We start from the raw sequence: 72,089 nt of genomic DNA on the forward strand, positions 1-72,089 counted from the left end.
TAACCACATTTTGAAAAAATCCGATACAAAAAAAAATTCCGAGTTGAGAGATAAGTATAGCACTATAATATTCCGAGCGCAGCGTACCGACTGGCAGTCCGACTCCCGAGTCGAAAGTGTTAAAATTTGTAATTTGTTACAGAAGTACATAAAACATTGAACATTGAACATTGAAAACATTAGGCATGTTTTGTTGCCAAAATTTCGTCAGAGCTTCATTCCTGTAATGAACACTGTGTTGTTAAAATAGTTGACCTCTCTCAAATTGACACACAGGCAATTTAAATCACTTTTAGAAGAAATGGAAAGTTGACCTCCCTTTATACAGCCATGTTCATTGGCTTAGTCGAGGCAATGTCTTGAATAAGCCTGTGTCATGTCTTCCACACATTAAAATTCTTCTTAATGAATAGAACAGCATTACCCCGAATTGAACGATAAAGAATGGTTATGCAAATCGATGTTTCTGACTGATATGACTAAACATCTCAATGAACTAAACTTAAGATTGCAAGGAAAGCGCAAAATTGTGCTCAAACTTTTTGAATATTGGATTTAACTTCAAAATTAATATATTTTTATTTGATATTAATACTAGTACCTACATATACTTCCAATTGTTAAAGCGCTTGCAAATAAATCGACCATAGACAAAGATAAATTTAAAACCTGTGTTGAAGCACTTAAAGAGGGATTTTCCAGAAGATGCAAAGACTTTGAAGTTTATGTTTCAATATTGTACTTCCTCATAATAGATATATCTTCCTCATAATTAGATCCATCAATGACACCGTTTGATTTTTCAATTTTGAGTGGATGAATGTAGATAATTTTGAAACGGAACTTATCGAACTAATATCTTCAGAATTATAGAATAAAATTTAATTTTTGAATTTAGTTTTTAATTCGGAATACAATTATAATAAATTTTTGTGATTAATTTCAATAAAGATGTGTGTAAAAACAATGCACATAAATGTGTTAGCGGAAAAACTGTAAAAAATTTAAAACAAATCAGTCACTAATTAGCATGTACTATGCAATTGCACGATCCAAACTTCGGTCAATCGATTATTTGGTATCCTCAACTTAGTAATAACTCCGATGCGGTAGAGAAGGCTCAACAAAAATTATCAAAATAACTACATTTCAGAACGCACAAAATTTACCCCGAACATAACTTTGGTCACAATATATTACTAAATGAATTCAGCATATCATCTCTTGCCACGCGTCGTTTTACTGATATACTAACAGTTTGTTTCTATATAAACTCTCAAATTTATAGATTCTCTTCAAAAGCTCAAATATTTTACAAGTATCATATTCCTAAGTCTAATGCTCTGTTAAATTCATCATAGTACTGATGTCCTCTAACTTGAATTCAATAAAGATACCGATGTTCATAATACACCAATAAAACAACTAATTACCATGGGCACAAGTTAATCTTGATATTTCTTCACAACTATGTTACTTCCATGAAATATAATTTAGTGTTACAGTTAATAATTAGATTAACTGTAATTAACTTTATTTTATGTTATGTATTGTTATATTATACATGGTTAATTATATTGTTATATCATGTGTAATTATAATTGTTTTTTGTAATAAAATAAATAACAGAAGCTGTTGCCATTGCTTATAAGACCAGCAAAACCTTTGTAAAGAAATTTTGTGCATATCATACGAAAAAGAAATATTTAAAGTTGAATGAGAAATGAAATTTATTATTTTTATTAGTAATAAATATATTATTTATTTATTTACTATGCTAGTCAACGAGACTGGTTGGGCAATTAAATTGTAAAATGAAGTTATGACTTTATTTTAGTTAGAAGTATAAAATTCATCTTGTGATTTCAATGTTACATTGCTATAAGCAATTAAGTCAAAATGACTGAAATAACAATAAACACAGATTACATGCGTTTATCACCTACTTCTTTATAGACAACAATGTATATTATTTATTCTTTATTATATCGTGAAAGTGCAGATTGCAGCATTATTACTAGATTTTCACTAGATTGTTTCGAGTTTCGTTTAACACAATAAATAAAATTTTATTGAAAGTAATTACTATTCATCTTGTATAGTGATACAGAAGTAACTCATATTTATGTGGATACTGAAATAAAATGAAAGAAAAAAAGTGTCTTAGTTTCAACTTATTTTTATAGATTATTATATAAGTTTATATTATTTGAAAAATGCAACCAGTGTATTTCTGGAATCTTTGAACGCAGAAAGTGAATTAAATGTTAGCGACTCTGAATTTTTAGACAAATCGATCCACAAGACAATGATATCAATTGTAAAGACAAGGAAATTCGTGATGATATAGATGAATTAAGTTAGGAGAATATTCCAAACAGATGTACCAAGTGATTCAGTCAACTTTCTTCCAGTTCTGAAGACAAAGTTGGAAGTAACGCACCAAACCCGGAATTGAAATAGGTTCAGGCGGAACTATTTGGACAAGAGTTGATAAAGGAGGTGTTGCATGTAGATTACCAGTTCATAGTGCTTTCAAAGGCATACTCAAGCCAACGGCACATGCTAAAAAAAAACATTATGAGAGGGAATCTAAGTAGTGCGATTCTGTTAGTCATATGAATATCGAAGAAAATAATTTGAGGCTTCAATATTTGTGGAACAACAAGTGGGGATTATCATTTTTCTCCAACACAATGAATAGACATATTTTTTGTAAATTTTTGGGATACATTCGTTTCGATCAAAAAAGTCAAAGAAGTCAATGTTTGCAAACAGACAAATTTGCAGTTTTGTTTCAGCAGTTTGGAGAAAATTTATAGAAAAAAGGCAAAATTGCTTCAAGCCAAAAGCTCATCAACTTTTACAACAAATAATTATTTTTAAAAGTATTGCTCTGGCATTCAAATTTAAATCTAAAAATTCTTCGTTAGCTGGAACTTTATGCACAAACAAGAGAAAGACACCAAAAACTCAAGTATTTTATTATTCAATTGTTTGTTCTACTTAATGCCACAATAAACATGTTCTCTTACAGACCAGTCATTTTGACTGGTATTAATAAAAAAAACGGGATATTCAAATGGCTGGTAAATCTATAAAATTTATTTTAATTATTCTACTTCCACATCCAATTACAAACTGATAGTCGGTGACATGAAAGATTATCAATAAAATGGTTGGAAAACAAAGTGTTAAATTGAACAAGCCAGAGCATAAGTAAACAAAACCATTTAAGATAGAAAATATATAAATAATAAAATGATATCAGATCAACAAATTTAATCCTTTTAATTAATATTGTAGAAAGCAAATCAATATTTTTTGCCAACTACTGACAAAATGTGTCTTAAAATGTTTCAAAGATTACAACATATTTAATTATTGTGATCAAATTAACTCTTTTATAAAAAAATATGCAAGAACTTACTTAATATGATCGCTTACTCCAGTTACCTCAAATAGCTCCTAAATGGAGGATGATTTTGTTATGTAAAACATTCATCATGTTGAATAGTATTTCTTCACCGACACCTAAAAATATAAATTATTATAATATTTGATATAAAAAAATAAAAATATTAGGTTGTTTAAAGTGTAGTTTCATTTCTTATAGATTCTTTAACAAGTCATTTTTGTGTGATAAAGAAATACTGTATTAAATTATATATTGGCTGTTTAATTCAGACATCTTCATTCAAATTTCTGGGAGTAGTGTAATTCCGGGATCATAAATTATTTGGTTGTTATTGGCAAACAACTGATAAAGTTGCGTCTTGTCCTAGTCATTTGAGGTGAAGGTTTTACAGTCTAATAATTTTTTTAGTAACAGAAACAAATAATAGTGGGGTGTAGTGGGTGTAGCATTGTGTCCCATTTAATGTATAGAAGTTGAAGTCATATCATATAGTTGTCTTTAACCAAGTATATCATATAGTTTATTTAGCTGATCACAGTAAACATTCGAATTAACAGTTATGTTATCTTGAAATAACAGAAAACAGGCATGTCCTTTAAAATCTCACCAAACATACGGCATCACCTGTTCCTGGTGAATATTGGCTTGCAACTGGTTTGAGAAAGTTTTTTTTTGAGCAATTGCATGAGATATATCGTATTCAACCCATTTTTCATTCCTAGTGGTAATTTTCTTCAAAAACCAATCATTTGCAGGACGTTTCAGAAGTGAATCGCATACTTTAATGCGGTGACACTTTTCTCTATGAGAACCTGGAAAACTCATACATTGAGCTCTGATAAAATCCTTGACCTTTCAAGTGGTCATGAACAATTGAATTTGATAATTTTTATCATTTGTAATGTTTTCTATAGTCAAACAGTAAAATATGTCGACAATGGATCTAATTGTTTGTATATTTACAGAGACAGCATCCAACAACAACTGTGCATAATTGATCAGCATTTTTCACATATCTTAGTACAAGCTTGACAAGTTTCAAATCATATAATAATTAGAAGGCTCAGGTGTGATGTTAGTTTAAAAAAAATGCAATTAAATATGTGGTAAAACAACGAAACCACTTTCCAAACAACCTTATATGATTTTAAATAGTATCAAAAAGAAAGAAAAGATGAAATGCCCGCAAAAGAAATTGTTAAAATATATTTAACATGTGCTGTGTCATAACCTCAGCCTGAAATTGAAACAATATCGAAGAACAACGAAGTACGTACTCACTTAACAATCATAAATAGGACAGGACAAACAATAAGTTTAAAATTAAATTAATAGCGTGGCACAAAAATAAATATGAAATTGCAAAGCAAATGCAGAATAAAATGCTGTCAAAGTTGTTTGCATTATTCACAAATTAATCTAATAATGATTAATTTATTAAAATACTAGCCTGTAAATAATTATATCGCCAATTAAGGTCATTCATCGTCCATTAAAGCACTGAACTTAAACAAAATACAATTAATATCGAAAACCCTAGGCAATATAATACCCAAAACAGACATGTTGAAACACATCCGAAGCACCGATTGACATAAATTACGTTAAACGAAGAATAACGAAGTAACTCGGAGAACGAATGTAAGGGTGTCGGCACACTACCATAAAGCGACGTACGACAATCGTAATGATAAAACCCAAAAACCTAAGCATAGATAAAATTATTATATATGTACTAGCAAACTCGACGAACTCCGTTTCGCCACCAGATGGTTTCGTGAGAAAGATGAAGAAATTTTTTGTTTGTTTTATATATGAAAAGGAAAAATTTGATTTTATTATACAACATAATAAATTTATTTCGATTACAAAAATGAAGTGTTTTTTAGTTAAACTTCTCTAAGTAAATGAAAGTGAATCCGCAAATTATCCGTTTCATTGAAGTGCTCTTTGGTAAACCACATTTTTTGTTTTTTGGTCTGACGTTAACACAAACATAGCGGATGGTTTTCCAACTCGTGAATGATTTTATAAATAATCTATTTGAAATTTATCCCGCAAACACTAAGCGATTGGCTTTGCGACTTGTCATTGCGAAAGCAAGGCGAACTGGAAATTGCAATCGTTTGAAGTCAAACGGAAGACCAGTTGGAATCATTGGTATGTCACCAAATCGCCAGCAATTTTTGATTGAATGGTGAAATTCAGTGCGTGTACATCATTATTCATTGCGGCAAGAACTGCTCGTTGACTTAACCAAGCATAATTCTGATAATTCTCACTAATGTCATTACTCGAATTTTCAATTACGGTGCGTGAAGTTCCAGCAGCTTGCATTAAGGCACGATGCCATGCACCACTAATTTTCTTAGCTATAAACCTTGCGGAGCCCAAGACCTTTGCAACGAATGCAAAATTGTCGAAATCGGTTCGTGCGTTCTGGAGTTATTTCGTCAGGAAGGAAAACCCGACTTATTTTTATATTTATAGAAGATAATCTATTTGCAATTATTTAAAACAATTATTGATTATTTTTATTACTCGAATTTTTAATCACGGTGCGTGAAGTTCCAGAAATTTGCATTAGGGCACAATGCCATGCACCTCTAATTTTCTTAGCTATAAACCTAGCGGAGCCCGAGACCTTTCCAACGAATGCAAAATTGTCGAAAAAGGTTCGTGCGTTCTGGAGTTATTTCGTCAGGAAGGAAAACCCGACTTATTTTTATATATATAGAAGATAATAAAAATTATTATTATATAATTGTTTAATTATGGATATAGTTATTTTTTATTAGATAATAATTTTTACAACTGTCTCGAAACGAACGCGTAGAATATTTGATATAAAACGAGAAAAAATTTGATATAAAACAAGATCAATAACATTAAGCAATAATTATATTTGTATCGTTCTTAATTTCACTATTTTGTAACAACATGTATGTGTGCTAAAATCATAGGAATTGCATTAAAATAGAAAATAAGAGTATAATAAGGATATAACTAGCTGTAAGTGAAATTCTGTCTTAAGGCAATTAAGACATCGTGCCTTAAGGCAAATTGCAGGAACTTCCCGTACCAAAAATTATTATTTTTTTAACATTTTTGAAAAAAAATTACTTTAAAAAAATAAGATTTTTGAGAAACTATAAATTGGACATAAAATTACTTTCTTTTTTGAAAAAAAATCTTTTAAAAAATTTTTTTTTCAACGCAATCGTACTGCTTTAACTGCATAAAGACGAAATATCAAAACGCGTAAGCGCCGCGTCGCCGTCTAACGCGTAAACATTGGTACGGAACCCATAGGAATGTAAACCAAATTTATACTTATTGTTAAAATCTCTATAAAATATCTGATAATTTGATGTGCATATGTCTAAGGATCATTTTTGACCGCCAAATGGCATTTTTTTTACTTTTTTCATTAGATCTCCGAAACCGCTAGACCTGCCTTTATGAAAATTTGATCGGTTCTTCACCTTGTCAATACAAGTAAAATGTTTTTTGAATTATTAAAATCGGACGCTCCGTTCTCTTAAAAACTGAGTTACCGTTTTCGGCACTTTTTGCCCCGTATCTTCGGAACGGCTAGACCTGCCTTTGCCAAAAACTAATCAGCACATCTCCTTATCAATACGAATCGAATGTTCTTTGAATTATTCAAATCGGTTGATCGGTGTTCCCGAAATCGTCGACACATACACACACGCACATACACACACACACACATACATCCATTTTTTCTAAGGTATGCCAAAATATTCAGAAACCTTTGATACGTCGAGAAATGCAAAAATTTTCATTTTCGATTTTTTTGCGATTACTATAACTTGCCCTACGGGAAGTTAATAATATAAGAAAATATAATAACAATAGGAGCATGAGTTAAATAGAGAAATTTTAATCGATCAATCAGTAAGCAATAATTATATGAGTATCGTTCTTAATTTCACAAATTTTTACGATAGATCATTGCAATGCACTTGAAAACTTGGATAAAATCAGTTTTTTACGGTTATAATAATGTTAGTATTATATATTGGTATTTTAATGTTTTCCCATTCTATTAAAATTTTTATCACTAATTTATTAATAGGCATAACCATTTTATCCAATAATAAATACTCAAATATTCGTGCAGTTTTCTCATAATTTAAATCCATTTTGTTTATATAATAATATAATTGAAAAATTTGAATTGTATTTAAAGTGATCTAAAAGAAATGTGTGGCAGTTCATTTTTTTAATTAAGATAAAACTAAGAACACAAACACGTGCTTGTACAGCTAAAAAGTGCAGCTCATTAGTCCTAATTTTAAAGAATTTTGATTAAATATTTAATTACATTTTTTAATAAATATTTTAGGATGTTCGATTGGTGGACCTTATCCCCGTCTTCAATTTCTTTTTTTTAATTTGATCACAAAAGAACTAATAAACTAATTAGCACGATTACCAAAAGAAATCTTTTGGGCGGTTTGGTTCACTTGGATATTTTTGCGAAAACGTGGACGAAACATTTTGCATGTTTCTCCTAATTCCAGAGAAACGGCTTGGTCAATTAGGCAAACCTACTCAAATCTCTCTTTTATCGAGTGTCATCAAATGGCTTTTAAAATTGTGTAATCGGTTCATCCATTTTTAACAAAACTTCGATGAATGTTAAACTTTGACTCATCACATCACCAAAGCGACTTTTCACAAATTTCGAACTGTGAAATTTTATAATTAAACAATTTGTCGTGAGGCCGTAAAATTTTAGTAGGTTCTTTAAAACAATGATCATTACCATCACAAAGTCATTGGTGTTTTATTGCAAAGACACGGCCCAGCCAATATTTATCAAAGACTTATCAGTACGATTTCCAATATATATATATATATATATATATATATATATATATATATATATAATAACAGTTTTTAGTTTTTGAAAGCTGGTTCAAGATTTTTGCTGAAATATGAACTATTTTTTTCTTTTCGGCGAAATTATCTATTTGGATATTCTGGCAAAACTAAACTTCTAATTCGGGATTTTGTAAAGTAACTAAAATAATATATTTTTTTAAGTAAAACTTTTTCAGGCGCAACTAAAGAAGTGTATCTGTACAAATACAACGGAAATTGGGTTACGCCCGAACAGATCGTCATTTGCTTTCGATGACATCATTTCTATACGGGTCGATTGTGATTAGTGGTCGTATGACCGGTACGCATATTTATATATGCTATTAAGAATATATAATTTATAATTTATTATTATATAAATATGCATGATGTTTGACATTAATAAATGTGTGCATCTCGAGTGTTACTTTATTACTATAAGCATTATTCAAAATTGTTATATGATGTATTTATTTCTAACTTCTGTGCTATATCGTACAATAGCAAAAAAGTTTTACTTCAATTGTGTGTAAACCTTACGCGCACTCTTTTTTTTGTCTATTGACTTATGTTAGTATATACAAAATTTCAAAGTTATATAAATTGGAATCTAGAAAATTACTTATTATTGAAATTCATACTTGAAATTGAAACAAAATAAATTAAATAAATAAATTCAAAGAAATATTCATCAAGAAGATATTTTAGTCTACAAGTTTTAAGAAATCATTTTTAACTTCCCGAAGGAGAAGTTTATGTTTTCATCAAAAAATCCGATTCGCTAATTTTATGTTTTCTCGACGTTTCAAGCCATTCGGAATCGAATGAGACCAAATTTGGAAAAAGTATGTGTGTGTGTGTGTGTGTGTGTGTGTGTGTGTGCGTGTGCACCAACAGATTTTTTGCCGTAAATCGCCGTTTTCTCAAAAACGGCTGGACCGATTTCAAATATTTAAAAGCCATTCGATGCATCTCGACGAGGACTATCGTTTGTCAGTTTTGTGCGACGATCGGCCAAACCGTTTCTTCGTGAATAGCAGAGAAGTGAAAACTCTTTCGTCCACGTTTTAGCCCGCAGTTATGAATCGATTTTGAAAATTCAAAAATCGTTCGAAAGATATTGGTTGGGAATCGTGCTGATTAGTTTTTAGTAGAGATCGGCCGGGCCGTTTTCTTGTAATAAAGTTTTTAAAAAAAAAATTTCGACGATTTTTATGATTATTTTTTTGACGATAGATACCATAGTCTTCTAGATCATACCAAATTATTACGGCCCTACGACAACTGGTTCAGCTTTAAAAATTCGTCAAAGTTTGCAAAAATCAGTATGGTCTTTTTGGCATTTGTCAAAATTAGACCTTTGATCGACGTTTTCTCAAAAACGCCTGAACCGATTTTAGAAATTTAAAAACCATTTGATGCATCTCGGCGAGGACTATCGTTTGTCAGTTTTGTGTGACGATCTGCCAAGCCGTTTCTTTGCAATTTGAAAAAATGTGTTAAAATTTTCGTCCACATTTAAGCTCATCCTACCGAACCGATTTTGAAAAATCAAAAACTGTTCGAAAGATATCATTTGGGAATGATGCTGATTAATTTTAGGTGAAAATCTACCGAGCCGTTTTCTTGTAATTAACTGTTGAAAAAAAGTGTTAAATTTTCGTCCACATTTAAGCTCATCCTACCGAACCGATTTTGAAAAATCAAAAACTGTTCGAAAGATATCATTTGGGAATGATGCTGATTAATTTTAGGTGAAAATCTACCGAGCCGTTTTCTTGTAATTAACTGTTGAAAAAAAGTGTTAAATTTTCGTCCACATTTAAGCTCATCCTACCGAACCGATTTTGAAAAATCAAAAACTGTTCGAAAGATATCATTTGGGAATGATGCTGATTAATTTTAGGTGAAAATCTACCGAGCCGTTTTCTTGTAATTAACTGTTGAAAAAAAGTGTTAAATTTTCGTCCACATTTAAGCTCATCCTACCGAACCGATTTTGAAAAATCAAAAACTGTTCGAAAGATATCATTTGGGAATGATGCTGATTGATTTTAGGTGAAAATCTACCGAGCCGTTTTCTTGTAATTAACTGTTGAAAAAAAGTGTTAAATTTTCGTCCACATTTAAGCTCATCCTACCGAACCGATTTTGAAAAATCAAAAACTGTTCGAAAGATATCATTTGGGAATGATGCTGATTAATTTTAGGTGAAAATCTACCGAGCCGTTTTCTTGTAATTAACTGTTGAAAAAAAGTGTTAAATTTTCGTCCACATTTAAGCTCATCCTACCGAACCGATTTTGAAAAATCAATAACTGCTCGAAAGATATTAGTTGGGAATGATACTGATTAGTTTAAGGTGAAAATCTACCGAGCCGTTTTCTTGTAATTAACAGTTGAAAAAAAAAATAAGCCGATTTTTACGGAACTTTTTTGGCATTATATATCATGGTCTTATTGAACTTACTGAAATATTAATGACTTACGACAAGTAGATTAGTTTTAAAAACTTAGCAAAGTTTGAGAAAATGAGTAGTTTTTTTGACATTTGTTAAAATTAAAATGAGACGATTTACTTGGTATAACGATAGAGTACTTGGTCTTAATAAGCATGATAAACAATTAAAGTCCTACAAAAACCTTGCTCAATTATAAAAATTATTGATTTTTGAAAATTTGCTTTTAAAAAACACTCCGACCGGATTGACGTGTTCGATTTTCAATAATGTGTAATAAATCCACTACTCATAAATTAATTTATCTATCATGGATTAAGTCGATTATTTACACAAATCGGGAAGTTCATGTAACTTGCCTCAAGGCAAAATACCAATACCAACTAGTTTTTTTTGATATTTACAAAGTTTAATGTTTCAAGAATATATGTAATAATGTTCCTCTGTTTCTATTCTCCGCGAAACTTCAAACACGTTTTTCTCAAAACTGTCGTTTTCAACGATACCCATTCAACGATTTTTCTTCAGTCGTTTATAATTTTCTTCAGATTAAAATCGTTTGCTTTTTCACTAAGCTTAATTGATAAATAGAAAAAAAATCAGATAAAAAAATCTATGAAATTTATAAATTATAAGTGAAATACAAATGTTTAAACGTTGACATATAAATGACACCACCAACACATAATAAAACTACATAGACTTTTTTTTTTATTGACTTTTGACATACATCATACGGCCAGATGCCATTCTTATAATTGTTTAATACAAATACTTTTTAGATAATTAACTTATAAACTAATCTTAGAATTAGTAATAAACTTAAATATATATTTATAAATTTTTAAATTATTGCTAGCTACTAGTGTTTGTACATTGATTGGAAAAATAATATTTTCTTTGTGTAAGTTCATTATTAATGATCTTCTTTCGTTTTGGAATAAGTTGCATTCCCAAAACAGGTGATCTAATGTTTCCTCTCCGATTCCGCAATCGCATGATGACTTTTCAAGTGGTTCTTCCAGAAGGTGTGTCCAAATCTCAGTCTACAGATAGTCGAGATGAAAATTCTACTTTCTTCCACGTTTTCAAACCAAGTATTTTGCGATACCTTATTCTTTGTTAATGCGTATGTGATACCTTTTATTCTTTCTTGTCGATTCTGCAAAGAATGTTTGCCATCTTTCTACACACTGTTGTTTGATTACGTTATTTAATTCTAAGGATGGAATATTGTCACAATCTTCGCCGCTATGGCAAGCTTCTTTTGCTAACGCATCTACTATCTCGTCTATCTGCTTGGATTGTTTATTGCGATTAGACTCGATTTGCTATCACTGAAAATGATCGATTTATTTACATTTTTGTCTCTAACATAATTTGTTGCTACATGTAATGCCATCAGCTCCGCTATAAAAATGGAGGCAAACTTTGGTAGTTTAATTTTTTCCCTATATTTGTGATTAGGTATATATATTGCACATCCAGTCCCATCTTCCATTTTTGAACCATCAGTATATATGTGAAGATGGTCGGGCCATTTTGAGTTTACTTTGTTTTCAAATTCCCAATTCTTTATTTGATTATTCTTAATATATTCTTCTATTAAGTTATCATCTGTTTTGGCATAGGTATTTTTATATGAATAATATTGTGGAAATTGGTAATAAGGTTTGATTTCGCAAAGTTTTACATGTTCCTCATACGGTTTGGTCATAAAAGCTCGTTATTAAAGGAAGAGTAGGTCTGTTTGTCCAATATGGTTTAGTTATATGATATCTTGCCAATTCTTCTAGTTGCCTTGGAATATTATAACAAGCATTATTCAATTTTTTAACTAAAATTCTTTTAGCCAATAATCGTCTTCTTATATCTAGCGGCGTTTCATCTTCTTCCGTCAGTAGAGCGTTTATTGGGGTCGAGCGGATGGCTCCTAGACAGGTCCTAATGGCCGAATATTGTATTTTGTCTAGTTGATATTTTTCTTTTTGCCTCAAAGCACCATAAATGAAGCATCCGTAATCTAGCTGTGACCTTATCATATTTTTATATAGTAACAGACATGTTCCTGGGTAAACACCCCATTTGGTACTGGTTACTTTACGAATGATGTTTAGCCCTTTTTCGCATTTTGCGTTTAGTTCCTGAATATGATGATTAAATGTCATCTTTGCATCAAATGTTATGCCCAAAATTTTAATTTTATTTTTTATCGTTATTTCTTTATTGTTTATTTTTATATTATCTGTAGTACTAGGATAACGATGTCTTGTGAATATTGTAGCTGCACACTTGTCCTGAGATATATTTAAATTATTTAGGATTAACCATTTTTCAATGTATTTAATTCTATCATTCATTTCTGCGATACACGATGTTAAAGTCGGTCTGGATATGCATAAGTCATGGATATATATAGATTATAGATATCGTCTGCGTATTGCAATTTTTTAATGTTTGTGTGAAAATATTATGAAAATCTGCGGTGTAAATATTAAATAATATAGGACTAAGTATAGAGCCTTGTGCTATTCCTTTGCATGCAACTCTTGGTCCTATCCATCCGTCAACCTGTCTTAAGTATACATGTCTTTGCGAAATTGTTGTCAGAATTATGTTAATCAGTTTTTGTGGAATATTTATATTTCTTAATTTTGTATGCAGTATATTATGGTCTATATTGTCATATGCTTTATTAATGTTTATTGATACTAGTAATAAATAATGATTCATTGAGTTTGATATGTGTATGTCATTGTCAGTGTGCTCAGTAAATCCACAGTTCCCATTCCTCCTCTAAATCCAAACATCGCGTCGTTAAAAATTCATTTATTTTCTACATACCATTCTATACGTTCTTTCAACATTCTTCCAAAAGTTTTAAAAATACATGAAAGCAATGAAATTGGTCTATAAGAATTCGGTAATGTAGGATTTTTATTTGGTTTAAGACATGGTATTAATATAACATTTCTCCAATCATTAGGGATCCAATTGTTTGCTACTATATCATTAAATATGTTTATTAATTTGATCTTTAGGCTGATTGGAGACTCTTTAATCATTTTATAATATACTTGGTCAAAACCTGGAGCAGAGTTTTTTCTTTTTTTAACGCCTTCTTCATTTCTTTTGAAGTAAAGGGTGCAATTAATTCGTTGTTCTCATCTGAATTATTTTCTGTCTCTATTTGTTTATTTACTGCAAAATCTGGAGTGAAGTTTTTTAGAATATCTTGTCCCAAGTCTACTGATATGGGCTTTGCTGTATTTATCATGTTATTTTTATTATTTAGCATTTAATCTTGTTCCATATTAAAGTAGGATTTGAATTTTTATTTATTAAGCTAATGAATTCAATCCATTTTTGCTTTTTTTTATATTTTAAAAGTCTTTTCGTTAGAACGTTTGTTTTTTGGAAGTTGATATAATTTTCATAGTTGTACTGCATGCGTAGTTTGCGATATGCTTCTTTCCTTCTAGATATGAGTGCGTCGCATTCTTGATCCCACCACACGAGGGTTTGAATAACGTTCTTCTTGTGATCTTAAATTTTTTTATATTCTTTTCTGCCGCTATTTCTGTAATTCGGATTACATGTTCGTATTTGAACTTCCCCTTTTCTCTGAATATAGGTGATAGTAACAATCGTGTTATATCTTCAGCATATCCTTGCCAATTTGCTTTCTTGATGTTTCACTTTTTTGTGGGGATAATATTTTTGTAAGTTGGGAATTCACATCTATGTTTATAATGATTGGAAGATGGTCAGAACCCAATGCTTTTGCTCTTATTTCCCATTTGATAGCATCCATGAAATTATTCGAACAAAACGATAAATCTATACTTGTAGCATTACAATGATTTTTTTTCATAGTAGTCGGTTGACCGTCATTTAGAATTATTAATGAATAGTCTTCTATCATAGTCTTTAATGAATAGTCTTTTCCAGCTTTGTTTGTCATGTTGCTTCCCCATGCCAAGTGGTGACTATTGAAGTCTCCTACAAGAAGGATTTGTTCTGAGACATTTGTTATTATGTTTCTCAATTCAAAAAATTCTATCTCAGCTCTGGTTGAACAGTAGACTGAAATTAAACAAAAAGGTATTCCTGTTTTTATTAACAAGGCGCATATTTGACTATTTTCATTTTGATTTATAATTTCATATTTTTCACATTCTATATTATTTTTTACTAATATAGCAGTGCCGCCGTATCCGTTATTTTTGTTTTTCCTGTATATTTTGTAACCTTTGAAATTGTACTCTAGTTCGGGCTTAAACCACGTTTCAGAAAAAGCGGCTATGGCAATGTTCTTTTCCCATAAGAAATATTCAATGCTTTCTTTATTAGCAACTAATGATCTACAATTATATTGAAGGATTTTCAATGTAATTTGTTGTTTCTGGTAGATAAATTTATTTTACTTTCTATGTTTTGGACTATATCCTTCAGAATTTGTAGAACATCACCTTTCTTTTCTCTAAATTTGTATTTTATATTTGAAATAATTTTTTCCAATGGAAACTCATCTATGTCAGTTTTTTTACGAGGTATTTGTTGTTGTACTTTAGTATTTGATTTGTTCATTGTGTCTCTTCTTATTTCCCCACTACTTATGAAATATTTTCTTGATTATCGCACAGTAATATCTTTCGATGTTGATTTAGTCGCAATATATTTTCTTGTTCGTTTCTGATCGGTTATTGTTCGATTATTAATTATTCTTGTCGGATTATTAATTATTCTTGTCCGTGAGGTATTCCGTTTGTTTTGCTGGAAGGTCCGGGAATGTTGATTTGTCTCCAGATTCAAATCCTACAGCATTGGCATATGATTTATTATTTGATAGATATTTAGCTTCCATGTAGCTTAATTTATTTTCCTCCAATTTAAAACAATGGACCATTCTGTTGTAGGTAGCTACCCTGCATTTTACTGCAAATATTGATACCTTCTCGGGCAGTTTCTATCCTCTGAATGTGACAATGCAAACCCGTATTGTTTTGTGTTCATTATCAATTTTTTTATAAATTCTTTTTACCTCCAAAATGGGTAATTCCGAGTATAAATTGGCTATAATTTCTTCCTCTGTTAGGTCAGAGTGTACATCATATATGACTCCTTTCCTAATTAGCATGTGTGTTGGTATAAAAGTTTTTAAATTATTTTCAGTAAATATATCATTGTTAATTAAGTAGTTGGATATTGTGTAGTCATTAACCGTTATTTTTATGCGATTCCTTCCTATTGCTTTAATGTCTATTATTGAATTTGTAAATTGAGGAAATCTTTTAAATATTAGTCTTTCTATTGTCATTTGTTTTAAGTTACCACTGCTACTGTTCAAGGATTCCACATAAATGGAATATGGCCCGATATCATTTTCGGAATATTTTAAATTTTTATATTTATTTGGACAAATTATCAGAACTTTTTCTTGAATACTAACAACATTCTGATTATTTTCGGACAATTGTTCACGTTGCTCCATATAACTTGTATTTGTTTTATTCACCATTTCATTATCAGTTTCATTTAAATTAGTATTTTTAATTATATGATCAGGCGTACCTAAGGGGGGGGGACGGTGGGGTCGGTCCGCCCCGGGCGGCACTTATTTTGGGGCGGCACTTTTTAATTTACTTATAGTTGTAAAAAGCAACTTATTCATTTCAAGTTATAGTAATGGGCCGAAAACCGAAAATGAATTTTTTTGCATTTCTTCACGTTTTGAAGGTTTCTGAACATTTTAGCATACCTCAGAAATGCATGTGTGTGTTTTGTGTGTCCGCATTTTTTCGTTCACGTATTCGGGCGCACGGATTCATCGATTCGAATAGTTCAAAAAACATTCGATTTCTAATGGGAGATGAATGGTGCTGATTAGTTTTTGGCAAATGCAGGTCCAATCGTTTCGGAGATATCGAGCAAAATGTGCAAAAAATATATATTTTTGAGTGAACTAAGCATCCGATTTGAATAATTCAAAAAACATTCGATTCATATTGATAAGGAGACGTGCTGATTACTTTTTGGCGAAAGCAGGTCTAGCCGTTCCGAAAAGTGCCCAAAATGGTAACTCAGTTTTTAAAAGAGCGGAGCGTCCGATTTTAATAATTCAAAAAACATTTTACTTGTACTGACAAAATGAACAACTGATTATATTTTTGGGATGGCAGGTCTAGCGGTTATGGACTCTCAATAAAAATAAGTTAATAAAAGTGTCATTTGGCAAACAAAAATGTTTATTAGACATATGTACATCAAATTATCAGATATTTTAATATTGTGTACCCATTTTGTGTATTTTTTTGGGTTTCGTACCCTGATTTTTAATTTTGAAGTTTATTTATATGGTTCAAACAAATGTCCTCGATATTTTTGACAGTATGAAATAACCGATTTATAAAATTGAAAAATCTTTCGGTTCGTACTCGATCGCGAGGCGTTTTTGCCGTTTCGGAATCGGATCATCCGATTAGATTAATTAAAAAAAAAACATTTTGCTGGAGTAGACAGTGTGCAAAAAATGCATTTACAGAAAATTTAATAATTTTGAAAATTTTCAAAAAAGTTCAATTTTCGAAATTTTTTATCATTTTCAAAAAAAATACTAAATTTTAAAAATTTAAAAAAAGAGATTTCTTACAAAAATTTGAGAATATTTCGATAATTTCTAAAAAAAATCGAATATTTTCAAAAATTTCCAAATTCTCAAAATATTTAGAAAAAACGTTTTTTTTTAGATTCCAAAAAATTTCAAACTTCTAAAAAAATTCTAAATTATCAAAAATATCAAATTTAAAAAAAATGGACTCTTGTAAACGTGCACATAAGTTGTTCATAAAATACGCTCGTCGCCCAATTTAAAAAGCACTCATAAATTTACAGTATGTAATAAACTATTTGAAATTATTCAAAACAATTATTAATTATTTTCATTCCTTGCCTCACTAGTATAAATATGTTAACGAGTGCATATAAATATGTCTAAATAAGATTACTCTGAGTATTAATTAAATAATTTTGATTAAATAACTTAATAATTTATTAATTTTCCGTAGCGTAAGTTATAGACTATAGGGTTTCTGAATTTTGGCATACCTTAGAAAAAATGGATGTGTTTAGATACAAACTTCCGTCGATAATTGTAGGAACACGCATCGACCGATTTGAACAAAACATTCGATTCGTACAGATCCAGCCGTTTCAAAGATACTGGACAAAAAAGCCAAAAGTTTTTGAGAAAACGAAGCGTCCGATTAAAATAATTCAATTCAATTCATTGTATTGACTAAACAAAGAACTGTTTTTGGGAAGACAGGTCTAGCGGTTACAGAGATTCAATAAAAAAAAGTAAAAAAACGACATTTGGCGGTCCAAAATGATCATTAGATATTTTAGATATGCACGTCAAATTATCTGATATTTTCTAGAGATTTTAATAATAAGAATAAATTTAATTTCCATTTCTATGGGTTCCGTATCAATGTCTATCTGTTAGACTGCAACGCGTTTCGATATTTCGTCTCCAAAACAGCTACGCAGCGCGATTGATTTGAAAAAAAAATTACAAATTTTCAAAAAATTTCAAAATATACAGATTTTTCAAAAAGTCAATTTTTCCCAAAATTTTCAAAATAAACATTTTTTTTTTCAAAGTTTTCGAAAAATTTTTAATGTTTTTTTTTTTTTAAATTATATTTTGGTACGGGAAGTTCCAGCAATTTGCCTCAATGCAAGATGCCATGCACCACTAGTTTATTTATATTAATTTATAAAAACCACTATTTGTAATAGAAAGGGCGGCAATCTGGAGATCGCCCCGGGCGGCAAAAGTTCTAGGTATGCCGCTGGTGTGAAGTCCTTAGACAATATTAGTATATAAATAATATATTTATATAGAGTCTATATTATATACTATATTATAGTTATAGATAAACAAGTAAAAATTATTTATAAAAAATTATTATAGTCGTTTCTCTCTCTTGAATGGTTCAATCGCAAAACAATTAAAAAATGATTTTTTTTTATATATTATGGAACAAATTTTGTTTACACTTCTATGCATGGGCTTATCTCCGAACAAATGTACATTACCCTGTTTTGGAAAGGACTACTATTTTTAGCGAAAAAAAGATGTCGCTACTAGTTTCAAAATACGAAAAACTTCAAAAATACAAAGGTTTTATCGCTATTTTGTATCAAAGTTTGTGGTTCGCATGTTGTTTCTGTAATTAATTGTATTCAAGTAAGCATTTATATGAAATTTAATATGGCAAAATGTAACGCACCAACTTGTGGTAACTTCAAAAATAATATAAAAATGCATTTCTTTCCGGCTTTATGAAGTGAACAAATTAGAAATGTCCTATTATATTTCACAGAATAGTTCTCATGTCTATAGTTCACAGTGATATAAGAAGAGAAAGACAATCTGATATATGACCAGGAGAATACTCTGCAACTCCAGTGGAAAGGGTAATAATAATTTTGAATATTTTAATACCATTTGCTATTACGACTTGATGTAATATTACAACATGTTATGTTTATTAGATGTTCTTGGGAATATAAATTGCAGCAGAATCTAGTGACTAAGAATAGGAGTGTCTTGATGCCGAGGGCATGTAAAATGTATGACACTACCATTATATGTTGAGGGAGTTAAAAAGTATAGACAAACAATGCAACAATTTAAGGTATAAATTGCAACAGAGTATAAAATTTTCAGAAATATTCTTAACATTCTAGCCGAAAGGACAGCTGCACTGTTCTATTGACACAATCGAATCATAAGAAATTCAAGATTTTGTAGAATGCAGCTTTATTAATGATTGATGGGAAAGCAAAATAACTATCAAATGCAAAGTTAATGTTAAAGAAGAATGATTCATAAATGAATTTTAATTCTTGGAATTTAGTTTTCTATCAATTTTGATATCAATATATATTTTATGTGTGTATGATTTAACTTTTTAAATTTGTTCATTATTTGTCATTTCTTCTAATTATACTATTCCATTATCTATAGTATATACTCTATATACTACATACTTAGACTCTATACTTTACTCTTCTCTTTTTAATATATTATTATTAGTCATTAAGAAATTAATATTAGTCAGTTCGTGTAAATTCATTATACTTATTAAAACTTTTACAATATTTCTGTTATATATTATTGATCATTAAGTAATTCATATTGATCGTTCCTTTTAAGTTTAACATTTTATTGTAAATGCTTCTACACAATTTCTGTGTAGCTGTTATATATTATTGATCATTAAGTAATTCATATTGATCGTTCATTTTAAGTTTAACATTTTATTGTAAATACTTCTACACAATCTATGTCTAGTTGTTATATATCATTGATCATAAAGTAATTCATATTGATCGGTCCTTTTAAGTTTAACATTTTATTGTAAATGCTTCTACACAATCTCTGCCTAGTTGTTATATATTATTGATCATTAAGTAATTCATATTGATCGTTCCTTTTAAGTTTAACATTTTATTGTAAATGCTTCTACACAATCTCTGTCTAGTTGTTATATATTATTGATCATTAAGTAATTCATATTGATCGTTCCTTTTAATTTTAACATTTTATTGTAAATGCTTCTACACAATCTCTGTCTAGTTGTTATATATTATTGATCATTCAGTAATTCATATTGATCGTTCCTTGTAAATTTATCATACCATTGTGAATACTATTTTTAGTTACTTATAATTGTAAAATTATAATACCTATTATTATGTATATATTGATTATTAATTTTATAAAAATTTTAATTGTTATGTAAAAATGTTTGTGATATATTTGAAAATATGTTTTGCACTTCGTATGTTTTTTCTCATTTCCAATATAAGAAATTATTTAGGTTTTCTTATTTTGAATTACGTATGCAAACCATATCTAGGAATAATACCAGCGGTTGACTTATATACTGAACAAGTGCTGCCCCCTTCAGATTGCTAAAAATATTAAAATGGAGGTAATGTCAAATGGCCTGAGATAGCGATCTATTTATGTTTACTTATCTATGCTTCTATGGGTAGTACCAACCATAGATAAACAAGTATAATAGATCGCTATGTCTGGCGGTTTGACGTTACCTCGATTGAAATATAAATTTTTAAAAATAGATGGCAGCACATGTATAATATTTAAATTACCCCTGGTTTTACTTCTTAATTAGTACGTATCGTATACAGCCCCAAAAACCTGAATAATTTTTAATATTGGAAATAAGAACAAATCATACGAAATACAAAATATATATTTTCAAAGATATTACATATGTTTAAAGAACAATTAAAATTATGTTTATATTAACAATTATAATTAAAGTTATGGAATGTTTGAAAATATAATAATTATTATACATAATTATAAAAGTATTATAATTTCACAATTATGCTTAAATAATATTTCAAAAACTAAATATCTAAGTGAAGAAAATCACAGAAGTATTTAACTAAACTAAGCACAAATAACTGACTAATATTAATTACTTAATGACTAATATTAATATATTAAAATCTTAAAAACTAAGAAGAAACTACAAGCACAGGAGCACGCAATGAAATTACAAATTTAGAAGGAATGACAAATAATACAAAAATTTAAAGGGTTAAGAATAAAACAAATAATTTGTTAAAAAGTACAAATACTTCACAAACAAAAAAGTCCTAAAAACATAAAATATATATAATGATATCAAAATTGAGAGAAATTCAAATTCCTAGGATTAAAACTCATTTACGAGACATTGTTCTTTATTAATTCTGCATGTAATAGTTATTTCGCTATCTAATGAATTAATAGTGAAGTTGCATTTAACAAAACCTTTGAATAGTTTCTGTACGAGTGTTTTATAACATTACATTTAGCCATGTTCCATCATGAAAACATTATCATTGAAATTGCCATAAAAGATCAACACAGTGTTTACAATGAACAGAATAATGTTTTATGCACTTACAATTGTTTATGAATCAAAAGATGAAAGCAATATTTTTGATTCCCAAGGTCGGTAACAAATATATCTTGATTTAAACATTATATTGGGATGGATGTTATACAAGTTTTATTTGAAGAATATTATAACACTAATCTTCAATCAAAATACATTAAAATATTATGTATGGTATAGACTCTCTTTATAAGTGTTTACATTTGCTAATGTAATAGATAATCTTATTAAATATATCAATGAACTTATGTTGATGAACATTTAAACCAATACTAGTTTACTTTATAAGTGTTTACATATGCTAATGTAATAGATAATCTTATTAAATATAACAATGAACTTACGTTGATGAACATTTAAACCATACTAGCTGAATAACTGTTTTGCAACTTCAACAATATGAGATTCAATCCAATCATATAACAATTCCGAAGATAATGGTATTTCATCAAACATCAAAACACAGTATCTGCTACTAATACTTTTTAAAAGAAATAGCTGAACCTTATGTTTTAAATAGACACTCATTACCACCGCTATACTATTGTATCTCTGAATGCAACTTTCTCAATGTTTGAGGGCATGGCAAAATAAATATTTGTCTCCAAAAATAGTAGACCTGTGGAGACTTTTTGTACGACTTATTCCTTAAATTATTGCATTGTTTATGAATCCTTCTTATCATTACATATTGCATTCCTTGGTTGTCAAAAGTACTCCTGCGCTTTGTTCGTGCATTTTGCAGCAATTTGCAGGTACCCCCAAAACACCTATTCAATATAATAACATGTTGACATATCTTGATTATATATAACTATTGCTGCAATTATTATTAAAAAATACCTTTGCGGAAACTTGTATTGGAATAGCTAAATATTTTAACCCGCACTTGACACTTTTTTGGGTACTATAAAAACACTTTGCAATATTAAATTTCACAAATAACAAAATTAATTAATTAGAAACAACATGAGTTCAAAAAGTTAGGTTATTCGTACAGCCATACAGCGATCAAATACTTGACAGCCACTTGCATGAACCACGAACAATTTGTAGTTGAAATTTAGTGCACATGAGCCATCTGTTTTTAAAAATTGAAACTACTCAGGACCAAAACAGTGCAACGCGCATTTGTTCGAAGATAACTCCCCATGGTACCAACGTTTAGCCACTAGACTGCAACGCGTCGCTTACGCAGCGCTAACAAAAGTTCAAAATTTCCTAAGTTAGAAAAATAAGAATAAATTTTTAAAAGTCAATTTTTTTAAACATTTTAAAATTTCCAAAAATCTACTTTTTTCAAAATTTAAACAAAATATTTTTTTTTTATTTTTAACTGAATACTTCTTAAAGGTAGTTATAGTAATGGGCCGAAAATCAAAAATGAAAATTTTTGCAATTCTCCACGTTTAGAAGGTTTCTGGACATTTTGGCATACCTCAGAAAAAATGGATGTGTGTGTGTGTGTTTTGTGTGGCGCACGGAGCAACCGATTTGAATGGTTCAAAAAACATTCGATTCCTATTGATAGGGAGATGTGCTGATTAGTTTTTTGGCAAATGCAGGTCCTGCCGTTACGGAGGCAAAGTGCAAAGAGTGCAGAAAATAGAAATCGAGTTTTTGAGAAAACAGAGCATCCGATTTGAATGATCTGAAAATATTCAATTAGTAATGATTGGGAGTAGTGGTTATTAGTTTTGGCAAAAGTAAAAAAATTGCAGTTTTTGAGAGAAATAAGCATCCGAATTGAATAATGCAAAAAACTTTCTGCTTGTGTTGACAAAACAAATGCTTTTGGATAATTTAGATTTCAATTTTAATTCTGGGTGAAGTTTTAAATCTCACGTATACGAACGTAATACGAACGTAAATCTCACGTAACGAAATTGTAAAATATTTTAGTTAAAAATAGTACTTGTACTCATTTAATACGCGCGATGCGTCTTTCAAAGGGACGCGCGGCGCGACTTGCGCTCGAAAACATTTAATATCTTCCGATGTAACAGCCATGCCATCGAATAGTAAAAATAATATAAAGTAGATAAAAAAAGAAACAATATGGTTTTTTACGCAATCGATTTAAGTCGGGGCGCCCGTATGTAAACCAATGTAAACAATCAATGTTATATTGTTAAAATAATGCAAAAAACATTATTTTTTTTAAATTACTTCAAAGTTGAGTTCATAATGAATATAATAAAAAAAAACAATACTGATCTGATCAACACAACTGAAGATAATTAACATAATGCAGAGGAAGTTCATAAAAATTGAGAAAATCGGCAATATTTCAATCGTAAATATCAACCAAAAAAAAATTTTTGCCGGCAAAATCCTGAAATACGTGTCAAATGATTTTATGTCTAATATCTATAAAAAAAATTTCAGCCAATTCTAAAATGTCACATTTTTTTTTTACCAAAATCCGTACGATTTGTAAAAGAATGACCCGTATATACTTTAAATAAATGTTTCTGACTTTGTCATTTAGTTTATATAATTCTTATAAATATTAGACAATGTTACAGTATTTATAATAATCTATTTGATAACATTTAATATTCCTCGAACATTACGTTACGGTACGGGAAGTTCCTGCAATTTGCCTTAAGGCACGGTGCCATACTTCCACTAGCTTTTTACATCATTTGATGTCATTTATAGCTATTATTAACCAATAATCATCCCGTGTAAAATTTGATATTCTTTGTTTTTAAGCAATTCATTTCATCTCAAATATATTTAGAATCGTGTAAAGTGGTCAACCAATTTTGAAAAGGTAGAGGGGGTAGAGGATTTATACATGGGGAGTTATCTTCGAACAAATGCGCGTTGCACTGTTTTGGTCCTGAGTAGTTTCAATTTTTAAAAACAGATGGCTCATGTGCACTCAATTTCAACTACAAATTGTTCGTGGTTCATGCAAGTGGCTGTCAAGTATTTGATCGCTGTATGGCTGTACGAATAACCTAACTTTTTGAACTCGTGTTGTTTCTAATTAATTAATTTTGTTTAAGTGAACATTTGTGAAATTTAATATGGCAAAGTGTTTTTATAGTACCCAAAAAAGTGTCAAGTGCGGGTTAAAATATTTAGCTATTCCAATACAAGTTTCCGCAAAGGTATTTTTTAATAATAATTGCAGCAATAATTATATATAATCAAAATATGTCAACATGTTATTATATTGAATAGGTGTCTTGGGGGTACCTGCAAATTGCTGCAAAGTGCACGAACAAAGCGCAGGAGTACTTTTGACAACCAAGGAATGCAATATGTAATGACAAGAAGGATTCATAAACAATGCAATAATTTAAGGAATAAGTCGTACAAAAAGTCTCCAAAGGTCTACTATTTTTGGAGACAAATATTTATTTTGCGATGTCCTCAAACATTGAGAAAGTTGCATTCAGAGATACAAGTGTATAGCGGTATTTATGAGTGTTTATTTAAAACATTAGGTTCAGCTATTTATTTTAAAAAGTATTAGTAGCAGATACTGTGTTTTGATGTTTGATGAAATACCATTATCTTCGGAATTGTTATATGATTGGATTGAATCTCATATTGTTGAAGTTGCAAAACAGTTATTCAGCTAGTATGGTTTAAATGTTCATCAACGTAAGTTCATTGTTATATTTAATAAGATTATCTATTACATTAGCAAATGTAAACACTTATAAAGTAAACTAGTATTGGTTTAAATGTTCATCAACGTAAGTTCATTGTTATATTTAGTAAGATTATCTATTACATTAGCAAATGTAAACACTTATAAAGAGAGTCTATACCATACATAATATTTTAATGTATTTTGATTGAAGATTAGTGTTATAATATTCTTCAAATAAAACTTGTGTAACATCCCAATATAATGTTTAAATTCAAGATATATTTGTTACCGACCTTGGGAATCAAAAATATTGCTTTTATCTTTTGATTCATAAACAATAGTATGTGCATAAAACATTATTCTGTTCATTGTAAACACTTTTTTGATCTTTTATGGCAATTTCAATGATAATGTTTTCATGATGGAACATGGCTAAATGTAATGTTATAAAACACTCGTACAGTAACTATTCAAAGGTTTTGTTAAATGCAACTTTACTATTAATTCATTAGATAGCGAAATAACTATTACATGCAGAATTAATAAAGAACAATGTCTCGTAAATGAGTTTTAATCCTAGGAATTTGAATTTCTCTCAATTTTGATATCAATATATATATTTTATGTTTTTAGGACTTTTTTGTTTGTGAAGTATTTGTACTTTTTAACAAATTATTTGTTTTTTTCTTAACCCTTTAAATTTTGTATTATTTGTCATTCCTTTTAAATTTGTAATTTCATTGCGTGCTCCTGTGCTTGTAGTTTCTTCTTAGTTTTTAAGATTTTAATATATTAATATTAGTCATTAAGTAATTAATATTAGTCAGTTATTTGTGCTTAGTTTAGTTAAATACTTCTGTGATTTTCTTCACTTAGATATTTAGTTTTTGAAATATTATTTAAGCATAATTGTGAAATTATAATACTTTTATAATTAAGTATAATAATTATTATATTTTCAAACATTCCATAACTGTAATTATAATTGTTAATATAAAAATAAATTTAATTGTTCTTTAAACATAGTAATATCTTTGAAAATATATATTTTGTATTTCGTATGATTTGTTCTTATTTCCAATATTAAAAATTATTCAGGTTTTGGGGCTGTATACGATACGTACAAATTAAGAAGTAAAACCAGGGGTAATTTAAATATTATACATGTGTTGCCATCTATTTTTAAAAATTTGTATTCCAATCGAGGTAACGTCAAACCGCCAGACATAGCGATCTATTATACTTGTTTATCTATGGATTTATAACTATTTTGTCTTTCTCTTAACGTAAAGGCGTTAACGTGTCATCGTAACGGACGTCGCATCTCACGCTACGTACAGGTGTGTTCGCACTTTTACATCCCTCTACGATTAATAGCATTTGTTTGTAATATTCTATGTGTGTCGTTAATGGTAGGCGCTTCATATTAGTTTCAACAAGTTTTTTGATGTTAAATTCAGTGCTTTAGCGGGTGATTAATGATTAAATTATTTATTTTGGTTAGTATTTTATTGAATTGGTTATTTTCCTTATTAATTTATATCAAGGAACTTTTGACAGCATTCTATTCCGTATTCGCATTGATCTTATTGCTAAACATTCGTTAACGTTCGTGTCTTTTCTATCATTTTGAAATATGCTATTAATGTATTTTTAAACTTAATGTTTGTATTATTTATTAGATTACTTGGTGAGAACGTACTTTGTTTTTTATCGATATTGTTTTGATTTAAGAAAAGGTTATGACTTGCACACGCCTGTCATAATTTAAACAATTTTTTCTGTGGCCATTTCATGTTTTCTTTCATTTTTTTACGAATTAAAATATATTTTAATTTAAATTTTTATTTTAAATTATATTATTTATAATTTCAGATGTCGGTGAAGAAATACTATTCCACAAGGATTATGTGACAGTTTCTGAACAAAATCGTACTATATTTTATAGCTTTATGAGGCATATATATTTATGATGAGGTACTTGAATATTAGATCGTCTAAGGTAAGTTGCCGCATGTTGCTCCTTTCAATTAAGTTAATCTTGATCACTTGATACAACAATAAATATGTTGTATTCTATAGAAAATTTTGCCTACAGTAGGAAAAATTTCAGTATCATCATCAGTATCAACTAAAATGATAACCTTAGTAAACTTATGTGTCATATATAAATTTTGCAACTGAATGGAGTTCTAGCCGTTTGATCTGTAATCTATTAACGGTGGCTCAATCAAGTTGACAAAGATATTTTTGTTTAGGAATAGTCGCTAATAAATGTTGCCTTTTTAATTCTGACTTTAGCAGTTAGTGCAGTGGTTTCCAATCTTTTCTTTCTTGCGTCCCCTTTTCGATAGAAAAAAAATTGCACCCTCCCTAAATTTTTTAACAATTTAATTTATTATATATATATATATATATATATATATATATATATAATCTGATATTGGTTTTTGAGCTATTCTGCTAGCTCATCATTCAGCTAAAAAACAAACAGAGTAATAAAACATAGTAACAAAATAAATAAAACAGAATTAAAATTATACATACCAAACCAGTTTTGCAAGTTATTAAACATACTAAAAATTATTTTATGTAAAATTTGACAAACCTGAATATTTTGTTCTAAAAACAAAAAAAATGTATAAATAAAATTTTGAAAAATGAAATCAAGTAATCGAATATATCGAATTCTGAAAGATAAAAGAAAATAACAATATATATTAGGCTTTAAAGCAGAGCCTTCCAAAGTGATACATCTATAAAACAAAAAAACACGACAATTCATGTAATGTCCTATTAGTAAATGCTCTTATATTTACTTGTTATTAACACTTTTGGTACGTTATATCTGGGCAAATCATTAACTGCTTATAATAATACTTAAGCCTAAGCTTTACTAGTTTAATACACCCTTAATCTGTGAACACTATTACACATGCTATTTTTGTTGTTTGTTACATATTAAATTAAGAGAGGGAGAGAGATATCAGCAATTCTGAGTCATCAATTTTATTTGAAATATATTGCAAGCTGGTCTTAGTTTGGGTGGCCCATGAACCATCTCTATCGACAGCACTGTTGTGCTGCTCTAAACCTGTTTTATCAATAGTTTTTCTTAATTCCTCTGTTTTCATAAGCTTATTCATTTCCAAAATGGAACTGTTAAATCATGTGTCTCTAGGAAACAGTCTTGCACATGCTTCGATATGTTTACTTATATTAGATCTTACAAAATAATCCACATATATGCAAAACACAACTTGCAGTTTTCGCATCTTATGCATGTTGTAGCTTAACCTCTCATTGCACATTCTCATTCTCTGTTGATTGAACCTTCTATTCTCTATGGTCAATCACATCACTAGATGAGTCTATCTGATATATTATTAATATGTAGTCTTTCATTTCTTTTGAAGTATGCGTCCTTTTCAACCTTCAAAACAGCGTCCAATTGCTTGGTGCATTTTGTTCCATAAATATGCTTCATAATCCATTATAACTTTCAAGGTACATATTTGTATTAATGCCCAAGCCTTTCCTAAAAAAATATGCCAAAGTTGTTGGTCTGTTTTTGTATTTTATTGTAAAAATATAGAGCAAATGATTTTGTATCCACATCCTGCTCAAGGCTTTTAACATAGGAGTTCATTTCTCACCAAAATTGATTTTCATCCAAAATTGCTCTAATTTCCAACAAGCAGTTAATTACAGTTACCTGTTTTTGACTGTATCTAGTGTTTGCATTCACTGCCCTCTTCCGACTTTGGGACACGTGCCATGAACAGAGTAAGTGATTATCGGTTGTGTCATGGCTGATGACTAAGCATTATAATAGCTGGTGCATTATCAGACATAAATGTTGCTGCGGCCATGTTTCCCATCTTCTCTTCATAAATTCAAAAAATATTTTAATTACTGGTTTGTCTTGGCGGTTACTGAGCAAGCAAAATGCCACTAGATTACCTGCCGCTAAACTGATCAATTACTAAAAGAGTATGCAAGTGATATCCATATGCATTCGTGCTATGGATTCCATCAATGCATATTTGCATTATGCATTATTATATATTTAATATTAGCCTGTTTGTTGGTCATGATAACTAAGAGGAGAATCATGAAAGTCAAATTAAAGCTAAAAAGCCGTCAGCCATTTGCATGGAGCTGAAAAATTGTTATTGTACAGTTCTTAAATATTTTATACATCATTAAACATGTAATATAAGTAAAAAATAAGAAATTGTTAGTTTGTGTTCAGATAGTATAAGTTCAATGAATCTTTGAAGTATAAAACTATAGTGTCAACCCCCAATTACCTTACTTCTTGAGCAACACCCGTCAGCTATGTCATTTTCTAGTGTGGGAAGGTCGCGTAGACTGGGGGTTTTAAAGCGAAAAACGAAAACTAGTGGGATATGGCATCGTAGCTTAAGGCAAATGCTGAAAAATACCTGTACCAAAAATTAAATTTTCAAAAAATATTCAATATTTTTTTTAAAACTTAAAAAAAATCAAGAATTTTGTGAATTTTGAAAAAAAATGACTTTTTTGAAAAATAAAATATATTTTTTTTTATTTAGAAATAATTGAAAACTGAAGTGTGTTAAAGTCTTGTGTAGTCGCAACATTTACAAATATCCTTGGAAAAAATCGAGTGTTTTTAACAAAAAAATATTAGTGATATGGATATATAAATTATTACAGAATAAACCTGATGATGGAACGTATCTAGTTCCGAAACGTCGTTATTAAACATCTGCAAAAAACAATTGTTTTTATTATTGGATTTATTGTTCGGAAAAGAAACATATATATATATATATATATATATATATCCGACTACTTACTAACTGTACCAGAAACCAACTAGCTCCACTAGGACGATACATAAATTACCACTCATACCACCCTCTTAAAATGAAAATAGCGACAATAAAAATTTAACAGACCACGCCATATTACTATCTGACAAAATTTTGGGACACGAACATTGACCTGGTTTATAAACACACTGAAAAACAACTCATATCCTACGACATAATCAACTCGGTCATAAATAACAGACGCAGTTACTTTTTAACAAACAAAAAGACCTCACAAACATAAACCGCTTAGACTTAGAATCATATACTGGTGTCATTTGCCTACCGTACGTAAAGATTTATATTTCTCGTGAAAAAACTATTTCAACAATGTGGCATTCTGTTGGTATGTAATTGTGATGCAGCAACCCTTAGTCAATTTACACAATGAATCTAAGTTCAATTTTGACCGCCTCAGAAATTTAGTATATCAAATTAATTGCTCTAATTGCGAACTCTTTTATATTGGAGAAACTAGCCAAAACCTGAGTAAACGCCTTAAATCAACACAAAAATAATTCAAAAAATCCTAAGCAATTTAAAACAATGTTAACTGAGCATATTAAAAATTTAAATCATAATATCGATTTTTTTTAACCCTAAAATTTTACATTTTGAAGAGAATACAACTAAAAGAAGATTCGCTGAGGGGTTGTTTTTACAATTACATAACGACAAAGTCATAATAAACGCTTTGACAATACGGCCCCTCAACGAACACACGCGGTTTCTTATGCGTGTCAAAATTCCTTAAAAAATAACAAAATCCCATCGCCTTTTAAATTTTCCACAAAATATCAACACATGCTAAAAACTGCTTTGAGAAAAATGTGACATTTCTATCCTAAACTTCGAAGAGTAAATACATAGTTCGACAACTTGTTAAGTTATCATGATTATTAGTGTGTTTACCATTTGTGATGTTTGTGTTAAAAAATATATATCTTACATGTGCACATACTCATACCATGGATTAATAATGGTTTCATATGCATATCATGATACAAAATTGTGTTTTATTACTATTATTATTTTATTGTTCTTCCATGAAATTTCCTTTCATATAATTTATTTAGTTTCAATTTTTATAGTTAACTTGATTACCACTGAATGATGGCTAGATGCTAGCCGAAACGTATGGATTTTAAATAAATAAATTTTTAAAAAAAACTCTACTATTTTTATTGATGTTACGCCCGATTATTACTCAAATTAAACATATTATCAACATCAAATTCAAGACTATTCAAAAATATATATTATATTTGTGTGTTGTGTGAGTGTGTGTTTCTGCCAGTATTAAACTAAAAACTATTTTTGCTTGAAATACTAACTTTTGTTTCTCTATTAATACTTTTTATATCGTGATCGTGGTTCTCGGACGTTTTACCATATCTTCCTCTATTTCCTTGGTGAAACCCCCTGGGTCCCATATAATTATTATGCCAAAATTTGGATTCCAAAATCGAGGTGGTGCATTTATCTTTAGTGTGGCGATAGTGGATAGAATCCAAGTTTTAAGGGTGAACGATGAGAAGATATTGGTCTGTTCTGGTTTTCCTACTGCGTTCTGTCTATGTGCCTATACAAAGAGCCGCGAATGGTTAAAGTTATCTGGCATTCTCGACAAAAAAATCTATATCTACGGCGCAAACTTACAAATAATTGATAGAATATGAAAAATATAGAATATAGTACATTCTATATTTTTTTTATTCTATCAATTTCTATATTTTTCTATTCTATCAAAATATAGAATATAGTTATCAATATTTCTATCAATTATCTTGTATGTTTGCGCCATGAATATAGATTTTTTTGTATATACGTTATAAAAAATAATTCCTAAATATAAATATAAACTGTATTGTTAGTATCTAGAAAAATCGTAACATTTTCGATTTTTTTTTTTTAATTTGGATGTTTTTTTTTTAAATTGAATAATAAAGATCCTGGCGTTAAAGAACATGAAGCTAACCTGGAATCGCAATCAAAGTGAATCCATGTTAAACTAAATATTAATTCCGCAATACTGTTGATTTTGCAACTAATAAATGAGTCTTGAGAATTTCTTGCATGTCTATACCATGTATCGCATTTAAAACATTTATAATATGTCCTTCGGTCATATTATAAATCGGTCGGAGAGCTATCTGAACTACTACAAATTGGACAGATTTTATCGACAGGTGAAATATTTTTTAAGAAAAATGAATTAAACTTCTTCTGGTTTTGATAGGATCCACTTCATAGTTAAAATTAGTATTATTTAATTTAGTATTTTATAATATGAAAACTCAACGAAAAATTATTGTATACTTGCTCCATTTCATTTGTTCTCCAACAGTTAATTATCGCAAAAGTTTTTAAAAATAATAGACTGAAATAGAATAATAGACGCTGAATTGTTTTATACCAGTGCACTTACCGAACTCTGTGATTCCTGAAGCTGAACCAAAGGTTCAAAAGACTTTCGACTTTTCCGCGGGGTCACATATGCCTCTAGAAACTGTAAACTATTGAAAACTCTGTGATTCCTGAAGCTGAACCAAAGGTTCAAAAGACTTTCGACTTTTCCGCGGGGTCACATATGCCTCTAGAAACTGTAAACTATTGAAATACCAAAGGCTTGGTTTATAAACCTGAAAGTAATTTTAAAGTTTAGTTGGGTATTTATTCCTTTATTAAATGTAATTATTAACTAAAAAAGAAAAATAATACGTTATCAGTTCCAATACCACCTTTCAATGACTGTTTCACTTTACAATTTTCAATATTGAACTGATTTTTCAAATCCTTAATTTTTTTCTGGCACTCGCCGGCAGAACTATTTACCCTTATCCAGGGCCGGTCCTGGGGTAGTCAGCGCCCGCATGCAAGATTGATTTTGGCGCCCCCTATTATTTGGAAACAGTTTTATTATTTGAGTTATAAATAAAATTCTATTATATTTTCAAATATTATTTAATTAATCTGGTTTTATTACACAAAAATTGGATATAATGGTTTTAATATCTAATTCTGCACATATATTATTTTCAATACTAATTAACGCCAAACTGTTCAGCCTATCTTGTAAAATATTAGTTCTTAAATAGGTTTTAATCAATTTCAATCTTGAAAAACTGCGTTTACCACTTGCTACACAAACAGGTAAAGTTAAGAGTATTCTTAAGGCGATTGAAAAGTTCGGGAAAGCTAAGTTGTTGGATACTATATAATTAAGAATATCAAATGGTTTTCGAAGATTTAAATCGTTTTTCTGAAAAATATCACGAAAAGCACACAACTCATCAAATAACTCTATTGAATTTATATCTTTACTGTCGCCATCCTTTAGAGTAATTTCTAAATCGTTACAATGTTTTCTTAAAGCTTCTTTATTAATTTCCGGTAATTTATTTAAAAAATCGAAATTTTCAAAATATATTCTTAATTTTTCAAAGCGATCATTTGTGGAACATATTGCAACATCTAAAAGCGTATAAAACACACTAATTTTAAATTTTTCTTGTGGAGATCGTGGAGATTCGTCGTGTTGCTCGTAATCAAATTGTCGTTTCTTCTTTCGTTGTCGCACTTCCGAACTACTTTTAAATTCTTGTTCTCCATCCACCTCTTCGCTCAGTTCTTTTGCAGTTTTTAGAACATCCTCAAATTTTAGTTCTGACCGATAATCTTGCATAAATATTTTTAAATTTTCAATAGATTCTAAGGCCTGTGAAATATTTATATTTGGATCTTGAAGCATTTTACTCACAGGGTTTATTCTATTGAGCAAGTCATGCCAAATTATGAGAGAGCAAATAAATTTGTAATCCTTTATTTTTAAACATAATACTTGTGCTTCATGTTGAATTTCTTTATTAAAATTTTCATTATTTACAATATCAAAAAGCGCATCATAAACTTCTCCTAATTGATAACGTAAGGGCCGAATTGCATTAATCCTACTTTCCCATCGTGTATCTGAAGGTTGCTTTAAAGTTAAATTTGTAACGTATCTTAAAAGTATTGCCCAACGATTAGAAGAAGATGAAAAATAATTATATAATTCTTGAATTATATTAAAAAAACTAATTGTATCAGTATTTACTTTAGCTGCATCGTTAATCATTAAATTTAGAGTGTGCGCTGCACAAGGTACGAAAAAAGCTCTAGGATTTTTAGTTAAAAGTAATTTTTGCAGCCCATTATTTTTCCCTTTCATATTTGCTCCATTGTCATAACCCGGACCACGCATGTCTTCAATGGGAATGTTCCATTTTTTCAAATTATCTATTATTGTAGAACATAAACCACGCCCTGTGGAATCGGTTATATCAACAAAGCCCAAAAAATTTTCCCTTATTTTTACAACTTCATTCTCAAAAGAAACAAATCGAACAATAATTATCATCTGTTCTGTTTTACTTGCATCAGGTGTACAATCTAATATTATTGAATAATATTTAGATTTTCGTAGCGAGAGTAAAATTTTATCCCTTATCGCTTTACTTAAAATTTCTAACTGTTCATTTTGGCTTTTCTTACTCAAATAGTGAACTTTATTGTTCGGTTGAAGAGCTCTATGAATATGATTTTCTATAACTGGATCAAATTTTGCAAACAGCTCAATTAATTTTAAGAAATTGCCGTTGTTGCTCTCATATAATTTATCAGATGATCCTCGAAAGGCTATATTTTGGCTAGCAAGAAATTTTATTATTTCTATAATGCGTTCTAAAGCACTCCTCCAATGCCTCTTTTCCATCTCATATAAGCTTTGAGTCTGATAATCAATCGTGGTTTTGTTTTTTAAGCTCTTATCTAAGTCTTTCCATTGTAAAAAATTTCTCATATGAGTTAGGTTAGTCTCATGTCTATGCAAACTTGTACTAAGATTTCTCCAATCGCTATAACCATCTAAAAAACTATTAGTTTCGTTAGATGCAAAGAGTTTACAACAAAAACAAAAAACCCGATCCAATTTTTCAGAATAAATAAGCCATGTTCTAGGCACCAACTCCCCGTTTTCCATTTTTCTATTATAATATGAATAATTAAATTTGCGACCGTGAGTATCCTTGGGATAAATAATATTTTTCTTTTGAATAGGACCCATTTCAACTAATTCAACTCGCAGTTTTCCGTCAATAATGCCCCATTCAGCGGGGTCTTCTAAATTTTTAATTATTACCGTTTCCTCAGTTTCGTCTGCAACTACATTTAAATCTAACCGCTGCGATTCACTTGAATCATGTTGTGGTATAGAACAATCGTTAGAAAAACTTGTTGAAGAACACGGTTCGATAACACTTATTTCTTCTAAATCAACTTCACTACAACCTGTGTCAGACTTTTTAATTTTTTTAATAAAGTTGCTAAGAGTTCCTGCTTGTTTTTGAATATCTGCTTCTTTTACAGCTTTTCGCTTGCGGAATTGAGCACCAGATAATTTCTTTTTTGATTCCATGCTTACTTTTAACGCAAAAAACTTAAATATTAAAACTTATCACTCAAAATATTTAATAGAATAACGATTCACTAATTCACTAAAAATAACAATTCACTAATTTGCGCAGTTATTAGAACGCTTAATGCCTTATCCTTAGCAATACTCTCGCCAAATGAACGTATACTACTGTTTCATATTTGGAACTTTCTTATATAATTATCAAGATGACCATTATTTAGAATTAGGAACAATGTTATCTTCATACAACGTAAAGCATTGTTATCTTTTGATCGATTCATCCAAGCTCCTGCACGTGTGACATCGATAATCAAGCAATAACATATTAATATAAACAGTGCTTATTGTACAAACTATGGTCTTATTTGTGAGCTTGTATAATGCGCTTGTTTTAATAATATAAAAGTATGTTTGAAATTTTCAAATTAAAATAATTGTGAGTGATTTATAAATTGATGCCAAATTATTATATAATATTACAAAATATTATTTTTTTATACTATGTTAATTTAGGTTATTTATTATAATTTATTTAACTTATTAAGTATTCTACAAAATCTATATTTCAATAAAAATAAACATTAAATCCAAAGCTCGAAATTGCGCCCCCCTAAGGCTTGCGCCCGCATTTCTTGCATGCATTGCATGCAAGGTAGGACCGGCCCTACCCTTATCTTTGAAACCTTTTGAAACACCCGTTCCAACGCATCTCTTTGAAGATGCTTGTTGCGATATACCGGCAAGTTACAGGCATATAAACAAAGCTCTCCCCCTTAAAAGAATCAAATAATAATTCAATTTGTTCTTTAGTCCACTTCTCTATTTTTTCTTATGTATTACCTAAATAAACTAACTAACGCAGAAAAACACTAAATAAACACAGACACGGTATGGCCAAGTTGTCATAGCCAAGCTGTCAAACACACGTGATACACCATGTGACAAAGTACTGCTTTCCGATTGGTTCGAACAATCAAAATTGTCATAAAAGATCAGAAAGTATCACATTGTGTTTACAATGGACAGAAAAAAGTTTTATGCACATGCAATTGTTCATGAATTAAAAGGTAAAAGCAACGATTTTGATTTCCAAGAAGAGTAGCAAATATATCCTGAATTTAAACACTATATTGGGATGCTGCTCAAATTATTTAGCGAAGAATATTATATCACTAACTCTCAATGGAAATGCAATAAAATATTAGGCATGAGATAGCTTTGCTTTATAAGTCCTCACAATGTAATAAATAAAGTTATTAAATATAACAATAAACTTATATTAAAACCATTTTCATCAAACAAAAATAAAATTATATGAATGCCACCAAGATGTGAAGTGATCATCTATTATTTGATAGTGTCAAAAGAACCCAGATGTATTCAATGCAGGCCATAAAAAGGAAAAAAGTAAGTAAAGAAAAATAAAAAATGAAATATTGAAAAACAAATTAAAAAAAAAAATTAAAAAATAAAATAAAAAGAATCTGCCTTTAAGTTCCTTTCAACAATTTATTAAATCAAAGAGAGATAATCTTAAAATTGATATAGAAATTACACAGACCACACCGGCAAGAAACAGGATGCAAAACTAGAAATATTTATGAAATGCATTATACTGAAACCATTTTATATTGTAATAATGAAAAAAACTAAAATCAATTAAAAATAATTTCCCATTCGGCAAGAAGATAACATAAAGCCCTCTTAATGTTAACATTATTCAAGATCTGATATCAGTAATGATGACCAAAAAGATAACATAAAGTTAACATAAAACTCTCTTATGAGCCATTTAGTGTCATCTTTAAGAGATCATCGAAAAGATATCAGAAAGATAACATTTTTCAGAGATCATAATGTTAACATTTTTCAGAGATCGTAATGTTAACATTTTTATGTTACAAATAAGAGGCTATTGTATAATTGATAATAAGGAAAAAATTGTTTAAATAATTTTTATTTGATAACACAATAAAAATAATATTACATTTACATATAAGTAATCTTATCAATATTTTTACGGTTCTAGTGATTATTATGATTATTTAGTGTTATTTAAGGCGATCGCCAGCATGTTGGAACCATGACTTGAAAACTTTTTCAATTCTTTCCTTATTAGAGGCACTCCATTTTTGTAAAACTGCATCTGAAAAATAGAATTATGAATAAAGTTACAGTTTTAAGATTGAAGTAATTCGTATTCTATTCAATATAATGAGACAAACTGAGTTATAAAATAACAAAAGTTTAGGAATTCCAAAGTTGCATTATTTGTAGGGTAGGCAAGCTTTACCTGTGATCAATTTTATAAATATTAAGCCGTCGATCTTAATCGTATTTTTGACACCTGTCCAACTCATGTTATAAGCCATAACATCAGAAACAGTCAACACCAACGCGTTCCTTGCATGCTTTTCAAAACTTGCACCGCCAAGCTGCTTAATATTTTCTCGCTTTGAAATAATAACAGAGAAAATCAGAGCAATGAAGATATAGTATTTAAAAACAATAAGTCTAAGACATAATTAAATAATAAGCAGAAATAAATTGATGAGTAATGAATAGAAATTTGATCATGCAATTAGGTTTATAGGTTCAAAGTTAAATTTGCAATAAGAAATATATATTGAGTAGCTGCGATGACATTTTGAATTTTCGTCTCAAATACTGCCAACTGACTCCGAGTTTGGATTGGCAATCCAAAATCTATTTTTTCCTTGACAGTATTATTGTTGGTAATGTCATTTTTTTCCGAGAGCGTCAAATAAATTGACGAAACCAAAGTTTTTAAACTTTTCATTTCGCTTAATAATTGCCCTGTCCATACATGACTATTGCAAAATTTATAATAACGATAATACAAATATAAATAAGAACATTTTAATTACTAAATTAATACTAACGACAACAGTCATGACCATGCGTATCCACCTCACTTGAAACAGAGAAAGACGTCTGGTCATCAGCTGGAAGTTCTGCACGAGGTCGAATAAAGATAGGAGACGGTTGTTCCATACTTGATCGACGAGAGGGATCTATTTTGATTCTAATCGGACTATCTATAAATAATAATTTTAAAATGACAAACATTAGAAAAAGTGAAATAAGTGTGTAAAAAAAATTAATGAGATAAAATTAAATTACTGGACGTTTTGATGCTTCTTATCTGAGGCATTGTACGCAGGCGTACATTAGATGAATCTTGAATAAATAAATAAAAATTGGATTAAGTCGATTAAATAAAATTAATAAAAAAAATCTTTTACATGCGACCATACCAATGCTATCAGAGTCGTTATTTAAACGAGGAGACTGAGGACTATCCTTCCGACAAAAATCAGAATCTTGTGCTAAATTTGCAGACGAACTTCCAATTGAGTCATCATCACTGCTATGACGAGTTGAAGTACAGCTTTTACTTGCTGTTAGTGACTTCTGACCATTATTTTGAGTCACGTAGGTAGTAGGAGGCATCTTAATATTATCAATTTCGCTTTTTGAAAATGAAGTGTTCGATTAATATGGAACGAAATGATTGTTTATAATTAAATAACTTCATATGTTCCATACCTTCACTTTCAGAAGAACTTAATACCGATGCTAGCTTTTTCTTACATTTAGTTTCTATATAATAAATAAAATTAATATTAAAATTATTACAGAAAAGACTTTAGGTAAAGATAAAATGAATACCTACTATTTTCTGTATCACAAAAGCGTGAAGGTTTACGGCACATTCTCTTTCTTTTGTCTGCTATATCTAATTTTTTATTAGCTTTAATAGCAGCAAAACCTTCATCATCATTTGTAGACAGATTTAATTGATAATTAAATAAATTATCTCACTATTGATATAATGTAATATATTATAGTAAATTAGATAATTAAATGCCTATAGTAAATTACTGCTAACATTAGCATATTCATAATTGTAAGCTCAAGTACAGAAATACATGAAGAGATTAGAAAAAAATATTTTTGATGAACGATTATATATTTAATTGCATAGTGTAAATAATTTTACCAAATGGACCGCTCAGTCAAATATACTTATAAGTGATCCAATTATCTTTAGGATTGTCAGCTCTAATGATTTGTAAGGTTAGGGTTCTTTGTTTTCGACCACTTAAACATTTGTGAATCTGAATCGACCCACGATTCCTGACGTTTTATTCCAAAACACCACAAAATACATCTTGTGTTGAATCTTAAAAAAAAATCAAATCAGAAATTGTAAATATTCATTAAATTTAGCGCATTCTACATTTTATTAGACACCTTAGAAAGATGATGCCGTAAAGGTTTTTTTTTTAATTAATCAAATCATTTATGTATTAATTCAATCAACAAAAATGTAAAAAAATATTTTTACTGCAATTAATTAAAAGAGCGACGGTCATTATGTTATAACAATTTTAAATAATTAAATTAGTTATAAAACGAAATGAAAAAAATGTGTTTATAACCTATATTCATTTCAAGCTCGCGAGAATGACCTGGTGCATTGTCCAAAACCAAATGTATTTTAAAGTCTAAATTTTGTTCTTTTACTTAAGCTTCAACTTCAGAAACAAAACAATTCTTGAACCAGTCACAAAAAACAGCACTTGTAACCCACGCTTTCTTATTAGCGCGCCAAAACACAGGCAGATCGCCTTTGTTCTCATTTTTTAAAGCCCGAGGATTTAAAGATCTGTAAAGCATTAGTAGTTTAATTACACAACCACCAGATGCAATAGAACATAGTAATAGTGTAACCCTATCTTTTGCTGCTTTAAATCAAGCAACACTTTTTTCATTTTTCGAAACGAATGTTTTATTTGGCATCTTCTTCCAAAACAATGCAGTTTCATCTGCATTAAATACTTGCTCCGGTTTGTATCCACCATCAGCTATTGCTCTTGCAAACTCTTCTGAATATCTTTCTGCTGCGGAGGTGTCTGCAGATGTAGCTTCTCCAACGATTTTAATACTATGCAATGATTGCCTTAAATTTATGGAACCAACCTTCCGATGCTTGAAATCTTCCACCTGTACTTCCTTCTTCGAAATGTGCGTGAAGACGCTTTGCCTTCTCCCGGATCATTGGACCATTCAGGGGTACTCTTCTTTGGTTGCAGTTTTCAATCCAAAACGACAACGCCACTTCCATTTTCTCAATAGCTGGATCACGCACAATTTTTGCTGCCAGTGATGTGGAAGCAACAGATGACCTTATTTTATCTTCCGATTTTTTTTATCGATCGTACGGTAGATTCATTAACATTATATGAACGCGATATCGATGCGAAAGACTCTTTAAGGCGTAAACGATCAAGTATTTCTATCTTAATTTTAAGGGGCAACACTGACTTTTTTCTCACCGAATTTTTTTTAGTTGACATGTTAATTTAATTTTTTTGCTATATTAATTTAATTTTAATTTTAATGTTTTAATTTTATTTTTAATTATTTTAATTATTATTATTAATTATATAGAAGAAAAGGTCTGTTAGCACGTGTTACTCAATCACAATATTTACTACGAATGAGAAAAATGAAGAAATAAAGCATGCATAGCGGCATTTACCACAGAAACGAAGAATATTAAATTAAAGCATACATATATGATTCATTCATTCCCTGTTTGCTTACTTGATCAAAAACGCTTATAACGGAGAGGACGGCAAACGCAACGCAATTATATAGGTCAAAAAGACGGCATTTACAGAGGATATTGGATTTCATATACACTGGAATCCGCGAATAACGAAATTTTTAGCCGCGAAGAAAGAAATTGAGTCGCAATTTTTTTGGCCGCGAATAGCGAAAACGCGAATGAAGGAGTTGCGAATAAGGAGGTTCTACTGTACATGTTTTTCTAATATTATTTGAAATTTCATCTTCAATTTACCATCAATACATAAATCTTTAATGAAATGATCCAGTACCTGACTGCATTTAATAAATAGATCAAAAAATACAGTTCCTGGAACCAGAAGTGAATGGCCTGTGTAATCCCTAGACGCAATCCAAGAAGCTTCATCCCTGCCAATCGGATCTCCTAAAAGTTCAGATGTACAAATGTGGCATTCGCCAACATATCCGAGAAGTTTCTTAGTACAATATCCTGCAACGTAAGCATTAGCAGTCTTACTGTACAATGACATGTCCTGGAAAATGAACGGCTCTGAGGCAATAGACATATTAATCAGTTTCCAAAAACACTCGAAATACTGGCAAGTAACCCAGTCGTATCATCGATTTTACAATTAGAAGATGGTGAATGGCGAGATGATAAATTGTTGACTAGCAAAGTCCTAAAGGCAGACGCAAAAGAGTGACAACTTGGATTAGTATTTGAACCCCCATGACTTCTTATGCAACCAAAAAAATTCTCCAAGGGATCTTGATTAAAATTTCTGGTGCATAAATAAGAAAATCCCTGAACTTTTTAATTTATCCCAAATATAGTTCAAGCCTTCTATTGTACTAATCCAGTTTTTGATGTAAGGAGGTTTTGCAAAACCCCTGCTTTTTATGAACTGCATTGAATTCAAAACTAATTTGGTTTCACGCCAAAATGTAGTATGGGAGGACTTACTTGAATTTGCACATCGAAATTGTTTTCCATTCAATGGCAATTTTGATAACCCATTGACACTATCAAATAAGTAGTCCATGAACATCAAAAATTCCCCAGTACCAAATAAAGTTACACTTCCACCTGCAGCTTGGTTATCAGAATTTTGAAGTCCTAGTGCTACCCGCTGAGAAAATACTTGCGCAGCAAGACTGACCTTCATTCGTTTCATTTTTGTTTGATGAAAATGGTGTTCAGTTAATGTGGGGCAACAAACTTGAACTTGAATCATAGTTATAATAATTTATGTCTTTCCAAAATGCTTCATATTCGTGCCCACTTAAACCTATAAATTTAACGTTGTACTTAGCAAAATTATTCCTCATGCACTTTAACAAATGTGGAGGATCAAATAAAGGAACTATCTCATGGCCATCTATTTCGAAAAATAATTTATTCCAGTGAAGGTTATTTGATTTTTAATACTCTTCTGTATCTTTTAAAAGCATATTAACCACTTTGCAATTTGCTGTATATTGGTCGCAAACTGTGGCAATAACATTTAGTCCGATACTAAATAACTTCCTTGCAACATCAACAATAAAATATTCTGAATCAGAACTATTTGCCCCACCTTCGGAAAAGTAATAAGCAACTGGTTGCTTCCAATGATCCTTTACTCCTTTTATCATGAAAACAAGTGCATGATCCACAAATAAACAATTTCTGCCATTTGCTAGCTCTACAAAGCCAACAATGTGATCCTTTTTCCGATCATATGACAACTCTGTAGATAGTGATATTTCATCAAACATCAAAACACAGTATTTGCTACTTTCATACTTTTTAAGAGAAATAGCTGAACCTAATGTATTAAAAATACACTTATTAATACCGCTATACGAAGGTATCTCTGAAAGCAACTTCTTTAATGTTTGAGGAGATGGTAGTAACCTTTGGAGACTTTTTATACAGACTTAAAGCAAGAATTTTGTCATCATCTCTGAATTTTCTTCCTTCGGCTGTTAGTATGCTCTCTTAAATGAAACAATATAAATTTCTAGCTCTTATATTTAATGTTTCCGGAATATTAAAAAACTTTCAGAACATTTTATACTCTGTTGCAGTTTATCCCTTAAATTATTGCATTGTTTGTTAATCCTTCTTACCTCCTTGAACAAAATCTTTGATGTATCATACATTTTACGTGCCTTCGGGGTCAAAGCACTCCTGCGCTTTGTTTGTATATTTTGTAAAAACTTGCAGCTACCCCCAAGTACCACTGTTGATCAGAACAACATGTTATAATATCATATTTGATTAACTAATTATTATTGCTGCAATTATTATTAAAAAAATACCTTTGCGTGAAACTGGTGACAGAATAAGTGTCTTAGGGGTCTTATTATTTTATTCTTATTTAGAATAAGTCCATTAGTGGATTATTAGCCCTTTGAACCCAAACTGCAAGCATCTAACAATAAGATATTTTCATCATATTTTCATTATAAATTTTCATTATATAAATCTAATATAAAATCATACATACCTGATCGTTACTCACAGGAAAATCATGCAATTTAATATTCAATTTGGAATTTGAACAATTTGAGCCATATTAAACTTATTTATTATACTCACAAAAACAGAATTCAGAACAAAACGCACAAACTTAGGTTAATTCTACCTCGATCAAACACAGCACGGGTTTTCCCATCGACACAAGCGAATCATAGCTCGGGCATGAGCGATTCAAATTTGAAGTTGAGCACATAGGGTCATCTATACTCAAAGCTTGGAAGTACGCCACGCAAAAACAGTGCAAAGCCCATTTGTTCGGATATAACCCCCCATGTCAATCACGCATGCATTTTGAGACGATTCAGACATTCCTTGTGGCTCTACTACTACAAGGTAGCTACAATGAAATTTTATATTAGAAGATAGAATATGATGGCTTATGTATAATGATAAGTGAATTACTTTGGCTGCCCATTTCATTCACGCATGCAATACCGAAACCTTCAAATATGCGTTTGCCATTTCCTTACTCTTGCGTATTGAAACACCTAGCTCTACATAATAAAGATATTTTTAAGTACTCATTATATTTCATTTTGAGGTTATATTTAAAATATATACGAAATGTGTTTCGATCCAGAAGACAGTTACTATCTAAATAAGGATCACCACTGAACCTAATAATAAAAAAAACATTATAGAGTAAAAATGTTGTTACGAAGATTTTACTATATTGAAGCACAAACCTGGCATGTTTAGTGTAGGCAATGCGTTTATTTTCAGTTTTGTGCCTGCTGTATCCAATTCGCATATATTTGCGAAGTGTATGTCACACACGTACCGAGATTAATTACAATGATACGGTGTTATTTTCTCTAAAGAAGGATTCTTGGTTCTTTTCAACCAATTGATAATATCTATAACATTCAAAACTTATTTATTTGCTACCAAAGTTTGGTTATTTATTATGTGTTTTCGTACCTTATTATTTCTCGCCGGAAATACGTGCATTTTAGCATTATTTTTTTTGTTCCTGCACCGTGATACACTACACTTCGACATTATATTTGCTTAATTCTAATCTGACTAAAAACACAAATCTCTCGTAACACAAAATATATCAACGAACCAACGAACTACGAACGAACTCAACTTCGATTACGTTCTCGAACATTCTCTGCAAATTGTTTCAAGGAGAGCTTGTTGCGCTCCATCGAGGGAGACGAAATAAAAACAAGATTACAGATGCTTGTTCGGAGAGTACCGGCGATGTACAATGATACGGTGTTATTTTCTCTAAAGAAGGATTCTTGGTTCTTTTCAACCAAATTGATAATATCTATAACATTCAAAAACTTATTTATTTGCTACCAAAGTTTGGTTATTATATTAATGTTTTCGTACCTTATTATTTCTCGCCGGAAATACGTGCATTTTAGCATTATTTTTTTGTTCCTGCACCGTGATACACTACACTTCGACATTATATTTGCTTAATTCTAATCTGACTAAAAAACACAAATCTCTCGTAACACAAATATATTCAACGAACCAACGAACTACGAACGAACTCAACTTCGATTACGTTCTCGAACATTCTCTGCAAAATTGTTTCAAGGAGAGCTTGTTGCGCTCCAATCGAGGGAGACGAAATTAAAAACAAGATTACAGATGCTTGTTCGGAGAGTACCGGCGATGGTTGGTTCAGTTAATTCATCTACTATAAAATCAATATTTTCAAGGTCGTTTTCGTGAATATCTAGATATTTTTGATCTACCTGCACGTTATACTTTAGATACAAGGGTGTCGTTATTAAATATTTCAATGCATCACATATTAAGCCCGGTCGTACTGATTCGATCATATAATCGTTCTTATGACTAACATTTCGTTTTAATTTAATTTGAATGGTTTTCATTTGATTAAATTTTCTTGGTGAAACATTTAAAATATTATTAATCTATATTGAAATATTAACTACGCTACCCTTTAACCTAATTGGGGATTTAAAGCATAAGGCTTCAAAGCTCGAATTTGCATAAAATTCAGTATATGTGCTATCATTCTTACCTCTAAATCGGTTGTTTGTTTTAAATATTCGGGTATATTTTGAAATTTCAAATCATTGCTTGTTGCTAAATTATAAATTTTACCACGATTTGGATATTTTTTACAAGTAATGCATATCCATTCGCTAGGAAAATTACATACGCGCGACATGAACTCTTCCACATTTAGTATTGCGTTCCCGGCATTTATTTTATTATTAGTAGCGTGAATTTTATGAATAAGTGCGTTTTTATTGAGTACCTGAGTTTTATACCTGAATGTTTAAACAAAAAAGTCCTTTGCAACAACAGCAAATATAGGGAGGAGTTTCTGCTCTAAACTCTATGAACTTTAATTGCAGCTAAGTAATACCACCTCATTATTAATTTGGCTAAAATCAATTGGTGGAATTTCTTCAACTTCGGAATATGTTAGTGAATTAGGAACAGAGTTATCATCGTTATGAGTGGTTGGTTCAGTTAATTCATGTTCGACAAGATTTTTATCGTCTACAATAAAATCATATTTTTGATCTACCTGCACGTTATATTTTAGATATAAGGGTGTCGTTATTAAATATTTCAATGCATCACATAATGGATAAATGGATCACAATTTTCATCATTCGATAAATGATTAAATTATTTTCTCGATACTTAATTAAATCTATTTACCTATTTTTCATTTTATGTTCGGCATTATTCTTTAATTCAGTTTCATACGTGACTTTATTCGTACGTATCCTCCTAACTCGATTGATATTTTTAAATTTTTCAATTTTACTATAGTACGAGATATTACGATTTATTCTCATGCTCTTGATGTTTTTAACGTTCTCGCTTGATTTATATCTACTATTTAGTCGTAATAATTTATTTCGTTAAATATTATCTTTGCGCTCTTTCGATTTATACTTATCATCTTGATGAAGTTCTCTATTACGTTCAACATTTTTATTACTTTCTAATTGCTTAAATGCATCATCCTGACGGAGTGTTCTAATACGATCAATATTTTTAATACTTTCTAATTGCTTATATGCATCATCTTGACGAAGTTCTCTATTACGTTTAATATTTTTATTACTTTCTAATTGCTTATATGCATCATCCTGACGGAGTTGTCTATTACGTTCAATATTTTTATTACTTTCTAATTGCTTATATGTATCATCTTGACAGAGTTTTCATCTTTTCAATATTTTCTATTTGTTTTTATAGTCCCTGTCTGATGAATTTCATTCGTAACAGAAAAAAGAAAATTAAAACTAAATATAAACAGAGTAAGAAATTGCTTGTTTATGTTTAGTTTTAACTTTCTTTTTCTCTGTTTATTTAATTGTAGAACCACTAATGATGACGTAGAATTTTACATCGAAACGTATGGAGAAATGTTTTAAAATTTCTTACTTTTATTTTTACTTTAATTATCTTTACTTTTACTTTTTACTTATATTTATTTATACTTGATGTTACGCCCTTCAAGAAATTAATCTATAGATAACACAAAAAACTTTGCAGATAATGAATCGAAAGAAAACTAAGATATGTTTCTTAAAATAAATTTATTAGATCCATACGTTTCGAGCCCCAATTTGAGTGGCAACAAAACACACAAGTAATTAATACACAAAACACAAAAACTTGTCGGGAAATTATTACTTCATAACAAAGCATGTTAGTGAAAAAATAAATGAATATGAATTATACTTCGAAAAAGAATTAAACGAACAATAATAAATTCGAACGTTATATCTTGCAGAAGAACAAAGTATAATCCTGAAATAAATACTTCAATTATAGATATATCACAGCAATATAGAACTATAATTAAATAACAAAAACTACAAATGTTTTTATCAGAAGCGCGATTCTCATTTCAAAACTTTATTATATGCAATTTTTAATTGTAATAATGTTCGAGTTTTATAAGAGTAACAATTAAAGATCTTAAGTGAAATGCAATTTTTGAGGAGGCGACAAATCATGTATCCAAAATGTTAAATTATACATTTTTATATAAAAGAAAATGTGAAATGTATGGAAAACAAAACCTGAATATATTAACCAGTAAAATTTATTCAAATGTTAAATTTAAATAATTTAGAGTTTTGCAAGGCAGACCGCCACATAAAAAGCATAACCTTTCCTCGAAAATGATTTATGAGCGACAAATATTTCCTTATAGATAATTACCTACTATATGAACGTATTGATTTTTATTTGTTCATGAGTTTCTTGTTGAGCAAAATAAATCTAAAAATATGTTGTAAATTAGTTCAACTACAATTTGCCAAAATGTTCAAATTATGTATTGTGTTGTTAATCGTAAAGTGTCAGTAGTTTTCTCGAATTGTAATTTTGTTTCAAGATCTGTATGTGGTCGTTGGATATGTAAAATTGTTAAAAGGCATGAGATTTAGAACAAAATTTTAATTGTTGAATGCAAATAAAAACAAATTCGAAAATCTTACAAACATGAGATGTTATGCTGAAACAAATTATAATGACTAGTTAATTGAAGTGAAAACACTGTTTGCTAGAAAACACATATTTCTAGATATGTGCGTAGTGCACATATCTAGAATTAATTGTACTACTGCAGTTATATCAAAAATAGATAAAATAATATTATTTTAAAAACAATTACTAATGAATGATGGATAATATTAATAAGGGCTAATAATGTAGAAATATCAAATTGCGATTTAATTGCAATCAGATAAAAAAAACAATTACGTATTACTGGACATTACACAATTTAAATAATAAAAATCTTGATTTGTAATGATCATTATGATAGCAATGATTTATTTGCTTGATGTGCCTTTGATTTGAAAATCTTTTTGTATGCAATCTTGGTAAGCCTTTATTACAGTCCAAGATATTCAAAGGATCTCTTTATCCTTGTGATTATGAAAATAGTTTTCAATCAAATTTGAAGACACCGCTCTGGGTTCTTATTCTAAATAATATATTTTTCATTGAACTTCAGAGATTGGTTTACCTTCTTAGATCATACAATATCAAATATATCAAATGAAATGATAACCGAAGAAGGAATTTTAACACATCCAATGGTAATTTGAGGTATGTGGAAAAAATGCCATCACAATTAATAGTAGTATATAAAACGCATTAGTTGACCTTCCACCCATATATACTCAATCAGAAGGATATTTTAAATTTTTACAGATGTCTTAACCATGGATCAAATATAATTTATTGTCAAATGAAGATATTTCAATATTTTCAGAAATTATTCAAGGTAGTGAAGATGTATTTGTCCAAATCAATTGTGATGGTGACAAAAATTTTGGACCTTCACCTGACTTACCTTATTTCTGGTACAAGTTATTTTCAATCTTCAACAAATTACTTATTTGTATAATATATATCACCAAAATCGTGAAATTGATATACGAAGAAAATGATGAATATCATGCAGCATGGATGTTACATAAAAAAGTAATGTTGAATAAAATCAATTCGTAATCACTTGACAATTCATAGTTGGAGGATAATTACTGATGCTATAAATTACATTTAACTAATTTTAAATATTCAATGAGCAACACAATGTAACGCGTAAGATATGATGGAAAACTACGAACACACAAATACTAATTAACAATACACACAAATATATATTACAATTTAAATATTTCAATGTGGTAATTTTAATGTAAAATCATATAATTAGTGATTATAGTTCTTTTGTCTTATAATTTTACTTCAAATTTTTTCTGTTCATTAATCTAATTAACAAATGTAACGTCACATAAGATTTATTTTTGCCCATTCATTATACTGCACATGTCGAAAGTGAAGTTTGGCTTTTTATGTCGTTGCTTGTCTCATATAAGCTCTAGTCGAATACGTTAATTTTTATCTAAACGATGTATAAATTTTAGAAAAAGTAATATCCACGTGCGCGTTTCGATGATTTTATAAGCTATTTCACAAGTTTCTGTGAATTAAATACATATTTCAGATGTTTATGGTACAAAAAGCTTCAAGGTTTTAATGAAAAGCAATGCAAAGCAAAACCATTTTATATTGGACGTTTTGGATATACGTTTTGTCTCCTGCCTCAATAATTGCTTCATAAGATGTTTAAATCGTTACGGCGCTTTTTTTCGTGGTATTTCCAGTAATCCTGATGCACATGCACTATCCTAAAATTCTTGCAGTTCTTGATTGGCCAGGTGTTTTGAGTCTGTCTTCAGGACAGACTGAAATGTCACAGGTAGATTTTTCCTTTGGTGCATTGGAGTTTTCATTGCGATCATCTTGGCTCTCGATTTTATCATAAGTTTGCTAATCGCTTTCAGATTGCAGATCATTTAGAGAAACAGTATAGAATATTAAGAAGAGACATTGAACATCATTGAACCGAAACATTGACCGAAAGAAAGTAATATGCATATAGAATAATACAAAAGAAATGCAAAAAAGAATTTTATTCACTAAGATAGTGAGTTATTAGGCTTTGTGTTTTGCTTGACAGTAATTGTATATTTGGCTTCAGCTTCGTAACACACAGCTTTAATTGATCCGCTAAATGTGCATCTGTAATTTGCTTTCATGAATTTCTTTTTTTTAACATGAGAGAAAATGTTGTCTCGCAACAGTAGGTAATTCCTAAACAACAGTAGAAACTAAACGTCGAGCTTGTTCTCGAAGACATGGATATTTAACAGTATTTTTCCACATTTATATAACCTCCAAATCAAGTGGCATTTTGCCGTTTATTGAAGTGCATTGTAGTACAGCATGTCTTATTATTTAACACAGTTCCCGTGTCGAAATTTAAAATCTTTTTATGTACTACAGCGCCTTCCCCAAAACGCGGTAAAAGCTATGTATTAAGACCCAACGCCATATAAGCGCAAGACCTTCCCACAGCATTTAGGACATGCTTAGAGCAGATTTAGTAACCTAAAGTTCGTAAAAAGGTTTTAGATTTTAAGAACGTCAAGCGTTTAAAAAGGTCTTTATACGTCAAAATATCGAGGTGTAATTTTAGGTTAGGTATTTAGTAAGGTTGCTTTCTATCCTGAAATATTATATATATATATATATATATATATATATATATATATATATATATATATATATTTAGTAAGGTTGCTTTCTCAAACATATATATATATATATATATATATATATATATACAAATATATATAAACATACTAATAATAAAACATGTTTTATTTTTTATTTATTTTTTAATCTTTTATTGGAGCAACATTTGTTAATATATTGAATGAGCAATTTTTTTTTAATTATAGTTTTGCTCAATTTATTACACCAATCTAGAAAAAAAAGAATAAATATATTAATAATATCCACACATACATATACATATCTGTATATTATTACTATAAACATTATTATTGTTAAATATGGAAACATATCATGATAAAATGCAGTTCTTTAATATAAGTGTTATAGTTTATCAAATTTTTAGATAATAGTAATATCAATTTAATGTAGACAAAAGTGTACCTAATAACGCTAGAAATAACTTTCGGTCTATGGCTGGCCGCTTACTTCTAGAGCCAGTAGCCGAGAAATGGCGTAGCTCTTTGCCATACACACACAATAAAGCTTCTCGCACTACACTGGTCCATTCGTGTCCCATAGCACTCTCCGACACATGCTCAATATATAGCTTTCTTGTTTTTGGCAGATAAAAACCACACCCTGGTGATAGTTCCTCCTGAAATATTGGATATTAGCTTGGGTATTGTGATATCTTTCAAAAGATATTATTTCAAATTAAGTTTATTTATTTATTTACCATGTTATCACCAGGTGTGTAAAAGTGTTCGGGAACCTATATTAATAGAAAAAACAAATGATTTGCTTATACATATAAAAGACATGAGAATTTATTATGTTCATTATGTGAACCAATAGTTTAGATACTCTTGAAATCTTTTGAATCGATAGCTATCAAATATTAATCATCACATTTAAATTATTTAATTTTCTAAAAATAATCTAATTTATCTAGATATTGAAATCCACTCTGTAAGATGATAATTAATATAATAATGTTATTAATTACCTTAAATTAATCGTGTGTCTCATCTTCATCTTTCTTGCTCTGAAGCCTATAAGCATACTTCAGTACGGCTCCCCAAAGCTCGTGTTTTTTTATGTCTTCCTTGATAACTAATCGAATATGAATATGTATAAACACATTAGAATAATTCTACATTAGAGAACATTATTGCTATTATATTATAGTATACCTTTCACTGGATACGCTATTGCAAGTGATTTGATGTGCTCCTCAGAGAATTCAGTAGAAATTTCTGAATCACTGCACACATCTGCTGGAGACCCAACTGCTTCAGATGGATTTTCTTCCACAACAAAAATCATGTCCTCGTTATTATCAAACACATTATTGTCAAAGATAGTTGGCTCCGTTCGTAAGCCTGCGTCCATATTCTTTTTATTATTAATGCACGCCAACTGTATTTTCTTCTTGTTTTCTTGTATACCAGAATTTTCTTGAATCACTTCCTCAACTAAAACTTTGTTTGGAGGAACATCCAAGCGACCGTCCACCGTTACGGTCAACGAGTTTAAGTGCTCAGTATCTTCTAAAATTCAATATTTCTTTTAAGAACAATTAAATTACATTTTATCAGACAAGAAATGATGATACATACCGCTGATAGCTAGCACTTTCGCTTTTCCTTGACCGGCGTCATCATTTTCGGTTTTCTTCCACGATATTTCTGTAATGGCACCAACATACCTATCTTTCGGACATATACACTTCAAAGGCATAATGTCCGAAGTACCCGATTCAATCCACAACACTAATGCGTTCATGGTGATTCTTGCCATATTTTATAATTATATATAAAATATATATAAAAATATCTTGGGTAAAATCTTGAGAACAACGAAGAGTAATATATGTATATATATTAATTAATAAATAATTTAAACTGTAAAATGATACCAAGAAAATCACTTGATACAGTTGGATCTCGGCAGAGGCAAAAACGGCTAAGGCAAGCTTTTGATAAACAAAACGAGATAAATACTATTCAAATTGTTGAATCTATTCGTAATGATCCTCGTTGTAATAGAATTTCTACAAATTTTGTTGAAAATAATTCAACTCACGCACGGTAAGCTCGTACATTTCAATATTAATTGTATAGTCAAATATATATTGCATTTTTGTGACATACATTAATTTTTCTATTATACTTTATAGTGACAATGCTGTAGGTTATGATAGAAATCTTTTTATTGAAAATGATGTTTTTGATAATACACAAAGTGGGAATGGAGTTAATTTATTAACGGAACGTGAGTTTGAAGAGGAAGGTGATTCTGAAGAAGATCAACTCAAACAGGAAGAAGTCTATTCTGATGAATTGGTTTATGAAGGAGCTCCACTTACAGTATCGGACAGCATGTTCCTCATATTAATGATTTTTCTACGGCACAATGTTACACAAGAGTGCATAGCTGACATAATTTCTGTCATTAATATGCATTGTTTGAAAAGTATGTTTGTTAAAAATAGTCTCTATAAATTTAAAAAATATTTTTCTTTGGATCACTCCGAATTTATTAAACATCATTATTGCTATTTCTGTGGTCGAGTGCAGCCAAAGTCTGACAGCATTTATCCATCATGTCCTCAAAAAAGGAACCCATATTTCATTCAACTACCTTTCCTTGAGCACTTGAAAGATATGTACAAAAGAAATGGCTTCTATTCAAAGCTACAGGATTTACATAAAAAGCGGTTAAGTAATACAGATAGCATATCCGATGTCCACGATGGTGTTTTATACCGTAAATACATAGAAAATGGTTTTTTTGCTAGCTCAGCCAATATTTCATTTACTTGGTATACAGACGGCATACCTGTGTTCAAATCATCAAAAACCAGTGCATGGCCTATATATTTAACAATAAATGAGTTGCCTATTGAGGAACGCAAAAAAGGGAGAATACTTTATTATTAGGGCTTTGGTATGGAGATAAAAAACCCAATATGAATAATTTTTTTCATGTGTTTTATGATGATCTAAAAAAGCTCATCAATGGTATTGAAATTTACATTCCTAGTCTAAAAACTAATAACAGTCAAGGGTATTGTTTTGTTGGGCACTTGTGATTTGCCTGCTAGAAGTGAATGTTTGAACTTTGTGCAGTATAATGGGTACTATGGTTGCTCATACTGCTTTTGCCCAGGAATAAATTTTACATTAGAATCAGGCGGTAATGTTCATGTATATCCATACACTGGTAATATAGAGAGAAGGACATTAGAAACTTGCAGATCTCTTGCTGACAATGCTTCACGAGATGCACCAATCATGGGTGTAAAAGGTCCAACAGCACTTTCGCTTATTATGCCTGATTTTATCATGGGAATGGCCAAAGACAGAATGCATTGTGTTGAAGGCGGTATTGTGAAAAAATTGTTGTCTCTATTTTTTAATACTGAATATAAAAACAAACCTTTTTCTTTACATGCTGTAATTAATGTTATTGATGCAAGATTAAAATCTATAAAACCACCTAAGTTTGTACATCGGATGCCACGAAGTGTGACAGAATTAGTACACTGGAAGTCATCAGAATTAAAATTGTGGTTTTTTCATTACTCATTACCTATTTTGCATGGAATTCTTGCACCTCAATATTTCAATCATTATGTGTTGTTAGTGGTTGCAATATCCATTTTGAATTCAGACACAATATCTTTATTCCAACTTGATGTTGCTCGTGACTTTTTACACAAGTATATTAAATCGTTTGAAAATCTATATGGTCAAATGTACTGTTCTATGAATGTGCACCAATTATTACATTTACCAGACTGCGTTCAGAATCTTGGACCATTATGGGTATATTCTTGTTTTGAATATGAAGATATAAATGGTCAAATATTAAAATTAATACACGGAACAGGGCATGTTGATTCACAAGTAAGCAAATCTCAAGAATTTTATATAAAAAAGGAGAAAATAATTGAACGTATAAATAATATGGAGGTTAAACAGTTTTGCTTAAGAAAAAAGAAACAGGTGAAGATAATAGAAAAAATATTTGATCATACATATAGCGTTGGAGCATACAAAACATTTAGAGTTGCCAAACAATATAGAAATGGCTCTTCGAAGCTCTGATATTAATTTTGAAAGCGATAAGCCTCTTCAATATTATCTCAGAGTTTTGAAGAACAACAAATTGTATGTTGCTGAAACATACAAGAGTGACATGAAAACATATTCCAGTGCAATTTATTACAAATTCAATGACAAGTATAATATTGGATTTGTACATTATTTTATAGAAATAAATTTTAAACACTTCGCTATTGTTGAAGAGTCTAATATCGAAGACAGTTTTCATGGCAGAGGTCATAAATATGACAATTATAATTATTAATTCATAAAAACATGTACAAGAAAAAAAGCTTCATAGCAATTCCTATAAGTTCAATGCTGTATGTTTGTATATAGATAAAAATTGGCAGAAACATTTATGTAGGTTTACCAATAAATGAATATGAATTAGAGTAAAAAGTAAATATTCAAAATAATCGATTATGAATGTGCTAAAAAGTAATTTAAATGTAAATACTTATTAAATTTCATTATTTCAAAATGTTTTATTTTATTATATTTCATTATTATTAATATATGTAAAAGCTTTTACGATTTTTCTTTTATTATATTTTATATATAATATATAATATATTATATATATACATATATATATATATATATATATATATATATATATATCATATTTAAATTATTGATATGCAAAATTTCAGCTTCATTATAAATTATGCTGTGAAAGTATTATTACATATTCACGCATCCATGCTATACTGTCATCATATTTGAGGTTATGTATTGTGATTTGTGATACTACGAAATGTGTTGAAATTTTGTACCTAAGGTCATAAAATGAGTTATGAAGGTTCTAAAATGTATGAAATGTTCTAATATGTACTTGCTTAGGGGCCTATAGGTCCTAAGTAGTAACGTAACAAGTACATATAGATCTAAATGAGGTTTATTTTTTTGACACGGGTTATTTCCAGGTTATCTCTTGAATTTCATTTGATCACAACCGCCAAGTCATCTACATATGCAATATGTGCGATGATAAACGTTAAAAATATTGTGTTGTAAAACGATTGTAGATTGTGGGTTAAGGATTTTTACGTAAAACGTAACAAGAATGCAAAATGAAATGCAATCGATGAATAAGGTAAACGTACCATATTACGGGATGTTAAGAAACGTTTGACTTTGAAGTGGACGAACTAAATCTGTTATATTTTATTAATTAGACCTTTAAGATTATTATAAAACAAGATTTTTCGTCGTAGAACGTCATTTATAGAAATAATCGGCATTTTGGTGAACCACGCGTTTGTCTCTAATTCCGTGATAAAATTCGGTTCATGAACTTAATGCCGGGAGTCGTTGACACTATTCCGTGATAGCGCTCGAAGCATACATTTTTGATCGTAATGCCTTGATAAATATAGTTGTAGGTTATGAAAAGTACGGTTAATTGAAAAATAATATTTTGATATAATTTTAAACACATATTTAATATATTTTTATGGAAATTTGAACAGTATAAGTGATTATAAAACTTCCAAAACAAAAATGAAATAAAAGCTGGTATTAAAATTACAGTAATTATTGTAACACTGGAAATGATATGAATAAATCAAACTGGAATGAAAAAATAAATCAAATAAAAAATATGAAACAAAGAGGATATAATTTATGTATTCAATTATCAATCCTAAATCTGCATAAATATATTTATTACTTAACATTCAAAATATATTTAAAGTATGAGATCATATAACAATTAGCTAGAGGGTTAATACATAATTTTCTTATTAAACTATATTTCTTATTTAACGAAAATATAAACTTTATGTAAATATATACTTTAAACTCTAAATAAAAAATTTAAACACCAAATAAAAATAACAATTTCATCAACAAATGTAAATAATCTTTAAAGTCCTTAAATTTACTAGATTAAATCAGGTACAGAAAATACACCTCTTTTATTTACAGGAATTGGTGGTTTTATTTTTTGCACTATATCTTTGGCATCATAATCTAACACATCGTCTTTATCAGGCCAACGCCAGTTAACCCTTCCATTTGCAAAACCGCTCATAGTCATAGTTTTGACTAGGAAATAAAAGAAACATCTGATTCTCTCATTACTACCATATTTTATGTATATGGGAATAATGGAAATAAGTAAAAAAATCATATATTTTCTTGCTAAAGAGTAGTAATTTCACACTCAATTATTAGGGTTAAAAATAAAAAAAACATATACCGTAATTAGGTCACAATATTCTGTGGTCATTACCAAACTTAGTAACACCAAAAACACCACTAAATTTAAGCATAATTGAGAATAAAAGACTAAAATAATTCAGGTCTACTTTTCCTAATTGCGTGACACTCACGGAATTACGTTCAATGCCTCAATTGTGTGAACTTAATTACGGGAGTCACAAAATTGACACTTTCTTAAAACATATTTGCTCGATTTAACTATAAAACTTATCACTTATTAATTCTTAACAATAATATCACAAATTTATATTGAATAAGCTTACCAGTGTCACATAAAAATCTTAAGCAATTGTAGCGTCACATTAACCTAACTAACAGGACTGTACGTAATGGCGATCGGGTTATGACTGATGCGTTTAGAAACTCTATATGGTTTTAAAAACTAATATTTAAAATAGAAAATCGTGCTTATTTGATGAGATTCGAATTATAGTTTATGTGGTATTGTTTAAAATTATTATTCACAGACTGTTTTCTTATTTTGCGATCAAAATGAAAAACTCCCGTAATAATGTACTATCCCGGAATAGTGTACGTTTACCTACCAACTAAATAGAAAACAAACATGAAGTCATTGTTGTTAAAAATGACGTATCTTTAACATAGTTTTGAAAAGAAAAGCAGAAGGAAAACCGCTTGGCGCTTGTATTAAACGCTATTATATTTATAAACATTTTGTCGATTACAGTTTTCTCAATCGTTTTAAAAGGAATTAAAAGGAAAAAAAACTGTCAAACGTCTTGTGTCCTAATAAGAGTTTGGCTTTAAATATAAATTAAAACGTTTTCGGTTATTATTCATTGATGAAAATTAAATTGATGGAATAAAGAATCGCTGGATGTATGAATTTAACTATTTATTTATTACGATGTTTATACTTACGGAATCTTCATGAAGAAGAGAACGCAATTCTCTTATACAAGTTGCACCTAGAACATACATATTGAAGGTGGCGCATACATGCTACTAACCTATCAACATAACGCTTGTTGTTCATAACAACGAATTTGAATATAACAATTCACAACCAAATACTATTAATATAACATAAGTAATATAATTAAAAGTCAACTACACTTTAAGTAATATAATTGAAAGTCAACTCGACGCGACTCTTTGTAAGCAAAGTTTTCAATCGCCTTCTGTCTACTGAAATAATCAGCAATTTCATTTTCTATTGCAATTATGGATATTCTAAAATTATTTTTAATCTTGAAAAACTTCTTTCTTCATATGCAACAGATTCTGGAACTGTCAGTAAATGTTTTATACTTGTGACGGTATTTGGGAAAAACGTTTCCAAGTTGTATTTATGTAAAAATTTAATTTATTCTTGAGGCTGTTTTCTTTTTTTTATGATCATTTTTGAAGAAACTAATTCATCAAATAATTCGATGCTACTGACATCGCAGGATTCTCCATCTTCAATTTTGTATTGTACTGCATCATTTTGCTAATGAAATCTACCTTTTTATATATTAATTATAATATTTTTTCCAATGAATGTTATTTGCTTTATAATACTCTTCTGTATCTTTTAAAAGCATTTTCACTACTTTGCAATTTGCTGCATATTGGTCGCAAACTGTGGCAATAACATTCAGTCCGATACTAAATAACTTTCTTGCAAATTTTAAATCAAAACTATTTACCCCGCCTTCGAAAAAGTAAAAAGCAAATAGTTGCTTCCAACGATCCTTTTTTTCTTTCATCATGAAAACAAGTGCATGATCCGCAAATAAACATTTTCTGCCATATGCTAGCTCTACAAAAACAACAATGTGATACATTTTCCAATTATATGATAATTCTGAAGATACATTAAAACACAGTATTTGTTACTTTCATACTTTTTAAGAGAAATAGCTGAACCTAATGTATTAAAAAGACACTCATTAATACTGAAAGCAACTTTTTCAATGTTTGAGAAGATGGCAAAATAATATTGTTTCCAAAAATAGTAAACCTATAGTGGAGACTTTTGATACAAACTTAAAGCAAGAATTTTATCCTCATCTGTGAATTTTCTTTCTTTGGGCTTCTTAATACGCTCTCTTAATTGTGACAATATAAAATTTATAGCTCTTATATTTAATGTTTCCGGAATATTTGAAAACTTTTTAGAACATTTTATACTCTGTTGCAATTTATCCCTTAAATTATTGCATTAGAGTTCTGATTGCTGTATATAACATGTTGTAATATCATATTTGATTAACTAATTATTATTGCTGCAAGTATTATAAAAAAATACCTTTGCGGGAAACTGGTGACACAATAGGTAACTTAGGCGTACTACAAAATCTATTTCCAAGTTTTTAGGTCTCCATCTCAAAAGAACATAAGATGTACCTATCAGTAATATTTTGCATATGGTTACAAAATTTTTACAATTCTAATTACTTGGCCTTCTCACTGATGGGGTTGCTGAGTAATTCTCCTTCTCTTGTATTAGATTGTATCTCGAACCATCTATGATGATTACTTATCGAGTCTCATCATCAAGTTCTCCTAGTTAGACAGGAGAACTAATTCTTAATTCCTGTACAGTATATATGGACGTATCCAATTCACCCACTTCTATGAAGCTTGAACCAGCTTAAACAGGAATAATTTTATTATATAAATTATTTAAAAACAACAGACACTTCGTTTAAAGACACAACTACCTTATTTTAAAAAAAGATTAAACAATATTTAATCGCCCGGGTAGGATCCTTTGACAATCTGTATGATCCTGCTTTTTGATGACTTTACCGGATTGACACACCATGTTCTGAAATAATATATGTTTTTTAAATCTATCCATCAATTACATATATAAATTTTATTATTCCTACGAAATCTTTATCCATTGAGCAATTTTCAGATAGGTAAGGATCTCCAGCGAACCCTACAAATATCAAGCAAAATATGAATTGAGCTAAATATAATCAGCTTATTATAAAACATTCCTACACTATGCATATTGTATGTACAAACCAGGCATAGTCCAGGTAGGAATAGCATTAATTTCAAGACGCCTATTCGAACTGCTCGAAAAGTTTTCTACTTTACAGATATCTGATAAATGTACGTTGCAAATATATTGCGAGTTGCCACAACACAAAGGAGTTAAATCATCCATTAGTGCATTATTAGCCCTTTGAACCCAAACTGCAAACATCTAACAAGGTAACTATCAGGTTTACTCTTCTGGGATTTTGATGAAACTTCGCATAGTTGTAGAGTTGATGGTCAAACCGAACACCTGACATTTGTTAGAGTCCTATGAGAAGCGGTTTAATTATAAAAATTAAATAAAAATTGATTAAAGCTGCATTCTTGCAATTGGTAACGTGTGTGGCACTTGTACATCGTCGCAAGTTGTGATGTGTCGTTGATATCCCATCCAACAATAATGAATAATAAACAAATTGTTTTGCAAGGAAATTTTGGTTGAAACATTATCAACTCTTTGTATGTATTTGCTTGTAATTTGAAGCTTTTCCGGATCAATTTCTTCTGCTACAGCAATTAAACACTCTTTCGTGTAATCTCCATCTGAAAATGGTTTAAATTTTTTGCAATGATTTGAGAGATTTTAAAACTTGCGCTGACAACGTCATTTGATTTTTGCCTGTGTTTCTGAAACATATTTTGTTGAGACATCAAGTTAACCTTCAGCAGGAATAATTTGGTCTTCCGTTCATCACCAGAAAGTACAGAAAGTTCCGTATGTTTTTCATAATGTACTCGTAGGTTATAAGTTTTAGAAAGAATAGTTTCACAACAAAATTAAGCACACAGCATTATTTTTTATTTGTATGAAAAAGTAGTCATTTTCCCAATTACTATTAAATTTCCTGTTATCATCTTTTAATTTTTTATTGTTATCTGAGCTAAATATAATCAGCTTATTATAAAACATTCCTACACTATGCATATTGTATGTACAAACCAGGCATAGTCCAGGTAGGAATAGCATTAATTTCAAGACGCCTATTCGAACTGCTCGAAAAGTTTTCTACTTTACAGATATCTGATAAATGTACGTTGCAAATATATTGCGAGTTGCCACAACACAAAGGAGTTAAATCATCCATTAGTGCATTATTAGCCCTTTGAACCCAAACTGCAAACATCTAACAAGGTAACTATCAGGTTTACTCTTCTGGGATTTTGATGAAACTTCTTCGCATAGTTGTAGAGTTGATGGTCAAACCGAACACCTGACATTTGTTAGAGTCCTATGAGAAGCGGTTTAATTATAAAAATTAAATAAAAATTGATTAAAGCTGCGAAAAACGCGCTAAGCTCTATATCTCTACGCGCGATGCGCTCCGTATCTATCTGTCGAGATAGCCGAGTGGTTTGCGGCGGTTACTTTCAACTTTTTGTTCGAGGCCTAGGCTCACAGTCGCCAGTTCGAATCCCGCTAGAATAATTTTTTTTATTTATTTTTACATCTATTTGGTTAAAGATTATAATAATAATTATTAATTTGTTACATGTACTACACAAATATGTGATATTTATAAATAGTAGATATTTATGAAAGCATTCTGAAAATGAATGTATTTGCATAGCATATTGATAAAATAAAATAAAACATTTTTTTTTATAAATGATATGTATTTAAACTAAATAATATCAAACATAAATAAATAATAATATAAAATAAAAAATTCAAGGCTTACAACTTGCTGGATGATATTTATCATAAAAGCATGAAAAACATAAAAATATATTGCAGTGAGCACACTTTAAAAATGCTGCTGTGTTACATAGGCATTTGGCACTACTTATAGATCCTAAAAAGCATATCTGATTTACGTTGAAAAATACTTCTCTAGTGTTTCCTAATTGACTCGCAAACCATGCATATCTGATCATTTTTTAAATACATCAGCAGATAATTGGTGATGTATTAAAGAATGTATTTTCACTGCGTCTTCTCTTCTATTTAATTCCCTTTCAATTTGCGTGACTTGATAACAATTTTGGATTTTACGCATGAACCCGTTCGCTTGTCTAAAAAAGTACACGTCACACGGTTGGCAATAAGATGTGCAATGAGGAGGAATAATCTCTACTGTGCTGGTTCTTTCTCCATCCTCGTTCGTAAAATTATTATTGAATAAAGCTGGATCCGTCTGACCCCATGAGTCAATTATCAGCAAAAACTTGCTATTTTCCACATAGGGCCGTAAAACATTGTTTTTATATGACACAAAATGTCCTTTTGTTAATGTTCCACTTTTAGAAGCAGTCAGAAAAACATTTCCAAATTCTGACATGTATTTGTCCATTTCTGACGGTACTCTTGGCCAAAATCGCCCGCTGGCTCACGCAAACATAAAAACACTTTAGGAACCAGTCTTCCTGATGCTATCACAGAATACTATGCAGTATATGTGTGAGTTACTTTACTAAAATCTCCCAAATATATTTCCGTTGCTTTTCTCCTTTGTACAATAATGTTCTTTTCACATCCATTCTATATTCACATCCAGTTTGGTCCGTATTTATAATAAAGTCTTCATTAAAATTTGGCATAATATTTGATATATACCTTTGACATTTATTTGATTCGTCCAAAATCACATCAATCTCCAAGGCTTTTTAGGACTTAATATATTTTGTTGTACGCCGTTGGCAAATCTTATGATTCACTTTGAATTTATCGTCCCACGCTAGAGAAGCTTTAAATCGGAAAATATCCAATATGAAAACATCCAATAAATATCAATTGTTTAAAATTTTTCGGTTGCAGTACCGCCATTGATAATGTATCGTTTCCAGTTTGATAAATCTCAGAGCAAACGAACCAAATCTTCAACTTTTAAGTCGTTGGTTAAGTACTTTCAGAACTTTCATTTATTGTTTCTGCGAAAGATGAACTTAAGTTTGCTGAAGACGATGTTTCTTCAGAATCGTCGCTTTGATTTTCAACATCCATATATAATTCATGAACTATTTCAAAAGAATGTTTTTCTAGAGTTTTAACAATAATGTCACACAAAAAGTTCCCTAATATCACAGCCCTTTCTGATTTTTTCGCACTTGGAACTCCAACAATATTTTTAATTTAAATAATGATTCCTTACACAAATTAAATGCATCTATTATAACTTGTTTTTCACAAGAAAATGGATATTCTTCATCACTGGATGTTTTAATTATATTAGCCCTTTTAATTTTCAAATATATCACAACCGAACGCTAAAGAGAACAAAATCATACTACATTATTTTTCAGTTTATTATAAAGTAATTCGATATATAACTGTAATAAGATGTTAGAAAGCTTTATTCTGAAGGTATAAAATATGTAATTAAATAAAGGCTCTAAATTTCTACTTACCTGTAGGTGTGTTTATACCTATTTCAAACACCCCAGCGTTGGGGCATTGACAGGTACTGATACTAGTTCTACGATACATATCATTTATAAAAAAAATGTTTTATTTTATTTTATCAATAGCAATGCAAATATATTTATTTTCAGAATTCTTTCATAAATATCTACTGTTTATAAATTTCACATATTTGTGTAGTACATGTAACAAATTAATAATTATTATTATAATATTAACCAAATAGATGTAAAAATCAAACAGTTGAGAGTAGATATAGAGTTTAGCGCGTTTTTCGCAGCTTTATCAATTTTTATTTAATTTTTATAATTAAACCGCTTCTCATAGGACTCTAATATTTATAGGTGTTCGGTTTGACCATCAACTCTATAACTATGCGAAGTTTCATCAAAATCGCAGAAGAGTAAACCTGATGGTTACCTTGTAAGATATTTTCATCATATTTTCATTATATAAATATAATATATAATCATACATACCTGATCATTACTCGCAGAAAAGACGTGCAATTTAATATTCACTTTGGAATTTGAACAATTTGGCAATTTTGCTCACAAAAACAAAATTTCAAATTAGAACAAAACGCGTTTACAAAGTTAGGTTAATTGTACCCACGATCAAATACCACACGGGTTTCCCCATCGGCACAAGCGATTAATAGCTCGCGCGATTCGTATTTGAAATTGAGCACACAGAAGCCATCTATAATTAGAGTTTTGCAGTACTCCAAGCAAAAACAGTGCAAAGCGCATTTGTTCAGAGATATTATATGTTATATTACTCCATGTTGATATCTATTTTCCAGGTAATTTGGCATGTGGGTTTTTAAAGTGATTGATTCTTGTACTCGCTTTAGGTGATCTGCCATCATGTCATCGAATTTTCCTATCATTGCAATGGTCTTTAGAAAATTACCATTATATTTTCATACCATTTGTTCGAAGATTCTCTAAAAGCTAAACATTGTCCAGCTGAAAGTTGCACCACAAATATCATGCGCGTGGCAATTTGACTCCGTCATTTTTTCACAGCACTTAAAAGCGTTGCATGTCCATTTTTAAAGAGATGGGCCATCTTCAAATTTGTATTGTAGATCGAAACAATTTTGTTTTATTACGTTAGGTTTCATATTATTAAGTTTATAAAGAAATTTGAAAGAATTTTCAAAGTTTGATAAAGTTTCAAAACGGGCAGTCAATGTTGAAGCAGCAGTATCAAGTATGATATAGCAAAAATTAATTCTAAAATTTTTATTTGGAGTCAATTGAATGTCTTCATCGCCTGCATGCGAAATTGTTTTCGGTGGCGTCGGAAATGTGCCCAATTGTTTGACTGTAGCCGTAATGGAGTATCACCTGTAAATGGTCTTCCGCGGACCTAATAAATGGCAACTTGATTGTGCTCAATATTTAATAATTTCTTTAATATATTGAAATGAATTTGTGGGGTGTTGGTAGTAGTATGGTTCGGGTATGGGTTGGAGGACCTTTTGTTGTAAGATCCACAGTCCTGGATATTGGTTACTGTAGTAGCTTCTTATGCGATGTGGTAATAATGTCCGTCCAACCTTTCCTGATGCCTTGGGTCGAGCAGTAGGAATAGTATTTGATCGACTGGTTTGATGCGAGTTCTCTTCAGATTAATGGGTCCTTTCAATAAGGTATTCGCTGGAAGAGACAAACTTCTGGTTCCAATAAAAATCCACTTATAATGTTTTACACTGTATTTATTGCTTTACTTCACAGACATAATCTCCACTTAGATTATTTAAGACTACTCTAATCTACTATACAAATTTTGCTTCTATATATTGCGTTTCGTACGTGATGATTCTTAGGCATGGCGCACTTCCGCATTCATACGGAGATCTTGGACTTTGATTTACATTGACCAATGAATTCATATTTTTATTAAAAGCACGTATGATTACAGAACACGCCACCCCTAAAGAATATTGTTAGTCCTCTAACAATTTAAAAGAAAAAGAAATTACAATTTATTGGGGTTCCTCCCCTCTGAAACAATTTATCGTCCTCGATAAATGAAAAATAATGACAGTAATACTGACATGATGTTTAATTTAATTCTGCTACTTTTACTTCATGATAGTTATTTTAAACTATCTTACATTTTTTCTTTCTATAATTTGAAATTATTTTTAATGTATAACTTCTACTAAATTATAAAAATTTAAAATATCTAATCTCTAAGTTTTTAATTTCTAAAAATTATAATTCTAATTCTAATAAAGATAATTCTGAAGCAAGAACATTAATTAACTATCATATAATTATTTTCTGTTTAAGAATGATTTTTACAATTTATAATACAAAATAAAATAATATTAATATTGTACAATGACTTTCAAAATAAATTTATAATGATTTTTATCAGATTTATAACATTAATACAAAAAATAATATTTCAAAATAAAATTATAATGAGTTTTGTCAATTTGATACAGAATAATATTGATATTCTACAAAGATTTTCAATTAAAATAAAATTATAATAATTTTTATCAAATTTATGACATTGATACAAAATAATATTGTACAAAGATTTTCAATTAATATAAAATTATAATGTTTTTATCAAATTTATACAAAATAATGTTTCAAATAATAATAAAGTTATAATGATTTTTTTTTTCGAATTTATATCATTAATTCAATGTTTTTATATTTTGTAAAATAGATTTTCAAAAATAAAAATAAATTTATAATTTTCTTATTCTGCCATAATATTTCGCTGCATAATGATCTCTATGGTTCATTAACATTGCTATCTGACATAATAAATTTTAAGTTTACAATTTCAATAATTTGTTTTTCATGATACAGCGGAATACCATAACAACAAGTAATTATGTTTTCATACATATCATATTCATTTGACACTATTTGTAATGTTGAAATTGCATTCAAGCGGCCAGGTTTCGCAACTCGTGGGTCTCGGTGTTTTGGCTTTCGGAACGTATGTAGGACTTATACGCGAGTATTATTATTAAAATACTTAAACAGGCAATAATTCCACCAATCAGATACGCATTCACTGATTGTATAGGTTTTTGCGTAATTATCTGACCCATTTCTACTTGCATTTTATTTATGCTTTTTGAATATTGTTTTAAAAGATTGTCATCAATTATACTTTTGGAAAATGTGTGGTGTTTCGGAATTGTGTCGAGCATGACGTTTTCACTTTCCAGGTCAATTCCGTTTATTTGAATAGAACTCATGAAAGCTGTTGAAACATTGTTTTGTATTCTTGATCTACTTTTTATTATAAAATTATTTCCAACAATTTTACAACCATCAGCAATGTTTATTAATCCCGTTCCAGAAATCTGCACGATATCTCTCGCATTTCTGCAAGAGATTCTTAGTTCTTCCTGGTCGGAACAAACAAACCCCCAAGTGCCTTCGGTGTACAAATCAAAAAACAATGTGTGATTAATTTTTAATAATTTGGTTTCACATGAGTCTGGAATTTTCTCCTTTGATGTAAACAACATGCTCTCACAATCCTGTCCTTGTCTTAAATAAGAAATTGGTTTAGTTATTTCCCATATAAATCTATCATTATGTATTGTTATAAATTTATTAATGTCTTCATTATTTAGTAAAACGTAGTGTATCATATCTTTATCCACCATAATGAATGAATATTTATGGGATATAAACAAGTAATTATTCGAACCGACATGCTTTGGAATAGTTGTAATCTTGTAAATTTCAAAATCATTCTCTGATATTAATGGAATGTTTAATTTAAAATTTAATTTATTATTATAAATGTAAATATTAACTTTGGCAATATTATAAATAAGTAAAACATCACGTTCTATTAAATCGTATGGAAACTTCAAATTATTATCTAAATTCGGAATAATGTTGGATATTATCGTTCTTAATTTTTTTATTGGCATTATGTATGGGTGCAGTTTGCCATGAAGAGCCATTATTACCACTTCTGCCAGTTTGTTTTGGTATAAAATGAAATTTTCAATGTGATAATTATATAATAAAAACATCTTTTCAATTTGCACCAGAGTATTCGCAAGATGCAGGCCATTCTGTGCTTTATTAATTATTAACTCAATACTATCAAAGTTAGATTCGATTTCGTCAGATAACTTGTTTATTTGATTAGTTAAATTTGTTAAAACCTTAAATTCAGACTGATAGATACCAATTTGTTGTTTATTTAAATTTAATAAATGATTTTGATTATTTTTTAAAAGTCTAATATGTTCATCAAAGTATTCCGCGTCAGACTCAGTTAGAGTTCCAAACAGTTGTTTGGAAATGGATCCGATTATGTTTAAAAGTGCACGTTTTTCTCTAACTGAACCTGTATCTTGGATGAGATCTAAAATGATGTCATTTTGACTTATAACAGTCTTTAAAATATTTCTTGACGACTCTAAGAATGGCTTGCATATTTGCTGGTACTCTGATGTATTACATCTAGTTTGAACTATATCAAAAGTAGTAATAATTCTCTTCAAATTCAACTTGTATTCTATAAGGTCATGTGAGATAATGATATCGAAATAGTCACTACATAGTTCCACTATGCCAATTTTCTCATAATAAATCCCCGGGCTTTCTATTCTGGTGATGTTAAAGTTTGGGGAACCCATTGCAACTGGAACCATCAGGGTAGACAAAATCAGTAATAAGCAGTTCACAATCATCCTGTTGGGAAGAATTAAAAGTCAGGTCCTGCTTTTTCCAATAGTTTCAGATCTCTGGGCTTCGGGAAAGTTGTAATTCCGTTAATGAACAGAATTACTCGTGGGAGAATACATGTTTGTGATTTATGGTTGTGATTTATGTTTTGTAAATTGATTTTTATTTATTAATTAATTATTGTGCTTGTAATTAATGATTATATTTTTAAATATTGATTGATGTATTCTTTTAATTGCAATTTATTCGTAAATATTTTTATTTATTATTTCTAACTGAATGTTAATTAATTGAACAAGCCATATGCAATATCGAACGTATATACATGTAATATTCTGTAAATTTGTAGGTGCAAAATTTACTAGTTTTAAATGAAAGTTAGACTTCTATAAAATCAAAACAAATAGTTATTTGATATGTTGAAAAATGATAAGTAAACCAAGTTCAATCGTTATAAAACCAAATTCATATAATATTTCTTTAGTCAAATTTCAAACAGAAATATGATAAAGAATAAAGCAAAATAAAACAATTACTTCAAGAATTTCTATTTTTAGTATTTGATAAAAATAAAAAATTAAAAAAAAATCAAATGTAATTATTTAATAAAATATTTAACAATTTAGCGTTAAAATTTTATTTTTCAATTACTATAAGAAATTAGCTGTATTGAAATGCGTTTTATTCATAATGCAATAATAAAACTATAATTAAATATTTTACATTTACGAAATTTGAAAGTAGAAAAATAAATAACTTAAGTTTACTTATAAAATTAATGAAGTCTTGTGTGGTTGAATAATAGTTAGAAAATATGATTATAAATGATTAAAATTAATAATATTCGTTAAAGAAAAATAAAGTTAGAAAATATTATACGTTCGATATATTGCAATGTATATTTTTAAATGGAAATAAATTGGATTACATCAATCATTAAATTTTTTCAAGTTATTATTATGAATAATTATGGTTTTCCCTTTTACATTTAGTTTTGAATTTACCCCTTCTTGTTCTATAACCTCATAAGGACCTTTGTAAATGGGCATTAATTTTTTGCATTTGCCTTTATACGGTGTGTTGTCTTTCATTAGAACTAAGTCTCCAACTCTGAAATTTGATTCTTTAATGTATGAATCATAACGCTCTTTAGATTTTTCTTTAGTTTTAATAAGATTATCGCGCGCTATCGCGGTTACCTGCTGCAATTTAGTTTTTATTTCATTAGCAAAATTGTCGTATGTGTTCTGGATCTTGGGTTCTCTATTTACGAACGTTGGCAAATCAATTTTTCTCCCGTATACTAATTCGAAAGGCGAAAATTTTGTAGAACAATGTGGAGTGGTATTATGAACGAAAACGGCGTAATTAATCCATGTGTCCCACGTTTTTTCATCTTTCCCTATGTACGACCGGACATAGTTTAAGAACATGTGGTGACATTTCTCCAGAGACGCATTTGATTCCGGATGATATACTGATATGTCAACCTTTTCTATCTTTAAAAGTTTACAAAGTTTCTCTAAATACGGAGCTCATGAAATTGGTTCCTCGATCTGTTAAGACAGCTTCAGGTATGCCAAATCTCAAGATTATCTCGTTCACAAACGCTGCAGCTATAGTTTTAGCCTCCTGATTGGGTATAGGAATGGCTCCTGCAAACTTTGTCAGATCATCAATGAATGTGAGCATATATTTGTTATTATTGTTTGAAACGGGGTATGGGCCACAAATGTCTAGGCTTATTTTCTCAAAAGCATATGCAGCAGTTGTAGTTATGAGCATCGGTTCTCGTGTATTTTTCGATGCTTTACTTGTTTGACATTTCTCACATCTATTTATGTATTTTTCTATGTCGTTCTTCATATTGGGCCATAGATAGAATTCTCTGATTTTATTGTAGGTTTTAGCTATGCCCATGTGGCCTCCTGCTGCTGGATTGTCATGAAATTTTTCCAAAATCTTATTAATTTCTTCATTATTCAAATTGGTTTTTATAACATCATTATAGAATTTTATTTTAATGTTAGTATCCTTGAACATAAATCTTAGTATTATCAGTATTTCTTCAGCATTTAAATGTTTGTATTCGCCTTGTTTAATAGGATTAGCAACATGCAATTCTCCTATTCCCTTGGATTCAGCTAGACCTTTTAAAGAGTCTATGCATTGGAATAAATCTTTCAATTTGGCCGTTTCATTTTCATTGTGTGTTATTAAATAAATGTATTTGTATCCATTTTCTATAGTTTGTATTGTTGAGTGATATTCAGCGTTTTTCGTGAAATCCGATTTACGTTTTGGGGTAAATACAACCTTGGGTATTGATTTGATTCCGCTGTTTATATTGTCTCCGGTTTCCGTGACATTCTTGTTAATAATCCTGCTGTTGTTTTTCAATTGAATGAATTTATCATATCCATTTCTTAATAGAAATACAAGTTTTTCTTCGATATTTCCATTGTTGCCATTACTGTTGTCGTCGTGTACTCCATATCGTGATAAGCAATCCGCCACAAGATTAGATTTTCCCGGCTTGAACTTTATATCGAATTCGTACTCGTCCATGGCTAATTTCCACCTGATATGCCTTGCTGTGGGTTCCTTACAATTATATAGATAGGTCAGTGGTTGATGGTCCGTGTATATAAGAAATTTGTGACCATATAGGTACGGTCGGAACTGCCGTACTCCCCAGATTATAGCTAGTAACTCCTTGTCGATAATGGCGTAATTTTTTTCATGTTTATTAAGCTGCCTCGACGCAAACGCCACTGGAGCCTCTCCTGCTGCTCCTTCCTGTGCCAAAACTGCTCCTATCGCCTCCCCACTAGCGTCTGTTGTTAGTATGAATGTTTTGTCGAAATCAGGATACTGCAATACCGGTGCGTTGGATATGGCATTTTTTAATTCCTGGAAAGCTATTTCTTCTTTTGGTCCCCAATTCCACGCTTTATCTTTCCTCAACAATACATTTAACGGATTTGCTATCTTCGCAAAATTTCTTATAAACTTGCGATAGTACCCGACTAGGCCTAGGAACATTTTGATTTCTTTCGGGTTTTTCGGTGCTGGAAAACTTTGTACTGCTTCCACTTTGCTTGGATCGGGGGTAACACCCTTTTCAGAAATTATGTGGCCTAAATACGTCAATTCTCGTCTCAAAAATTCACATTTGATAGGCTGAAGCTTTAAGTTGTGGTTGCGAAGCTGCTCGAAAACAGCGCGCAACCGGGTGTTGTGTTCATGGAGAGTCTTACCGTAAACGATAATGTCGTCCATGTACACTAGACCCTTAAAACCCTCAACTCCAGCCAAAACCAAATTCGTTAATCTTTGTAGAGTACTCGGGGCGTTTTTAAGCCCAAACGGCATTCTCTTATATTGAAATTTCTTGCCACAAGCTGAAAAAGCAGTTTTTGCTCGATCTTTCTCATCCAGCTCAACCTGGTGGAACCCGCTGGCCAAATCCAGTGTAGAAAAGAAGCTCGATTGTCCCAGTTGATCTAAGATCTCGGTTATATTCGGCAACGGATATGTATCGCTGATTGTGCTTTCGTTTAATTTTCTAAAATCTACACAAACGCGCCATCTCCGGTTACCGTCTATATCTTGTTTCTTAGGAACAACCAAAAGGGGAAAGTTCCAAGGACTGTCGGATGTTTCTATAATGTCGTTCTCTAGCATGTCGTCCACCTGTTTTTGAATTTCCGCCTGCTGAGCATGGGGGAGCCTGTACTGTTTTAAATAAATCGGCTTTTCTGAAGTAGTGGTGATAGAATGTCTAATTGAAGTAGAAAATGTTAATT

The 72,089-nt window shown here is 30.0% G+C and overlaps 1 protein-coding gene across 1 annotated transcript; it reads right to left on the reverse strand.

Annotated features, from left to right (window-relative positions):
• Positions 1-28,337: 28,337 nt before the first annotated feature.
• Positions 28,338-35,685, reverse strand: LOC113381199 (zinc finger MYM-type protein 1-like). The gene is made up of 3 exons (XM_026620163.1): positions 34,327-35,685; positions 33,726-34,209; positions 28,338-28,495 (listed from the first exon to the last, which is right to left on the reverse strand). The coding sequence occupies exons 1-3, from the start codon at positions 35,683-35,685 to the stop codon at positions 28,338-28,340; spliced, it is 2,001 nt and encodes a 666-aa protein (XP_026475948.1).
• Positions 35,686-72,089: the final 36,404 nt, after the last annotated feature.

Source organism: Ctenocephalides felis, unplaced genomic scaffold, assembly GCF_003426905.1.
Source record: "Ctenocephalides felis isolate EL2017-DRISC unplaced genomic scaffold, ASM342690v1 CF-g0.4_SCAFFOLD_02686, whole genome shotgun sequence".
Classification (NCBI taxonomy): Eukaryota; Metazoa; Arthropoda; class Insecta; order Siphonaptera; family Pulicidae; genus Ctenocephalides; species Ctenocephalides felis.

Coding starts and splice junctions, on each gene's coding strand:
- LOC113381199 (XM_026620163.1), bottom strand. CDS start 35,685: ATGGAATCAAAAAAGAAATTATCTGGTGCTCAATTCCGCAAGCGAAAA. Junction 34,210..34,326: donor TGATTAACGATGCAGCTAAA/GTAAATACTGAT, acceptor TTAACTTTAAAG/CAACCTTCAGATACACGATG. Junction 28,496..33,725: donor ACAAGAAAAATTTAAAATTA/GTGTGTTTTATA, acceptor TTATGAAAACAG/AGGAATTAAGAAAAACTATT.